At 46.5% G+C, this 72,089-nt stretch overlaps 1 protein-coding gene across 1 annotated transcript; it reads right to left on the bottom strand.

Annotated features, from left to right (window-relative positions):
* Positions 1–24,116: 24,116 nt before the first annotated feature.
* LOC137562402 (cyclic AMP-responsive element-binding protein 3-like protein 2) lies at positions 24,117–67,763 on the bottom strand (the record flags this gene model as incomplete). The annotated part of the gene is made up of 12 exons (XM_068273743.1): positions 24,117–27,846; positions 29,552–29,762; positions 29,852–29,981; positions 35,176–35,275; positions 37,660–37,728; positions 38,758–38,816; positions 39,974–40,120; positions 42,386–42,573; positions 44,856–44,943; positions 46,787–46,962; positions 54,063–54,279; positions 67,698–67,763. Coding segments are annotated over 12 exons (1,527 nt in total), but the record flags the coding sequence as incomplete, so codon positions are not given.
* Positions 67,764–72,089: the final 4,326 nt, after the last annotated feature.

Genomic DNA, 72,089 nt, shown 5'->3' with positions numbered 1-72,089 from the left:
CAAAAAAATTTTTTTTTTTTATTATGTTGTTTTCACTACAGTTCCTCTTTAAACAATTTAACCATTTAAAGACTCCATTTCACTTTCAGCATAGGTCCACTGTAAGCAAATTGTTTCCTTTCTAGTAAAGACATTCTGTCAAAGTTACAGTTATTTGGGTTGAAAAAAGACATACGTCCACTGAGTTTAACCAGAAAACAAGTGAAATTACTTTTTTTGCTCAGGCCAAAAAAAAAAAAAAAAGACAAACTTCCTTATTATTACTCCATATATCTCTACATTTTTGATGCAGGTTTATTTACAGCATTTGATTGGATGCTTACCTTCTGATGTCTGTGACATCACTTCCCCTACTGGCTGTGACTGGATTTCCCTTTTTGTTTCATGTTACATAGTTACATAGTCAGTTTGGTTGAAAAGTCCAACCAGGAATTTTTTTTTTTTTAAACTCCATCACCCTGAAACTCCACATATCCCAGTTGATCCAGGGGAAGGCAAAAAAAACCTTACAAGGCCCTGTCCAATTAGCTATAAAAGGGAAAAATTCCTTCCGGACTAAAGATGGCAGTCAGATAAGCGTCTAGTTAAAAATGGCGCCCCCTTCTGCCCGATATATGTTTAAAACGATATTTATCGTTTTAAAGGTTAAAATAGTGCAGACCTTTTGAACGAAATTTATCGTTTTAAAACTTTTTTTTTGTCCTGCCTGAACGATATTTATCGTTTTAACCCGTGCTTTGCTGCCGTTTGGAAAATATCTGCCCGCCGGCTTTAATGTTTAATAGCAAAGCCCCCTTAACCTCCTTAGCGGTAACCCCGTGTGTGACACAGGGTAAGCCGCCGGAGGGTGCCGCTCAGGCCCTGCTGGGCCGATTTTCATAATTTTTTTTTTGCTGGACGCAGCTAGCACTTTGCTAGCTGCGCCAGCACCCCGATCGCCGCCGCGCGCCCGATCGCCGCTATCCGGTGCGGCGCGCGCCCCCCCCCCCAGACCCCTGCGCTGCCTGGCCAGTCAGTGCCAGGCAGCGACAAGGGGTGGATCGGGTCTCCCAATGACGTCCCGACGTCGCTGACGTCGGTGACGTCATCCCGCCCCGTCGCCATGGCGACGGGGGAAGCCCTCCAGGAAATCCCGTTCTTTGAACGGGATTTCCTGATCGCCTATCGCCGGAGGCGATCGGCGGGGCTGGGGGGATGCCGCTGAGCAGCGGCTATCATGTAGCGAGCCCTGGGCTCGCTACATGATTTAAAAAAAAAAATATAAAAAAAAACTGCTGCGCTGCCCCCTGGCGGTATTTTTCATACCGCCAAGGGGGTTAAAAGCTAAAAACACCAAATTTGCAGGGAATGTTAAGAAGAAAATCGTGAACAAGAGGAAAAAATTTTTTTTCAAAAAGACCTTATAGTTTTTGAGAAAATCGATTTTGAATATTCTTCTTCTGACCGTGGGAAAATTAAACGCCCGCCGACTTTAGCGGTTAATAGCAAAGCCCCTTTAAATGCCAGAAACACCAAATGTGTAGGGAATGTTAAGAAGAATAGTGGGAACACGAAGAAAAAAAAATGTTCAAAAAGACCTTATAGTTTTTGAGAAAATCGATTTTAAATCTGTATGAAATGTATTTATTTAAATTGCGTACTGACATTTCCGTGGAAACTTTTTCCGCCGACTTTAGCAGTTAATAGCAAAGTCCCCTTAAATGCTAGCAACACCAAATTTGCAGGATATGTTAAAAAGATACTGGGAAACAATATTTAACCACTTAAGCCCGAAGGGTTGAAATTTTTTTACATCCGAGCAACTTTCACCCCCCATTCATTTGCCAATAACTTTATCACTACTCATCACAATTAATTGATCTATATCTTGTTTTTTCCGCCACCAATTAGGCTTTCTGTGGGTGGTATATTTTGCTAAGAGCCACTTTACTGTAAATGCATTTTAACAGGAAGAATAAGAAAAAAATGGAAAAAATTCATTATTTCTCAGTTTTCAGCCATTATAGTTTTAAAATAATACATGCCTCCATAATTAAAACTCACGTATTGTATTTGCCCATATGCCCCGGGTATTTCACCGTTAAAATTATGTCCCTATCACAATGTATGGCGACAATATTTTATTTGGAAAAAAAGGTGCATTTTTTCCGTTTTGCGTCCATCACTGTTTAGAAGCCCATAATTTATTAAATCATATTGATATACTCCTTTGACATGAATATTTAAAAAGTTCAGACCCTTAGGTAACTATTTATGTTTTTTTTTTTTTTTATTATTGTAATTTTTTTTTTTTTTAATTTAAACTTGTATGTGGGTATTTTTTGGTGTGGGAGGTAAACAGGTTTTTTTTTAATATATTTATAGGTTTATTCTTAAAACTTTTTTTTTTAGGTGTAATTTGCTATTTGGTCACAAGATGGCCAGAATCAAAAAGTCCTGGGAGCGATCGATCTCGCTCCCAGGCAGAAGAAAGGAGACCAGAGCTCAGAAAATCCGCAGCGTCTGAAGAGACGCTGTCGGCTTTTCTCCGGGGGGGTCTGATCAGCGAAAGGGATTTATAATCCCTTTCACTGATCGGTGGGCTAGCGGCCAGCAGCGGGGGCGCGCACGGGGGGGCCCGCGGGCGCGCGCGCGACCCGTGGGAGTGCGCACAGCCCAACTGGATGAGAAATCTCGTCCAGTTGGGCTTAAGTGGTTAAAAAAAAATTTGGAAAATTTTATTTATTTATTTTTTTAAATTAAAATTTGTGGGTTATGTTCAGAGTGTGGGAATTTTTTTGAAAAAAATGACGTGGGGTCCTCCCTCCCGAGCCTCTGTAACCCTTTGTCTCCCATGCAGGCTGGGATAGCCAGAATGCGGAGCCCCGGCCGACTGGGGCTTCGCACCCTGAGCTATACCAGCCCGCATGGTCCATGGTATGGGGGGGCTTCGGGGGGGGAGGGGCGGCCAAGCCTTCCCCTCCCCCCGGAGCACTTGTCCAATCCATGGACAAGGGGCTCTTCCCCACCTCCGGTGCCCCAGGAGGAAGTGGAGGCGACGACTCCCGGGGGGGGGGGGTTCATGGTGGCATCTGGGAGTCCCCTTTAAGAAGGGGACCCCCAGATGCCCACCCCCCTCCCAGGAGAAATGAGTATAGGGGTACTTTGTACCCCTTACCCATTTCCACAAAGGGTTAAATGAAATAAAAACACAACCACGAGAAAAGTCCTTTAATGTTCTAAATTAACCACAAATACTTACCTGTACCTTTAAGAAAAAAATCCCACGCCAATCAGGTCCCACGACAGTATCCTCTATCTTGCGATCTTCTGATACATCTTGATTGAAGATCTCCGCCGCCCCGACGCCACACACGCCGCCTCCGCCGCACTGCTCTCAGCTATACTAAGTATAGCTGAGAGTTGCGTCTATGCGTCTTGTATGGATTGGACAAGGGCTCCGGGGGGGAGGGGAAGGCTTGGCCGCCCCTCCCCCCCGGAGCCCCCCCATACCATGGACCATGCGGGCTGGTATAGCTCAGGGTGCGAAGCCACAGTTGGCTGGGGCTCCACATTCTGGCTATCCCAGCCTGCATGGGGGACAAGGGGTTACAGAGGCTCGGGAGGGGGGACCCCACGTAATTTTTTTTTTTAAATTTGCGATCAATTTTTTTTTTAATGTTCTGAGTCTGGGAAATAAATAAAAAAAAAAAACACTGTGGGGTCCCCCCTCCCGAGCCTCTGTAACCCCTTGTCTCCAATGCAGGCTGGGATAGCCAGAATGCGGAGCCCCGGCCGACTGGGGCTTGGCACCCTGAGCTATACCAGCCCGCATGGTCCATGGTATGGGGGGGCTCCGGTGGGGAGGGGCGGCCAAGCCTCCCCCTCCCCCCCGGAGCCCCTTGTCCAATCCATGGACAAGGGGCTCTTCCCCGCCCCCCTTGCCCCAGGTGGAGGCGGGGGCGACGACTCCCTGGGGGGGGGTTCATGGTGGCATCTGGGAGTCCCCTTTAAGAAGGGGACCCCCAGATGCCCACCCCCTCCCAGGAGAAATGAGTATAGGGGTACTTTGTACCCCTTACCCATTTCCACAAAGGGTTAAATGAAATAAAAACACAACCACGAGAAAAGTCCTAATGTTCTAAATTAACCACAAATACTTACCTGTACCTTTAAGAAAAAAATCCCACGCCAATCAGGTCCCACGACAGTATCCTCCATCTTGCGATCTTCTTGTTTGAAAATCTCCGCCGCCCCGACGCCACACACGCCGCCTCCGCCGCACTGCTCTCAGCTATACTTAGGGCCCGTTCACACTGCACGCGTTTCCAGCCGCGTTTTGGAAACGCGTGCAGGTGGCCGATACGCACGACATCAGACATTGCATAGAGTGCAATGTCTGATGTTCACACTGCATGCGTTCCGGACCTGTGCGGTCCGGGAACACATGCTGCACGCAGATTTTGCTAAAACGCGTGGCTGTCCCATTCACTTTTCAGTGATGGGATCAGCCACGCAACGCACACAAACGCGGATGGTCCGTACGCGTTGCGGTCCGCACGCGTTCCGCATGCATGGCCATCCGCATTTGTGATCTGAACGGGCCCTAAGTATAGCTGAGAGTTGCGTCTATGCGTCTACATAGACGCATTAGCGCTAGCTGCCGCTGCCCTCCCTGCCTCCCTCCACCTGTTACCCTCACCCATGCTGGCACCCAATGCACCCATGGGTGCCAGCATGGGTGAGGGTGACAGGTGGGGGGAGGCAGGGAGGGCAGCGGCAGCTAGCGCTAATGCGTCTATATAGATGCATAGACGCAACTCTCAGCTATACTAAGTATAGCTGAGAACAAAAAGCATCTTTAAATTTTGGCTCCAAGGCTTCCCATTGGTTTCTTATCGACCAATGGGGATCCTCCTGATCCCCATTGGTCTGTTAAGGAACCAATGGGGACCATTGGAGCTAAAATTTAAAGATGCTTTTTGCTCTTAGCTATACTAAGTATAGCTAAGAGCAGTGCAGCGGAGGCGGCGTGTGTGGCGTCGGGCGGCGGAGATCTTCAATCAAGATGTAACAGAAGGTCGCAAGATAGAGGATACTGTCGTGGGACCTAATTGACGTGGGATTTTTTTCTTAAAGGTACAGGTAAGTATTTCTGGTTAATTTAGAACATTAAAGGACTTTTCTCGTGGTTGTGTTTTTATTTCATTTAACCCTTTGTGGAAATGGGTAAGGGGTACAAAGTAGCCCTACACTCATTTCTCCTGGGAGGGGGGTGGGCATCTGGGGTCCCCTTCTTAAAGGGGACTCCCAGATGCCACCATGAAACCCCCCCCCAGGGAGTCGTCGCCCCCACCTCCTCCTGGGGCACCGGAGGTGGGGAAGAGCCCCTTGTCCATGGATTGGACAAGGGCTCCGGGGGGGAGGGGAAGGCTTGGCCGCCCCTCCCCCCCCGAAGCCCCCCCATACCATGGACCATGCGGGCTGGTATAGCTCAGGGTGCGAAGCCCCAGTCGGCCGGGGCTCCGCATTCTGGCTATCCCAGCCTGCATGGGAGACAAGGGGTTACAGAGGCTCGGGAGGGGGGACCCCACGTCATTTTTTTCAAAAAAATTCCCACACTCTGAACATAACCCACAAATTTTAATTTAAATAAATAAATAAATAAATAAAATGTTTCAATTTTTTTTTAACTATTTGACATTCCTGGACGTGAAACTCACGTCCAGGAAGCCATGTGCGCTCCTGCGCGTCCACGCGGCCGATCGCGCGCGTGCACGCGCGCTCCCGGCCGGCGGTTTGTTAGCCAGTGAATCAGTGAATCGGGCAACGGTGCCCGATCACTGATTCCTCTCCCCCGCAGAAAAAGCGACAGCTTCTCTCGGAAGCTACGCTTTTTCTGCTTCCTATGTCGCTCTAAGCGTACGTGGTACGCTTAGAGTGACGTCACTGTAAACAACTCATGGCTGCCATCTTGTGGCCAAAAAGTAAACTACATCTAAATGTTAAATAAAAATAAAAATACACATATATTTACAAAAAAAAATACAATTTCAATCCCACCCTCCCAAAAATACCCACATAAAATGTTTAATTAAAAAAAAAAAAAAACATTACAATTAAAAAAAAAAAAAACACAAATATTTACCTAAGGGTCTAAACTTTTTAAATATCTATGTAAAGATGAAATATTTCTTTTTTTTTTTTATTATAAGCTTGTAAATAGTGATGAATGCAAAACGGAAAAAATGCACTTTTATTTCCAAATAAAATATTGTCGCCATACATTGTGATAGGGACATAATTTAAATGGTGTAATAAACGGGACAAATGGGCATATACAATACGTGGGTTTTAATTATGGAGGCATGTATTATTTTAAAACTATAATTGCCGAAAAGTGAGAAATAATGATTTGTTTCCGTTTTCTTCTTATTCTTCCTTTTAAAATGCATTTACAGTAAAGTGGCTCTTAGTAAAATGTACCCCCCAAAGAAAGCCGAATTGGTGGCGGAAAAAACAAGATATAGATCAGTTCATTGTGATAAGTAGTAATAAAGTTATAGGCTAATGAATGGGAGGTGAACATTGTTCGGATGCATGAAGCGAAAAACGACTGAATGCGAACTGGTTAAATATGGTTTCCCAGTATCTTTTTAACATATCCTGCAAATTTGGTGTTGCTAGGATTTAAGGGGACTTTGCTATTAACTGCTAAAGTCATCGGAAAAAGTTTCCACGGAAATGTCAGTACGCGATTTAAATAGATACATTTCCTCTTTGAAGATTTAAAATCGATTTTCTCAAAAACTATAAGGTCTTTTTGAACAATTTTTTTTTCTTCGTGTTCCCACTATTCTTCTTAATATTCCCTACACATTTGGTGTTTCTGGCATTTAAAGGGGCTTAGCTATTAACCGCTAAAGTCGGCGGGCGTTTAATTTTCCCACGGTCAGAAGAAGAATATTCAAAATCGATTTTCTCAAAAACTATAAGGTCTTTTTGAAAAAAAAATTCTCCCTCTTGTTCACAATTTTCTTCTTAACATTCCCTGCAAATTTGGTGTTTTTAGCTTTTAAGGGGGCTTTGCTAATTATTAAACATTAAAGCCGGCGGGCAGATATTTTTCAAACGGCAGCAAAGCAAGGGTTAAAATGATAAATATCATTTGGGAGCAATACAAATATAAATATAAACGATAAATATCGTTTTTAAAGCCGGCGCCATTTTTTAGCTGTCAAAAACGAAAAATAACTAGCGATAGTGGTTCTCTATGGGGCGCCGTTTTTTAACTACGATAACTGGCGCCATTTTTAACGGACCCCCGCCCAATGGCTAACCTAATAGGCTGGAGAATGAAGCTTTCAAAGTTCTTTAGTTCTCTTCTTCAGGCATGGTCTATTAGCAGGCCTTTCTACATTGATGGGCCGCAGTTAGATAACTCCAGGGATTGTTTTTGAGGAGTTTGGAGAAGTTATTTGCGCTGTTAGGTCCTCCCTGCCCACTCTACCTTCCACGTAACTCTCTCATTAGTGACACCCACACACAAAAAAATATACCGCTATCATCGGCCAGCTGTCACCTACACATTGTTTTGTCCCCTGCACTGTCCTCCGAACAACAATATTAATAATCGTGCCTGCCTTCGCCCACTCTGAGGAGATGCACTACTGTAGTCTGCTTTCCAATTACTACAGTGAGAGAAATCGCTGACCTCAACGTTCTGCCCACGTTACTGTCGCCCACCTCACTGTCACTGTTTCTACAAAAGTGTATGTGCAGAAGCCTCCGCTGCCTAAGGTAAATAATACATATCCGAGTCTTAAAAACAATCTAAACTATCAGTCTCTTTCATTCAGAATCATTTTTTTAAAGAGAGCCTGTAAGAAAAAAAAAAGCCCCGGGGAGGGGGGGTACTTACCTCAGGAGGGAGAAGCCTCTGGATCCTAATGGGGCTTCCCTCTTCCTCCTGTGCAGCACAGATCCAGCGTTGGAACCCCTGGACAGGAGCAGACGGCAATATTTACCTTTGTGATCCAGCGCAGGCGCGGCCTGATCAGCCGAAAGCGATCCAGCGCAGACGCAGGACGATCTTCTCTCTCGGGCTCTGGCGGAAATAGCCGAGCCCAACTGGTTTCGCTCTACTGCGCATGTGCAGGCATCTTGTGACTGCGCAGTAGAGCTGACCCGATCAGACTCAGCTATTTCGGCCGGAGCCCAAAGGGGGAAGATGGTACCGAATGTGCGCTGGATGCTAAAGGTAAATACAACCGCATGTGCGCATCCACCAACAAGCTTGTGAGCACATTTTTGGGCGGTGCCAGCGCTGGATCGGAGCTACACAAAAGGATAGGGGAAGCCTCATTAAGATCCAGAGGCTTCCCTCTCCTTAAAGCAAAAAAGTGAACCAGAGATGAAGCACCCTCATGTATTTTTCCATATATATTAGTGGAAACATTAGAGAAAACACCTACCCTGCTGTCTGTTTCATTCTTCACTGTTCAGCTTGCTTCTAATCTGCCCTGATAAAATCCCCGACTCAGCGTTCAGTCTGGCTTTGCTATAATGACTCAGCTATAATGCTTCCTGAGCAGAGCCACAAGGGGGCAGGCTTGGGCTTGAAAAGAGACCAGAGAACACAGACTCAGCTATAAAAATTCCTGAGCAAAGCCAGACTGAATGCTCAGTCGGGGATTTTATCATGGCTGGTAAGAAGCAAGCTAAACAGTTAAAAATGAAACAGAGAGCAGGGTAGGCGTTTTCTATAATGTCCCCATTGATATATATATGGTAAAATACATGAGGGTGCTTCGTCTCTGGTTCACTTTAAGTTTAAAAAAAATCATTAAAGATAAAAAAATAAAATACCACAGTAGAGGGAAGCCACGTCCTCCTCCAGACTATCGCTGGATGCCTAGACCCCCTGAAAGTTCGTGGCCGCGCTCCTGTCCGTGAACAAACGCAACCGCGCTGTGCAGGCTCAGGATGCCTTGCACCTGCACAGTAGCAGAGAGCCCCCCAATGCTCTGCTTTTTCTGTCGAGCCCTAGCAGCTGGTGTAGGGCATCCTACACAGTGTGGTTGTCGCTCGTTCACAGTCAGGAGAGCAGGCGCATGCACACTTTGACAAAGTCCTTTCAGGGGGTCCCAGCACTAAATTTGTGGAGTTGAGGGGGATGGGGAAGCATCTGGATTATTGACAGACTTCTCTATACTGAGTTAAGTACCCATTTAGGGCAGTTTCTTCCCTTCAGGTTTCCTTTAGGCCAGGGGCGTAGCAATAGGGGGTGCAGAGGTTGCGACCGCATCGGGGCCCTCCCTCAACTGCAGTATTAGCTCTCTATTGGTCCTGTGCTCATAATAATCACTTCTACATGCTTTGAATAGTAGTAACCATTAACAAGCTGTTCCCCATCCCCTTCCTGCACCTCTGACACTGTGGTTGTCCTTGGCAGGTTTTGGTGTTATGTATAGAGTGCTTGGGGGGCCCCATTGTAAAACTTGCATTGGGGCCCACAGCTCCTTAGCTACGCCACTGCCTGTTGCCTTGCACCCCGGTACTCTTCCCCAGGACACTTGACACTTACGCCGCTCCATCGACCCTTCGCCCCCGTGCATAGCAACAGATCACATGTACAGTGTAATCTCTGCAGGGTGAGCGTCATACGACATGCCTGGCATGTGTGTGCGAGGCTTTAGAAACACACTTGCAAACACACGGTTCATTCCCTAATCAGATTAGCCTGCTGCAAAGTTTAGATTTCTTTCATGCAAATTCCGGTTTCGGTCAAATGGTAATTTGCATATCGGTCAGACTGTTTGCTGATCCCTGAACCGGAGAAGAGTTCAGACACCCTGTGTGATATACACACTAGGTAGCCATACACTGCTTGTTATTTCAGGTGGGCTCACAGGGCCCGGCCAGTGCTGACTGCACTTTTTTTTTATTATTATTATTTAGCATCTATACCTCTTCTACAGCGCTGTACAGAGTATATTGTCTTGTCACGTAACTGTGGGCTCACAATCTGATCCCTACCCTAGTCATATGTCTATGTATGCATCATGTAGTGTATGTATCGTAGTCTAGGGCCAATTTAGGGGGAAGCCAATTAACTTATCTGTATGTTTTTGGGACGTGGGAGGAAACCAGCGTGCCCGGAGGAAACCCACGCAGACATGGGGAGAATATACAAACTCCATGCACTGGCTCGGATTCGAACCAGAGACTCAGCCCTGCAAATCGAGACTTTCACTCCTTTTAAAGTCACCGGTTTGCTTTAAGAGCAGTGTGTGTCTGTGTGCTTTGATGTCACTGCATGAGAGGGGACAATGACAGGAAAGGACAGACGGCGGACAGGTGTAAGTGGAGAACAAGATTCTTGATTATGCTGATGTGTAACGGAAGCTGTCAGATCCCGCTACCCAGTGGAAAGGCAAGAAGCAAGCCTTTATAAATAACTCATAGCGGGCAGTATGTGCCAGAGCCGCCTGTGCCTGTCCTCACCTGCCCTGCTCTACTTGCCGTTATGTGGGAGGGCGGGTGTTCTGCTGAGGAAGGGGTTAATGCAGACCTGAACTAAACTGTGCTTGGTTAAAGGACAACTGAAGTGAGAAGAATATGGAGGCTGACATATTTATTCCCTTTTAAAGCAATACTAGTTGCCTGGCAGCCCTGCTGGTCTATTTGTCTGAATAACACCAGAAACAAGCATGCAGCTAATCTTATCAGATCTGACCATAATGTCAGAAACACCTAATCTGCTGCATGCTTGTTCAGGGTCTATGGGTAAAAGCATTAGAAGCAGATGATTCGCAGAGTAGCCAGGCAACTAGTATTGCTTGAGCTATATACCCAAGTCGTGATTCTCCCAACAATTCTCCAGAGGACTGGCAATTTTTGGGTGACGAGTGGTCATTTACATGATGTTGCAACGTGGGTATAGGCGCATGATCATGCAAATGTCGCTTGGCGTTGCATGGTGATAACAACTGTCATGGCGGATCGGATCTTTAAGATCCCTGACGGGCGTCGCTAGCCCCAAAGATCAGTGGCACGTGCCACAGATCTATTCTGGGGTGCCCCAGATGCAGAGCCAGGACAAGGTCCTCCAGCACTCAAGGCTGAGACACCAAAGTGCGCCCCCCTCCATCCCTCCCACCTCAGCCGTCACACACTGATTGCTATTAGGCCACCAACCCACCAACACCGTAATCTCTAGTTATCTGGCTTGCAGTCACTGCCATGTATCTCCATTTCTTATTTCTCTCTGCTTCAAACACAATAGGGTAATGATAGCTGAGTGAGCTGTGCACCCCCTTCTACACTGCGCCCTGTTGCTGGAGCCTCTCTCACCTCTGCCTCAGCCCGGCTCTGCCCAGATGTCCTCCAGGCAGAGTCAGGCAGCAGGCAGCAGTACTCCGCTCCAGCCACATGGACTACAGATTCTGCAGATATCTTCTCCTCCAGGATCCTCCCCCTAATGTCTAAGAATGATCAGATGCTAGAGCTGATGGAGGAGAAGAGTAGATCCTACCGCTGTGGTAATCTGCTGGGTATGGGGGAGGGAAAGTGAGGACACACACACACAATGATGCATGCTCCCTATGGAGGATCCAGGCGCTACAGCTTCCAGCATGGCACCACAACACCAAACATGTCCCATAGAGGCACCACAGCACCCAACATGGCACCATAGACAAGACAAGACAAATAATATTTACAGTATATTCTGCAAGATCTTGCCCAAGGTCTCCTCATTGAATAGGTGCTGGCTTACTGAACAGGAAGAGCTGAGATTTGAACCCAGGTCACCTGTGTCAGAGCCCTTAACTATTACACTATCCAGTCACCCAGCATGGCACCACAGCACTTAGCATGCCTCCTAGAGACACCACAGAAACCAGCATGGCACCACGTCACCCAACATGCCCCATAGAGGCACCGCCAGGGCCGGTTCTAGACTTTTTGCCGCCTGAGGCAAACTTGTAAAGAGGCCGCCCAACCCTACCCCCATCCCCTACCTCCATAGGTAGTATAATTGCCCCAGTATAGGTAGCCTGGAGCGGGTAGCGGGCAGGAAGGGGGGTACAGCGGTGAAGAGGGGGGTCGGACCCCCCGTCACCTGGGTCTCCCCGTCCGCTCTCCCCCTCAGCTATTACCGTAGTGTATAAGTAGGCAGCCAGCGGGGAAGCGATGACTCACCTCCTTCCATGTTCCAGCGTGCGTTCCACCGCTCGTCACTTCCTGCAATGCTGGCCTCTGCCCCCCCCCTCCCCACCGCTGGCCCCCTTCCTGCCTGCTACACCCTCCAACTCGCCCCCCCCCTCCAATGGCCAAGTGGGAGCCACCCCCCACCTCTGCCGCCTGAGGAACCCGCCTCATGGGCAGGGCACCATAGCACTCAGCATGTCAATATACAGGAACCAAAGCACCCAGCATGCCCCCATAGAGACACCACAGCACCTAGCATGCCCCCCATTGATGCACCACAGCTCCTAGCATGCCCCCATAGAGGCACCACAACTACCAGCATAACCCAATAGAGCTGTGGAGGATCTACGGGGGGGTGCTGGGAGAGCTGTGGTGCCTCAATGTCAGGCATGCTGGGTGCTGTGGTGCATCAATATGGGTATGCTGGGTGCTGTGGTGCCTCTACGGGGGCATGCTGGGTGCTTAGGTGCCATGCTGTGTGCTGTGGTGCCATTATAGGGGCATGCAGGGAGCTGTGGTTCTTCTACGGGGGCATGCTGGGAGTTGTAGTGCCTGAATTGAAGGCCTGTCAGAGCATGGTAGACTAAAGTTAAAGGGGTTCTGTGGATCTTTAAAAAAAAAAAAAAAACTGACACTTACCTGGGGCTTCTATCGGCCCCCGTGCAGCTGTCATGTCCTGCGCCGTCCTCCTCCGATCCTCTGTTCCCCGACGCTGGTCGCGGTCCAATTATTTGTCTCACAAATGTACACAAATTTCTGCATCTTGAAACTGGACCAGTTAAATTCCACCTCGGCAGAAATTGATCGGCCCATTTAAAGCTACTAGAGATGGCCCGAACGGTTCGCATGCAAACTTATTCGCGTGAACTTCGCTGGTTCGTGTTCGTTCGAACTTTACAGCGGTTCGACCCGCCCCCTATGCTACATTATTAGGGTCAACTTTGCCCCTATACATTACAGTCAGCAGGCACAGGGTAGCCAATCAGGCTACACTCCCTCCTGGAGACCCCCCCCTCCTTTTATAAGGCAGGCATCATCAGCCATTTTACTCACTCGTGTGGCTGCAGTAATTAGAGAAGGGAGAGAGGTGCTGCAGAGACATTAGGGAAAGCTTAGTTAGGCTTGTTAGGTTGCTCTTTCTTGCTGATCCTTGTTGCTAAAAACCACTCCTCATCCTCCTCAACAGCTCTTTTGAGAGCTAATGTGGTTTTTGTGGTCTATTTTTTTTTCGTGTGTGTGTTTGTCCCACAGACACTTGTGTTGCATATACAGCCCTGTCAGTCAGTCTTAGCTGCTGGACCTTGGCTCCTTGGTAATTCCTACTGTTTCCTACTGTGCCACTGCCAGGCCCAGCACATTCAGTGACTACTACCTGTGTGTGTGACAGGCAGCTGCACATTTGTAATAACCATCACTGCATATACCTACCTGTTGTTCACAGTGCACCCACCTACCTACGTGAGCGCACGCAGTGTCACTGTACCTGGAAGGCCACCCGGCAGGTCTGTTCGAGGTCGTGCTGATGTGATTTTGTGCGGCCCTGGACCAAAGTACAGTGCTCAGAAGAAGGCACGTCCCATCAACTCCCAAGATTGTCAGGACGTGGTTGACTATTTAACACAGAACACCTCATCTTCCGCAGCCACCAGCACTACTACTAGCACCACATACGTTCCATTTGACACTTCGCAGGAGTTATTTGGTGGGGAATTAACTGGTTCACAGCCACTACTGTTACAACAAGATGAAGGCGCTAAGCAAGTTACAGCACCTCATATGTCTGAGTTAGGCGACACTATGGACGTAACGTGTGAGGAGGAAGATGAAGAAGTACCTGCTGTTGGTGCAGTTTATGAGGTGTCTGAGGCAAGCGAAGCTGGGCAGGATGATTATTATGATGATGATGATGATACAGATGTCACGGGGATCCTAAGAGACAAGATGACCAAGAGGACAGTTCAGAGGGGGAGTCAGAGAGGAGTAGGAGGAGACGAGTTCCTGAAAGAAGCAGCGGGAGCTCGTTGTCAGAAAAAGCTGGTGGCAGTGTCTGGCGCCATGTATCGCCACCTATGTACAGCCAGCCAATATGCCCTTCAACGTCAGCTGCTGATGCCACCATAGTGCCATCATCCCAGGGGGGCTCAGCGGTTTGGAAATGTTTTAGTGTGTCTGCCTTAGATCAGCGCAATGACATCTGTTCTCTCTGCCTCCAAAAATTGAGACGTGGAAAGGCCAACAGCCGCGTAGGGACAACTGTTTTACAAAGGCACATGGAGAAAAGGCACAAACTGCAATGTGAAGAGCACCAGAGGAAAAGCAGCACACAAAAGAAAAGCCACCCTTCTTCTCCTCTTCCTCCTTCAGGTGCACCATCTTCAGCCTCTTTCTCCCTTGCACCTTCACAATCACAGCCACCCTCCTCCACTCCGCCTCTCACCTTGAGCGGTTGCTGCTCCTCTGCCCACAGCAGCAGTCATGTGGCCATTGGGACACAGCAGTGGAAGATACCAGGCCGCAATTATTTCTCTAAAAAGGCGATACCCAAACTGTACCATGAAGTTGAGAGGCAAGGGGTGTCATCTCTGGCACACAGCGTTGGGTCAAGAGTCCACCTGACCACGGATGCCTGGTCTGCCAAGCATGGTAAGGGCAGGTACATTACTTACACAGCCCATTGGGTCAACCTGGTGATCGCTGGCAAGCAGGGAGTACGTGGCTGTGCAGCAGACCAACTTGTGACACCTCCACGGCTTGCAGGCAGGCCTCCTGCCACCTCCTCTCCTGCTACATCCTCTTTGCTGTCATCATCCTCCTCCTCGGCTGAGTGGCAGTTCAACTCTACTGGTGCTGCGATCTCCTCTCCAGCTACATAGCCCAAGCTCCCCAGGGCCTATGCTGCATGCCAGGTACAACTGTACACACCATCTTAGATATGTCTTGCCTCAAAGCGGAGAGTCACACTGGAGCAGCTCTCCTGGCTGCTCTTAACAAACAGGTGGATCAGTGGCTGACCCCGCACCAACTGGAGATCGGCAACGTGGTGTGTGACATCATGGTGTGGCAGCAATCTCATTTCCGCTTTGAATTTGGGAAAGCTGACACATTTGTGTCGAAGTACCCAGGCTTACAGGACGTCCTGAAGCAGGCCAGGAAGTTGTGTGGGCATTTCAGGCGGTCTTACACGGCCATGGCACACTTTTCCGATATTCAGCGGAGAAACAAGCTGCCGGTGAGACGCCTGATTTGCGATAGCCCGACTCACTGGAATTTGACCCTTTTTATGTTCTCTTGCCTGCTACAACAGGAGAAAGCCGTCACCCAGTATCTCTACAACAACTACAGTAGAAGGACACACTCTGGGTAGATGGGGATGTTCTGGCCCAACAACTGGACACTCATGCAAAATGCCTGCAGGCTCATGCGGCCGTTTGAGGAGGTGAGAAACATGCCAATGCAAGGTTTTTAATTTTTTGGTGCATTTTTGTATGCGTTTTGCTTTTTTTTTTTTTTTTATATTTTCGCTTTTTTAATGGAGTAAAATACAGTATCATATTTATTTAATTAAAAAAGAGTCCTCTGCATCTCCATTGAAATACATTTTACTTGCGTTTTTGAGAAATATGGCCCTTTTCCACTTGCAAGTGGATCACAAGCATAATCACGCTGCATTTGCCATTAAAAAATGGCTTTTTGCACCGTGACCCATTGAGAACGAAACGTGATCGCAACAAAAATCGTGCAGACATACAATTGCGTTTGTGAAAAATCTATCAAACGAATTGCGCTGATGAAAAAGGAGGACCGCGATTTACATGTTAATCAGGGTGCTGTTGCGATTGGTAAGACACTTGCAATCTGCTTTTTTTATCGGATTCGCAGCAAGTGGAAATGGAGCCATACGCAGCAAGTTGTGCGTGTTGAAAAACGCACACATATGCACTTTTTTCATGCGGCCTATAGACTTTCATGGGCAAAAACACTGTCCATTCCGCCTCGTGTGCTAGCCACAGGTAAAGCTAGAAATCACCTCACCAGCATGGATTCACTACAAGGAATAACTAATTTCTGTCTCTAGCCCTGTCTAGTGCTGCCATCTGGTGTCAGATGTTTATATTTTCTATGAGCAAAAACTGGAAGTTACAATAGGACAAAACATGTAGGGCCTGATTTACAAAGCGGTGCTAACAGTTAGCACGCTGGTGAAAAGCCCTTTATCACGCCTAAACTCAGTTTAGGCATGATAAGTTTAGGTGTGATAAGTTTAGGCGTGATAAGTTTAAGCACCAACTGGGTTAGCACCGCAGTGCACAGCTGATCAAAAGTTTTGCGCTAGCAAAGTCTTGTGCACTTCGCATAGAGTTTAATGGTGCTGCTTTGCGTGCGGGACTTTGCGCGCGATCTAAACTTATCTAAACTTAATATGCCTAAACTTATCATGCCTAAACTTATCACGCCTAAACTGGCTTTTCCCCAGCATGGTGCAATGGTTATCATGCCTAAAGCCTCTAACTGGGTTAGCACCGCTTTGTGAATCGAGCCCGTAGTGTTTTCCAGTAGATGAGTGAGAAGTGAGAATGATTCCATGCAAAGTGCCGCCTTCCCTTTCAATGATTTCCATGAACCTCTCCTACCTCTTACACTTCCTTTGTAAACCAGAACTTCCGCAGTGAAGGTGGATGTGTAAGAAGCTGGAGAGCAGCATGGAACACATCTGAAGGGAGGCAGTGGCCAAGGTGAGTTAACCGTTGCGCACACAGCCCAGGCCCCCTGCAGTTAGTATTGCTTAAAAGGCAATAAAATGGCAGCCTCCATATACCTCTCACTTCAGGTTCGATTTAAATGCAGTCAAATGGTATCGGTTGTAACACCATGAATGTCAGCGCTTGAAAGGCGGTGGCCTTATCCGGTGACAGAGGACTGCGACATGTCGCGTCTGAGCACGGCTGCGGCTGCAATCAGATATGACTCAATGGGGGGGCACCTGTCTAGTGCCGGTACTGAGCACTAGCAGGCACCCAGCCGATGCAGGAGAGCAGCTGACAGGCGCTGAACTCACGGCCTGTCAGCTGCATGTCTGAAAGACGCCTTATTGAGATGGGGGTAATTACTACATACACATAGAGTCACAATGACACCTTTCCACCATGGTCAGTATTGAGTATTTCACCAATTTATGCTACAGTTAGGGTGCATACACCATGTGTATAAGTGTGTGCTGCATTGAACACACTTCCCATATAATTGTATGACCGTGCTCACATCTCTGCATCATCATGCTATAAAAAATAACATGCATGCTATAGCTTTCAAAGTGCGCCTTGTTGTGGGTGGCACATTTTGCTAAGAATTATTTTATCTGCATTTTACCAGGAATAATAAGAAAAAAACTAAAGCAAATGCATTATTTCTCCGTTTTCACCTATTATACTTTTAAAATAAAATGTGCTTCTATAGCTAAAACCCACACATTGTATATGCCCATCTGTCCCGATTATTACAACATTTAAATTATGAGTGTATTTTATTTGTTTTGTGTTTGTTTATACTATATCACTAATTACAAGCCCTTGTTTGCAAAGATAACAGTAATGTATCCTCATGGCATACATATTAAAAAAGTTGAATCCCTAAGGTAATTATTTTTGAAATGCTGTCACTTTTTATTTTTTTACAAGTGATTTATTTTGGTAACTATGGAGGAGGGTATATAGAGTTAACTATATGAGATTTTTTTTTATGTATTTTAATGTATTTGTATATGTAATTTTACTTTTTGTCCACAAGATGTCCCCACAATGTTCCCTGTAACCTTTACACCAGGGGTCCTCAAACTTTTTCAGTCAAGGGCCGGGGTCAACATACTTCAGACTGCTGGGGGGCCGGAGTATACATAAAATGATGTAGAAAAACATAACATTCATCCTAGGTATTGTGGGTAGCCCTCATGTCTTCTATTTAACCAGAGCAGATGCTATGCCCCCAACACAGCATGTGCAGTTATTATGCCACCAATACAGCATGTGCAGATAGTATGCTCAGCAACACAAGGTCAGATATTATCCCCCCAACACAGCATGTGCAGAAAGTATCCCCCAGCGCAACATGTGCAGAAAGTATTCCCCCAGCACAGCATTTGAAGATAGTATCCCCCCAGCACAGCATGTTCAGCTATTATGCCACCAACACAGTTCAGATCTTGTGACCCTATTTATTTATTTAATTTATTTATTGAATTTATAAAGCGCCAACATATAATGCAGCGCTGACCCTAACATAGCAAGTCATATATGAGCCATGATGTCACGTAATGGCCTGCAAAAGCCTGCAGCACCATCTCACCCATACACACACGATCGCTGTAGCAACGTAAACAGCACAACCCTCCATTTCCCCTTCGCAAAGGAACCATAACATTTCTGCACTGCACTGACCAAAATACATGTGATTATGCTTGTTACAAGACATCCCCTCCACCCAGTAACCCAGAAGCCAGCAAATGACTGCTTTCTTGCTTTCATGTGGATGGGTGGTGCCAAAACTGCTATTCTATATGCGGGCCACCAATATTTAAATATGCAGCAGACCGCATCTATAAATAATACAATTTTTTTTTTTTGGGGGGGGGGGGGGGGGGGGAGGTAAAAAAGCCCCAGGGGTCCGCATTCGGCCCATGGGCCTTAGTTTGAGGACCACTATTTTACACCGTAATTATACCCTTAGGTTTGCCCATTTATCCTGCTTCTTACATCATCCTTAAAGAAAACCTAAACTGAAAATGAAAAGTCAAAATAAGCATACACAAGTCATACTTACCTTCCATGTAGTCTACTCCTCAGTGTCTTTCTCCTGTCCCGCATCCTGTTTGTTCACTGTGATCAAGGGAATTTTCCGTCCTCCATTTTGAAAATGACCATTACCCATAACAGCTTTCTGGTCAGCACACAGTTAAACTGTAACATTGCCCACGTGAGCCATTGCCAACATGGCTCAAGTGAGCCATAGGGAAACATGGACATTTACCTGGTACATCAGTTCTCTCAGCTATAACTGACAGCAACTGATATTTTACTGACAGCAACTGATATATTTCAGATCTGACAAAATATTGTCAGAACTGGAAAGGATTATTGTCAGAAGAAAATGGTGAGCTTCTGAGAGGAACTGATGGCAAGGTAACTATGTAATGTTCATTTGAAGTTACCTCATGTGTTTATTTTAAATATTTTTACTGAGTACAGGTTCTCTTTAAGATCCGAGTGCTTGCTGGCTGCCTTATACAGTATGTCCCACCTCTATACAAGTCTCATTCGGCCTGATGCACATCACCAAATAAACACAAAAATGCATAGGAATTTTTTTTCTTTTTTAATGTTCTTCTGTGCATTTGCATTTCATTTCCAGTGAGTGGAATTTCATGGGTTACCAACAGGACTGTTTCTGGACCTTATGTCACCCCAAGCAAATCTGTGTCTCCCTTCCACCCCCTCCCCCCACCCCATGGCATATGTGCATGCGGTAATTTTACTAATATTACCTTTTATTTATAGTAAAATATCTGCCATGACCTATGCCAAGTGGCGCAGTCAAATTTGATGTGCACCTGTCCCTGATGAAGCCGTGACATCGGCGAAACATGTTGAGGCATCATGGGCACATCTGCAGCTACCTGCTAACGGCCTGGTACATCCATCTTGGACCTTATCCAAGTTTGTGGACAGTCACACATACAACATCATCAACCTCAGAGTGGTAAATATACCAAGACTTTTTGCATCCTTGTGGATCACCTATATTATTGCACCAACTATCGCAGGCACCCTGGGATTGGGAGTAGTCTTTTGAACTGTTAGCTATGGGTCATCAGGTCCAGCAACACACATACAGAGTTTGCCATTTTCTCATCTCAGCACAATCACCTTTGTTGTGTAATTAGTGGCAACATGTGGGATAGGCAGCAAACACTTAATTTTGAGTAGCAACACCCCCCACATTTCTTCTTCTATGCCCTCTTTTAGGTGATTTAAAGTGCACGGTTTGTGAAAAACAATAAGTGGAGCGCATAGATACATGAGAAGTCCAAAGCTCTGTACAAACAGAACATCAGCAATACAAATAGGGATGGTCGAAATTGGCAATTTCGTGTTCGCAAAAACGTTTGTGAATTGTACCGCAAACATTTGCAAAGCGATCGTTTGTGAGAGTCACATAGACTTTCATGGCAGACAAGCTTCTAAGACCTTCAAGGCATCTCTGCAGCCACAATTTCTTTAAAAAAGGTGTGCAAAGTGTACAAAAACCTAGACAGTGGCATGGCGGAGGGAGATCAATGGTGAAATGTTCCGCTAAAAACACGTATTTTATGCAAACTCTTTATAAACTTTTTTTTAGAGATGTCAATGATCGCCAACTTCAGCGGTTACTAGCAAAGCCCCCGTATATCCTAGAATCACTCAATTTGCATGGTTTGCTAAGGAAAGCTGTGGAAACAAGAGGAATCAAAATTTCAAAAACACCTTGTAGTTTTTGAGGAAATCTATTTTGAATTTTGCTCTGGGGACACTTAGTATAGCAATTCCTGGGCTGGGAATGGGATTGAAGTGTGCAGTGCTATTCACCGGTCCTCGGGGCAGGGAGCGATGCGTGTGGCATTCTCCGTCATTCATCGGGTATCGAGAGGATATGGCGCTGAATAATTTCCAAGGATACTGTTGTGGCAGTAATGAAAGGTAATTATTTATGATTAATTAAAGGACTTTTTCATGGTTGCATTTTTATTTCATTTTGGGATCTTTGTGGAAATGTTCAGACTGTGGTAAATATTTTGGCGATAAAGGAAACCTTCTCAAGCATGAGAGAACTCACACTGGTGAGAAACCACATTCATGTGCTGAGTGTGGGAAATGTTTTGTACATAAATCACAGCTTGTCAGACATGAAAGATCACACACTGCTGAGAAGCCCTATCCGTGTGCTGAGTGTGGGAAATGTTTTGTTCATAAATCGCTTAATTAAGATCCCCAGAGAGGAAAGTATTGGTGCGCTCCACACTACATATAAACCTATTGCCTCCACCTGTAGGTATGCTGCATAGGTAATAATATCACATTAGTATTCAAATATCATAATCAATTATAAAATGGTGGAAGATTCCTGCTGTATTGCAATCTATGCAATCTTTTTCATGGTTGCAATCTATGCAATGAACTCTTTGGCCTCAATTCACTAAAGGGTGCTAAGTGTTAGCACGCCAGTGAAAAGGCACTTTGCATGTGCTAACATGCTTTGCAAGTGCTAACTAGGGTGCTAAGTAGTTAGCCCATGCAAACTACTTGGCACCGTAGTTAGCACATGCAAACTACTTAGCACCCTAGTTAGCACGTGCAAAGATTTTAGGCATGCTAACTGTTAGCACCCTTTTGTGAATCAAGCCCTTTATGTTTGTATTTATCTGAGGTGCATTGGATTTGAAGAGTTGAAGAAACAAAAGGAAGCCTGGTTTAAGGTGGAACTTTTTTGACAATATAGTGGACTATAAGGCAGCGCAAGGTCTTTTGTATAATAGATTATAAACCACTTCTTGTCAGGCCTGAGAGATCTCACATTGGCGAGAAGCCCTATTCGTGTGCTGAGTGTGGGAAATGTTTTGTTCATAAATCACTTCCTTGTCAGGCCTGAGAGATCTCACACTAGTGAGAAGCCCTATTCATGTGCTGAGTGTGGGGAATATTTTACACAGAAATCAGAGCTTGTTTTACATGGCAGCTTTCATACTGGAAATAAGCCTTATTCATGTTCTGAGTGTGGGAAATATGTTGGGCATCAGGGTACTGTGGGTGCTCTAGATGCCAGTGTGGGTGAGTGCTATAAGTGTGGGCAAGTGTCGAGGATAGCAGGAGCTGTGGTGGCAGCAGTGACGGATAGAGCTCTCAGCTATACTTAATACAGCTGAGAGCCTTAAGCATGTTTAAAAGTCCCTCCAGGGCTTCCCATTGGTCCATTAACAGACCAATTGGAATCCTACAGATTCTCTCATGTTTGACAAGGTTTCCTTAATTACCAAAACATTTCCCAGTCTGAACATTGTCACAAAGATCTTAAATAAAATAAAAACACAACAATGAAAAAGTCCTGTAATGATCTTAACCATAAATAATCTTTCGTTACTCCCAGGACTGCTGACTTTAAAAAACATGTTTTGATTTAAAATCTTCTTTCTCAAAAACTACAAAAGTCTTTTTGAAAAATGTCCCTCTTGTTCCCAGTTCCTTTTAAAGGGACTCTGTAACAAAAATGGCATTGTGTTTCCTACCATCCTACAGGTTCCTAAACCTATTATAATGTGCTCTGGCTTACTGCAGCACGTTCTACTATCACCATCTCTGTAATAAATCAGCTTATCTTTCCCCTGTCGGACTTGTCGGCCTGTGTCTGGAAGGCTGCCAACTCTTCAGTGTGATCTGCTATGCATGCCCCCTCTATGCACACTCCCGTGTGTGTGTGTGTGTGTGTGTGTGTGTGTTATTTACATTAGCCAGCTTTTCTCTACTCTCTTATCTTTTACAAGCTGGATAAATCCTCTGTTCACATACTGATGAGTCACATACTGCAGAATTACAGACAACCGGGCAGAGCTGTCTGCAAGAAGAAACAAACAATCAGCTTGTAACTCTTTAGTGAGCTGCAGGGGGAAAGAAACACACAAATGATCTCTTGAGATTCAAAAGGAAGGCTGTATACAGCCTGATTGTGTATGGATGTATTTTCTATGTGTGGACATACTGTACATCAACCTACTTCCTGTTTTGGTGGCCATTTTGTTTGTTTACAAACAAACTTTTTAAAACTGTTTTTGACTACTTTTAATGCGGCGGGGAGCGGCAAAATTGTGACAGAGGGTAATAGGAGATGTCCCCTAACACACTGGTATGTTTACTTTTGTGTGATTTTAACAATACAGATTCTCTTTAACATAGCATGCAAATTGGGTGATTCTAAGCATACATGTACAGGGAGGAACCGAGAAAAAAGGGCGTGGGGGATTGTCGCTGGTAAAATATCACTAAACTTTGCGATATTTTACTACTGCATTTTGATAATAAAATATTGGTAATATTTACTGATATTTTACTATGGGTAAACCTAACCCTACTCTCACACAGAACCCTTCCCTGGTGGAGCCTAACCCTAAGACCCCCCCCCCCCCCCCCCTTGGTGGTGCCTCACCCTAAGACCTCCCCGGTGGTGCCTAACTCTAAGACCCCCCTGGTGGTGCCAAACCCTAAGAGGTACCCCCTAATGGTGCCTAAACATAAGACTCCCCCCCCCCCCCCCCCCCATGGCACCTAACCCCTCCTAAGGCTAACCCCCCTCTTCTGCAAAGCCGTGATAGAAGTGGACTTTTGGTTATAACTGTTGGTTAAGCAATTTTTTTCCCGCAAACCTGTCTGTGGAAATTGCCCCCTCTTGCTGTTATACCGAAATTTACCTTCATAGCAGCATATAATTGGGGAAGAAGAGTGAGAAGGTGGAAATATCACATTCTTTGTATAATTCCTTTAGACAATGCACAGCAATCCATGGTGACCTGAGCTCAACCCAACACCTTCCCTTGCCCCACCCCCTTTTCCTACTTCTCTGTCTGATTGCCAGTGGACAAGTGAGGAAGAGAAAGATAGGCACTTCCCTTTGGGTAATATCACGTATCAGTTTGTGCAATGTACCATGGGAAGTGATTTCCTGGGATGTTTATTTCAGAAGTAGGTACCATCTGACAAATATCCCAGCTTTTACTCTAAAAAGTGGTAATGCTGATATGTACTGGCACGCAAGAACTATGTTTTTAGAAGTATTTTAATAGTCCCCTTTCTACTCAACTATGCCGATAGCCACGTTTATCAAATCACCCATTCAATAACCAATCACCATTCAGTATGCAGTTATTTTTTATTGAGTTTTTTCCATTTTATGTTTTATAAAAAATATTATACCAAAATAGAGAAGCACAAAAAAAAAAAACAAGTACAAACAGGGAACAACAATAACGTAACCCCCTTTGCAGTGGCAGATGTAAGATGTGTGGTCCAATGCAGCGACGAAGGGCAAAAAAGCGAAATAAAGAAAATAATAGGATGCTGATGACACAGAAATATCAGTTTCAAAAAATTGTGTTATTTTCAAACAGCTTAAAGAAAAACTCTCCTAGGACAATGATGGCGTTTGTATATGTACGCAGCCAGTGAGTTGGACACAGGGTGAGCTGAATGACTGCTCACCTGCTGCCGCTCAAATTACTGTCAGTGCGCTGCTATAGCGGTGCCCGACTCAGGTGCAGACTCGGGTGCACTGTACCGAAACCACCTGCTTCACAATGAGGTACAGTAACTAATAACAAGCAATACAATTTTATTAGACATGGCTACTTATTCAGCTGTCTAATTTATTAAGTAGCTGTCCCAAAGACCATTCCACACTTTCCATGCTTTTCTTACACCTCTGAATTTCCCTTCAGGAGATACTGTATTCATTATTTTTCACAGTCTACTCTCCGTGTGAGCTCCACAAAGATAGCTATTGAATGTTTGACCTTAATGTACCATTTTAGTGTAAAGAAACTCCAACATGGGGAGCAGCTGAGGCAGAGAGAACCCTTCAGTGTTTGCAGCAGCTGTCAGATGTCATGTGTAGGTAAGAAATTTCCTAAAATTTCCAAAGAGCCACATGGCAGCCGCCATGAAAAAGAGCCCTGGCTAACAAAGTGAGAAGACGCTGTGCACTCATAAGAGTATTTTGTAGGGTCAATATGTGAAATGTAGCAGAGATGGGATCAGCTAGAGAAAGCTTACTTCATATTTGGTTTCTGTGGTTCAGGCATGGGTTATAAATGATTTTCTACGCAGGTATATAATGAAAGCGAATTTCTGATTGGTTGTTATGGGTTAACGCACTTTGCTTAGTGGCTTAAAAAAATAAGAGCTTTTTTTTTCTTAGCTGTTCACCTACCATAAATCCCAGAATCCTTAGCTGGCCATTGGCCAGCCACTGGCTTGCAAAGGCTCATGGGTCTTAGCGTGAAACTTAGCAGCTGCATTTTTTTGCAACGGAAAGACAATTCTGCGCAGTTGAATAGGGATGGTCAAAGAGGTGCAAATAATTGAGAGTTGATGCCGGGATGGTCACATTGACCATCCCTACAGTTGAGCATATCAATAATCTGACACAGAGCTAATAGTTTGTAAATGAAAAACAGGGCGTGTTAAGGGGTAAAATAGCAAATATAACTAATAAATACTATTTACAACAGCAGGAGGGACAGTTAGGTGGCAATATAGAAAGGAAGGGGGTCATTAGGAGCAATTTTTTGAAATAAATGCTTAAATTGTTAAAGGGTGAGATTTCCCAAAACTAATCTCAGTTGTTGGGGAGCTCTGATGGACTGAATCACATGAGGACTTCTTCATCTCTTGGGTGGCCCCACTGCTCTCTTAATTCCCTTTTGTGAGCAAAAAAATATAAAATGATAAAGCTTCATACACATGTAAGAGGCATGTCGCTAGAGAGAGAGATTGGGATCGGGTCCCTTGTGCGACAATGCAGGGCCGAGGCCTACCTCCAGGCTAAAGACACATTTTGTTTTGGGTGGAGTGGTGAGTAGAACAATGCCCGCGACCAGCACTAGGCCAAGGCGATCTGCCAGGCAACACTAGATTCTCAGCAGAGGTGGTCGTTATGGACTACCTATGCTGAGTGTATTCTAGCATGAATACGCAGCTTTAAGCAAGGAGTGAGGTGGGAGGGGCTCTGAAGTCACGTTAGTTTCTGACGGAGTTGCACAATGCCGACTCGTTTTTATGGATTTTTATTTTTTATCCTGGACAGCGGGCTTTATTGCCATTCATCTAATGAATGGCATGCAACCACTCCGATGTGGCAGTGGACCCTAAAAGGACTACCGGAGTGGTCCAGCACATTCATAAAGTATGGACATGGCACCATTCCAATGTGAACGAAGCCTTACAATGACAGTGAGTGACTCAGTCTACTGAAGATGGCAGTTTTGCGTAGATACTTACAAAGGAACTTAATTTGATGGTCTCCTACCTTCACATACACAGAAGAGGATAAGTTAATTCAATTGAGTAGACGGCCAGGGATGGCTAACAGACTCCAGTATAAGGCACTGAGAGACACACAACAAAGGACAAGAGAAAAAGGAGCTACTAGTGTTTTCCATCTGCTTTAGAACTACAGCATCCCAGAAGACCCTAGGACCACCTGGAATCATTAGTTACAGGGCAGCTGAAAGTCACAGTTTCCATACAACTGGATCATGATTGTCTGTAAATCAACATTCTATGCATTCATTCTTGTTTTTGATAGAACTTGAGCTCCAATCAGAAAAGAAGAGCTCCAATCAGAAAGGAAGAGCTCCAATCAGGATTGGAGAAAATTACCTTACTTTGAATACAGTATCAGGTTGTGTGTAGTTGTGAGCCACAGACATTAATGGATACAATCAGCACCACAAAACCTGAGGAACGTTTTGGCGCACATCTTGATTTAACAACAACATTGTTGGTGAAATATGATTTGTATTTGCCCTGAAATTTTCCCTAAAACTTCGGGATTCTGCTTTTGCCTCATCATTGCACCTTTGTGTCTTAACTCTGCCCTTCCACAATCCTGTCATTTATCAATTCATGCCTACTTTATACCTCAATTTTCTCACCTTAAATACTACCTACAGACCCCCTTCTAAAACGTATTTGTAGTAAGAAAAGGCGATAAATGCCTCCCCAAGACAGGTCCCTCAGGTCCTCAATGTTCATGTTCCTTCTTAAATGGGTACCTTGTCAGTCATTACACTGACACTGTAAAGTTCTAGCAGTACCCTCTTCCAAAATGGCCACTAAGTGGGTACATTGTCAGTCATGGGGCTGACACCGTTGAGATGGCAACCAATTCCTCTCCTTCTTTAAATTGGCATTATATTAAGGTATAGGTGTGGTTCTGATTGACAAGTCCCGTACCCACTAACTAGATTAGTGACTGGAAGAAACGGGATGAAGGGTCATACTGAATGGAGACACTCATCTTAGACTTCACTGTTAGGCCAGGCAATTAACAACACACCTGGCTGGAAAAAAGGAAAGGAGCAATGGGGACCAGAGGGAGCCTTGCAGCAGAGGTATTGCCTTTTCTTCCCACAGCTAAAGAACTATTCGAGAATGGCCTCCACATTTTCAGGCTTGGTTTGATGGACTTTCTTTCAAAGGGTGAACCAAACATACAAAGTGTATATAATTTAATAAAATTTAAATGTCTTTTTCCTTTTAAAAAATAAACCGTTCGATGGTTCCACTCCTACACATTTTATCACGAGGCATCCAATGGGATGTTCCAAAGTCTCTCTTTGCTTTGAGTACTGATCATCCGCCAATGTCAAGTCTAGAGTCCTGGCCTTCTCCAGCCATCAAGAGGCATACAGTCCAAGAGGCTGGCTCTGTGTGAGAACTTGAGTGATGGCTGCGTTGGTTGGGTGCTGGGCATTATGGAAAGGGATGTGGGGGAAGAATCATCTATTATGACGTAGCATTCACTCTTCTGTCCAGCTCTATGATTTTCATTGTCTCATTTTGCCCATAATCTGAACTGAACCTAAAGACAAGAAAAAAAAATAATCACGGTTTAATCAAGAGACCCAACTGGGTGACAGCATCTAGTTTCATGAAATCCTAAAGAGATCTTTCTTTACTTAAACATGACCAAATTGATAATGTTGTGATGTCACAACTTGTGCCAGTGTTGCATACAACAGGTGCTCATGTTGACCCCAGACATCGGAGGACACTGAGTTGCACGGGCGGAGAAGTGAGACTTCACACTGCACACGGGAACACATATACGCTTGGGGGGGACACCAGCCAAGTGTCCATCGGTCGTCATGATATCAAATATCGTCATTACTGTGCACCCGATCGAGCCAGAAATCAATCATAACTTTGATCAGCTGGTCATGTTACAGCACCAATTCTCTTCCGATTATTTTCATTTATGGGCACCCTAAGACTCTAAAAAAAAAAATGAATAAAAAAAGATTTTATGTAGAAGATGTGTTTACTAATACTATGTTGGCCTTCAGCAACCTGAGTAAAGCTAGGTACATACACTAGGTCAGTGTTCCCCAACCCTGTCCTCAAGGTCCACCAACAGTGCATGTTTTGTGGAACTCCTCAGAGGTAGTTAATACGCTCTGCTGAGACACTAATTACCTAACCTATGTATGTTTGTGGTTTCCTGAAAAACTTGTACTGTTGGTGGGCCTTGAGGACAGGGTTTGGGGAACCATGCACTATGTGACACATGGCCATTGTGGACTCTCTTGGCCAAGAACATAACACCGCACTCCAGCGACCTGGACTGAGCTATGACAGAGGCTTTAGAGTACAAAGGAGGGGAACGGAGGAGAACGGGGAGCATGAGGACAGCATCTAATACATGCCGGCTCCCCTCGTTTTCAATAAATAGTTTTGGTGTCCTTTAACTATCCCGAGGGAGGACTTTATTATTTTTGATCTCAATAGTGTTCACATTGTGACGGGAAATTTGGGTGCCTGAGGGGCCATGAAAGTTTGGGCACCCCATAAGCTCCCATGTTAATAGCAGCAACAAATTTGGATACAAAATGTGGCTTCAAATAGAGGGTGCAAAGCCCAAATTTCCTCTCGTAGCCGCAAATAAACTACGGGGTGCCCAAACTTCAGCCCAATATTTTACGGTTGTGGCAGCGTGGCTATCGGCAGATTTGCATGGGGGGTGGGGGGGGGGGGGTTGTTGAGGCGTTTAGGGTTTCACCATGTGGGGGAGGTCTGTTGGTGTTAGGTATTCGATGTGTGCTGGGTTGGTTTGGGTTAGGTATGTGTGCAGGGTCGGTTAGGCATCAGTGGAAGCGTTGGTTATGGTTAGGCATTGGTGGGTGGATCCGTCAGGGTTGGGCATTGGTGTGTGGTGGGCCCTTAGGGTTTGGCATGGGTGGTGAGTCTGTTGGGCATGCATGTGGCGTCGGCTGGGGTTAGGCACGAGTGTGGGTTCGGAAGGGTTAGACATCGGTGGGGGTTCACCTAGGCATCAGTGTGTGTGTGTGGGGGGGGGGGGGGGGGGGGCTGTCAGTAAGAGTTAGGCATCAATAGAGGAAGTGCTAGTATGAGAATAGGGTCAGGTTTAGCATTAGTAAAATATCAGAGTTAGCACTGTCCAATAGTCCAATAACGGTAAAGACACCAATATTCTACTAGCCGCTATTTCCGGCACCCAGATTTCCCTGGTGCCCTTTAGGCATGTACGCATTCACAGCAATCCTCACCTATGCCGTAATGCTCTCTCTCGGCTGTCATTGGAGAGGGTGTATGAGTTCTCCTGGGATCTGCTCATCTCTTCTATTGCTGCTTTGTGATGCTGAGAAATGATCTCTGAGCTTCTATCCCAAGCGTCGTGTGAGTCGACTGTAACTGCGGAGCTGTGCAGCTCTTCCCAGCCATGGTGCTCCTCGAAGATCAGCAGGTTCCTCGAACGCACTGAGAGGAGGACAGCACAGCAGTGAGCCAATGAGTCATGCACTGAATGCCTCTCAACCTATCACTGTGTAATAATAACGCGTACTTACCTATCGATGCTGTATACGACTCTGGTGCTGCGAGTCTGCTTGGCTCTTGTATAGTCTTGGGGGCTGATGGGTATGGGTCAAAAGTCTGCGTGAGGCTTCCAAATATGACTGCAAAGCACAGGACCACCACCTGAAAGAGCACGAGGAGAAAGGAAAAGACTTAATAACATACACAAACCACAAGTCACACATTATTTGTTATTCATCCCTGAGTCACCATAGTGGAAGCATCATTGTTGAAATGAGCCAACATAAGGGTAAAGTCCATCAGCCCCCAAATACCCCTAAACTAGCTGTATGGATGCTGCCTATATCCAGAACAGTGAGACCTATCAAAACAAGCAGCTGAGAGTGCCAGATGGAGAATGAAGCCAACCAATCCCTTTAAAGGATACCACAACTGACATGTGGCATAATGAGATAGACATGGGTATGTACAGTGCCTAGCACACACATAACTATGCTGTGTTCCTTTTTTTCTTTATCTGCCTGAAAGAGGTAAATATCAGGTATGTAAGTGGCTGACTCAGTCCTGACTCAGACAGGAAGTGACTACAGTGTGACCCTCACTGATAAGAATTTCCCCCTTTTTTTATCTCTTTCTTGCTCTCAGAAGCCATTTTCTTCTAGGAAAGTGTTTTATAGTTGGAATTTCTTATCAGTGAAGGTCACACTGTAGTCACTTCCTGTCTGAGTCAGGACTGAGTCAGCCACTTACATACCTGATATTTACCTCTTTCAGGCAGAGAAAGAAAAAAAGGAACACAGCATAGTTATTTGTGTGCTAGGCACTGTACATACCCATGTCTATCTCATTATGCCACATGTCAGTTGTGGTATCCTTTAAGGTGACCATTAACAACACAATCGATCGTGTCTGATCACCACTATGATCAATCAGAAAAGATCATTTGTGCCCACTAATTGATGAAAACCCCTTAACCAATCCAACCAGATTGATGGGATTGATCTGAAAAATGTATCGATTTTCATTAATCTGATCAGATTGGTTAGCGGGTTTCAATCCGTTAAGGGGCATGACATACTTGTGATGGGAAATGATTGATCGTCTGTAGGATTATATCGTTGATAGCAACAAAAAGTGACATCACTAATGCAACCATTTTTGAGATATGAAGCAACAGTTATGAGAAGGACACCTGTCGGTGCTGTAATGGGACAACTAAAGCAACCATCCCGGAAACTGACAATAGGCATAGAAATGCAACCTGTACTTATGAAAGTGACATCCCTACTGTAGCCATACCTACAAGAATAAACCCTAAACCCTATCCTTGCTAGATAGTGTACTGGTTAAAGAGACTCTGAAGCGAGAATAAATCTCGCTTCAGAGCTCATAGTTAGCAGGGGCACGTGTGCCCCTGCTAAACCGCCGCAATAGCGCCGCTAAACGGGGGTCCCTTGACCCCCAAACCCCCCACTGCGACACTTGGTCGCAGACTTGGTTGCTCCTGGAGGCAGGGCTAACGGCTGCAGCCCTGCCTCCAGTCGCGTCTGTCAGCGGCGCATCGCCGCCTCTCCCCCGCCCCTCTCAGTGAAGAAAAACTGAGAGGGGCGGGGGAGAGGCGGAGATACGTGCTGACAGACGCGCGTGGGGCAGGGCTGCGGCGGTTAGCCCTGCCCCAACCAGGAAGCGCTCCCCCGCATTACGGAGGGGATTTGGGGGATCAGGGACCCCCGTTAAGCCGCGGTTTAGCAGGGGCACACATGCCCCTGCTAACTCTGAGGTCTGAAGCGAGATTTATTCTCGCTTCAGACTCTCTTTAACGGCTCTGGCTTTGACATGGGAGACCAGGGTTCGAATCCTGGCTAGGGTTAGTACCTATTCAGTAAGGAGTTCTTGGGCAAGACTCCTTAAAGAGACTCTAACAAAATTTCCAGCCTTATTTCTTCTATCCTATAAGTTCCTATACCGGTTCTAATGTGGTCTGTCTCCCTGCAGCCTTTCCTAGTTGCACAGTGGCTGTATTATCTCTGTTATACAATCTAATCGTCTTTCCTCTGACGGCTTTGTCGGGCTCAGGCAGAAATGCGCTGTCTGCTGTTATAGGCAGAAGCTATACACACCCTCTCCACGCCCCCTGCAGGCTCTGTGTGAGTCACAGACTGAGCTGCTCTCAGCCTATCAAATTCTGGTTAGCAGCTATGTCTTTTATTTGTAAACACTGCCTAAAACTGGCAATTACAAGCTCATGAACAGAAAAATCATGACCTACACCAATTAGTTTTATAGGCACCAATAGGAAATTGATAGTTTACATTGAAATAATGTTTCTCAAAATAATTTTGTAAAGAATACACAAATTATTACCAGGCCATATACATCTCACTGGCCCAAACTTACTGAACCCATATAACCAACCCTTCCAATAACAGTTTTGAGGGGGGTGTATTCACTATAAACATACTGATAGAAGCGGAATATAACCCTGCATTTCAACCTTGCTCTAAAACATTATTTACAGCATATTATATGCAACCAGCATTTTTTTTACTAGACCAGCATTGGAAGGGTTACACACAGAGCTTTAAAGTTCCGTGGAGAGAACTGCTCCCCACAGCGAAGTTTAGATAGACACGTTTAAGTCAACAGAATGTAACAAGTGAGGAATGTTACACGCGCTTTGGCTGTCCTCCAGCTCCTGCACAGTCAGAGAGAGTGAGTCACATTCCACACTTGTTACATTTAAGTAAACAGAATGTATCTATCTAAACTGCTGTGAGCAGTTCTCTCCAGGAACTTTAAAGCTCTGTGTGTAACCCTTCCAATGCTAGTCTGCTCTAAAACATTATTTACAGCATATTATATGCAGCCAGCATTTTTTTTTTTACTAGACTAGCATTGGAAGGGTTACACACAGAGCTTTAAAGTTCCTGGAGAGAACTGCTCACAGCAGTTTAGATAGATACATTCTGTTTACTTAAATGTAACAAGTGTGGAATGTGACTCACTCTCTCTGACTGTGCAGGAGCTGGAGGACAGCCAAAGCGCGTGTAACATTCCTCACTTGTTACATTCTGTTGACTTAAACGTGTCTATCTAAACTTCGCTGTGGGGAGCAGTTCTCTCCACGGAACTTTAAAGCTCTGTGTGTAACCCTTCCAATGCTGGTCTAGTAAAAAAAATGCTGGCTGCATATAATATGCTGTAAATAATGTTTTAGAGCAAAGTTGAAATGCAGGGTTATATTCCGCTTTAAGTACAGCCTGGGTCTTTACAGGTTAGAACAAGAGTTGCAACAATCAACACAGCAGTGCCCGTTTAAGTGTTAAAATTACCATCCATTTCTTTCTTAATGAAACCAACAGTTGGCTATAAGATATCCATAAAGAACAGTGTGCTAAGACTTGTGGGGCCCCCTCCTACAGCTGTCACCTCAGGTATCTGCCTGGAAAGAATTTCATATTGTACAGTGTGCCAAGACTAGCTCTGTGGTGCCCCTTCCTACAGTCGTCACTCCATGCAGCTGCCTGGGATGCCTAGGCCTAAAAACAGTCCGGGTCTACTGGAAATCAACAAAGTGGCCATTTTCGGACTTTCATCAATATGTATGATAGGATTGAAGCCCGACGAAGGCTGCAAGGCCGAAAGCTTGCTTATTCTTATTCTTTTTAGTTAGCCAATAAATGGTATGATCCTGATTTAAAACTTCTTGCTTATGTATGATAGCAGAGTCTACTTATAGTCTAGTCATCTTAATAAAGTAGCCATTTTGAGTATTTACCCAGCTAAGCCTTCAGTGTCTTCGTGAGGTAGCTGAAGAAACGATTTTAAGGCCTGAACCCGTTTCCACTTGTGTAAACATCTACCAGTACTCCTCAAAATTGAGGTCACCTTTTTCTCAATATTAGCTCAGTCAGGAAATGGTCACTTTTTCAGAGTGTGTGAGTGAAAGCACCACTGCAACAAGGACGTTTTCTAATTAGGCCACGGCGGAGGCCGAGTACAATGAAACTCTGGCCTGGAAAGATCCGGTTACATTATATTTAGAATGGTTTCGATAATTGGATAAACAGGGTAACAGAGACTGCAGGGAGACCAGGACCAATGAAAAAGGATCCTTCATAGAAAGAGGTGGAAAAAAGACTCACTTTTTCCACTCAGTCTATTTTAGGTACACTCAACAACACTGGAATACTCACAACGCATCACATGGGTGCCCAGTCTGACTGAGATAGCATGAAGGGTGGGGCTTGACTAACTCCGTATTATAGTGAACCTAAGGTGAGCGGTATATGGAGGTTGGTATATTTATTTCCTTTTAAATAATACCAGTTGCCTGGCAGCCCTGCTAATACTTTCAGTCATAGACCCTGATCAAGCATGCAGCAGATCAGGTGTTTCTGACATTACTGTGAGATCTGACAAGATTAGCTTCATGTTTGTTTCTGGTGTGATTCAGACACTACTGCAGCCAAATACATCAGGAGGGCTGCCAGGCAACTGGTATTGTTTAAATGGAAATAAATATGGCAGCCTCCATATCACCCTCACCTCAGGTTCTCTTTCATTTTGTCCAAGCTGAAATCCAACAGTTTGTAAATATTATTAGGGAATTATTTTCTTTGGATCCTGCAAGTGTAGTTCAAAAAACACATTGAGGTTGATTCACTGGCAGAAATAGCGCAAGTAACCTCCTGTTACTCACTCTATTTCAACAGAGTGCCTTAAATGTAAGTGGCTGCATGCTACGTGCGCTACTGACCGAGTAGCGCGCGTAATTACCCTCAGCCACAGGAGCGCCGATATGCTGTGAGTAGGGCAACATAGCGAGCACTAGTAGCTTACGCTTTCCCTGCAAGTAGGGAGCGCTCCACTTGTCCTGCCCTGAGCCCCTTCAGGGCCAATCACTTTAAAAGTACGTGATCCCTGCACTTTGATTGGCCCAATAGGCTGCCTGTCAAGATGGGGGCACATCTGGATATTATACTAGGCAAAAGGGTCTGCGTAATACTCGGAGGATGAATCTGGCTATTGTACTGGAGGGGGGGGGGGGGTGAAATCATGCCTAAGAAAATTAAAATACAAAAAAAGATGACTTGTGTTGCATTAACATATTGTAAATTAATATAAGTTTCTGACTTTTTAAGTGAGATTCCCCTTTAAGAAGTAGCTGTAATAGTTTGCAGATCAGTTTCAGGATTCCTGGGGCACGCAGCTATTTTCTCTCTATTAGACCCTGGCTTTCCCAGTTTATAGGTAAGCCTTGTTCTCAACTATTTACCAGTACTGAGTCCACACTGGCCACTAAAACTCTGCTACTGGACTAACAGAGTAAAAACTGCACAGAAATGATACTCACCATGAGACAAGTACCAGTCTGTGTGCTGGCAGCTTTGTAGGAGCGACTGACTTTGCCTGCTACCATGGCCTGGAGACGCTGCAGCTGTTGCAAGAGAGTCCTGGGGAAGAACAATAACATGCAAGATAGTGAGATGAGGTTTACCTCTACAAAGGTACACTTAAAGCACAACTGAAGTAAGAAGAATATGAAAACTGACATATTTATTTCCCTTTAAGCAATACAGACTGCCTGGCTGTCCTGCTGATATTCTGCGGCTAATACTTTTAGCCATAGACCCTGAACAAGCATGCAGATCAATTGTTTCTGACTCCTGAGATCTCTTAAAAGCAAGAATTCATACGTACCTAGGACTTCCTCCAGCCCCCTTCGGCCTGATCGCTCCCCTGCCGCTGTCCTCTGCCTCCTGTATCCTCCTCCGCTATGGATCCTGGAAACTTTGGGAGTCGGGGCTTACTGCGCATGCGCGTCCTGCCCGTGCATACCCCGTCACACTCCCTCGGGCAGGAGCATTGTGCGCCTGCGAAATACTACTGTGTAGGTGCACAACGCTCCTGGCCGTGGGAGTGCAACAGGGGGAACATGCGCGGCCGCACTGTGCCTGTGCCGACTGGCTGAAGTTACCGGGAGGATTGCAGAGGATCTAGAAAGCTGAGGATGGCGGCGAAGGAGCAATCAGCCCCGAAGGGGAATGCATGAATTATTACTTTTAAGTCATCTCAGGTAAACTTTAAAGAGAACCAGAGACGAAGCACCCTCATGTATTTTACCATTTATATCAGTGGGAACATTAGAGAAAACACCTACCCTGCTTTCTGTTTCATTCTGCACTGCACAGCTTGCTTCTTATCAACCCTGATAAAATCCCAGACTGAGCATTCATTTATGTGCTCATATAGCGCTGACATCTCCTGAAGCACTACATAGTTATGTCACTGACTGTCCCTCAGAGGGACTCACAGTCTAATCCTACCATGGTCATGGTAATGTCCATATTCTGCTGCATTTGCATTTATTGCATTTATTCTAGATGCATATAGCTTTCAAACGCAGGAAAAAAAATTATATATAGCTGAAGGAAGGGATCATTGTATGACATGCATCCTAGATTCTCTGAGATTGAAAGCCAAAAGCTATTTTTCAAGTTGGCCACTAGGGGTCACCATTGCACAATTATCTGTGCAAGTGCAGGCCCGAATAACATTATACAGTAGATCACAGCATGTGAGGGGTTCTCTGGGGGGGACGACTTCTATCAGACCCCTGTAGTTGTAATGCCCCGCGCTGTCCTCCTCCGATCACCAGTTCCCCGCCGCTGACACTGGGCAATTATTCATCTAACGACTAATAATGCGTACCCCCTGCACGCGTCATCGGGATCTTACTGGGCAGGAGCAGTACGAAGTTTTCTTGTACTATGCCTGCACAGTAAGCTGCTGACGATGCGCACGGGAGCGAGCACGCGCGCGGCCACGGCCGGCAGTTGAATGAGATGCCGCATTAGACCGGGGCCTGCAGGGCGGAACAACAGATCGTTGAAGGATGGCGTAGGACATTAGAGCTGAGAGAACCCGTTTAAAGTAAACCAGAGACTAAGCAAGTGAAAATCTCGATAAATAACCGGCGCTTCCACGACTGAGTCCCACGCCATCCTCATGCGGTCTGCCATTCAGCTGCGATCAGCCCCGGTAACAGGCTCAGTTGCGTCAGTCCGGGTCTACTGCACATGCGCAGAAGACCCAGACTGGACCAGACTGAGCCAGTTACCGGGGCTGATTTGCGACTGAACGGCAGACGGCGAGACAAGCTTATGGGGCAGAAGGAAGCGCCGGGCAAGTATCGATTCCTTCACTTGTTTGCTAAAGGATAAATGGCAGCCTCAACATCCCTCTCACTTCAGGTGTCCTTAAGGCCCCTTTTACACTTTTTTTGTGTTGCGTTACCCTTTCTCCATGCAGGGTAAAGCAACAGCAATAAAATGCATTAAAGTCAATGCGTGACGCAGAAATTAAAAATGTGTTGGTGGCGGCGGTGTGGCGTGCATGCGCAGAATTACGTGGAAGCCGGGAATCCCAGTGACGTACTTCCTGTCCTGCAGGGAGGACGTCACTGCACGAGGAACGTGCCAGCGGTGTGCAGAGATTTGCATATGACCCAGTTGGCGCAGGGTCATATGAATCTTTTTCTTGGCGTTGCAGTGTGATGCAAGGGGGCGGAGCATGGCACGGAAACACTAGCCCCACGTGTAAAGCTGGCCTTAAAAAAAGTGCTGCTAATACAGTGAAGGCAAAGTTAAACCCACATAACATTACTTGTAAGTACAGAAAAATGTGTAAGCTGGAAGTCCCATCAAGTAATCAGAAGTGTCTTCATAGCAATCTACAGAAAGACTGAACAGATTGCACATCTGTGTGTGGCTAGAGAAACAGCCTGACGTCCCATTTAGATCAGTAACTGAAACTAGGAAGTGAGTGATGATCTCACCTGTTTGTTGTTTCCAAAACTTCCACTTTTTTCCGAAGATCGTTGTTTTCTGAGGAACAATTTTCCACCCTGTGGACAAAGCAAGGAATTGTCATAAATGCCTGAAAAGGTGACCTATGGTTGAAGCTATCTATGGTGGGTGAGGGTACGGCGGTGTATAAATAGGACACAGGGAAGCCAGTGACTGGTCCTGACAGCAAAGGACGTATAAAGCAACAGAATCGTCACAACAGGACAAACCCTTCCTGGCTTACAACAGGCACTTGTATCACACACCTGTGTACATTCACAATCAGGCTTCTAAACAGAATCCTATTTGTGCAGGTCAGAGAAGTAAGCCATACATGGGGTGATTTGGTAAACAATCGATTTACCACTCAATTAAGAATCCTGATGACATTTTTGATGGATAAACTGACCAAAATTGAATAGAAATGTACTGAATAGCAAAGTGGTCAGCAGATCCCTGGCAGATTTTAACAAGGTGATTGAATATGTAAAACAAATAATACAAATTATATATAGTGCAACTCAAATACACAGTGGGCCGAAAACTGAAAATTGGAACAAAGTCATGGGCCAAATTTGATGTCTACTAGCCACCTCCCTCTCTTATATAGTTCCCTGGTGTCTAATGGACCCTCTCCCTCCCCTAAACTGTTTCCTAGTTTCTAGTTCCCCTCTCCTACACAGTTCCCTGGTGCCTAATGGCCCCCTTTCTCGGCTATACAGTTCCCTGGGGTCTAGTGACTTCCCCTATACAGTTCCCTGTGGTCTAGTGGCTCCCCTATACAGTTCCCTGGGGTCTAGTGGCTCCCCTATACAGTTCCCTGGGGTCTAGTGGCTCCCCTATACCGTTATCTGGGGTCTAGTGGCCCCTCTCCCTTCACCATGTAGCTTCATAGTGCCAGCGCTTAGCCATATAGGCTTAGCGTTCAGGTGCTCACGGGGCAAATATAATGCAAAGTGAGGAAACCACTTGAGGGACAAATTTGTCTGTCAGGCCAGATTTTGACATGTATAGCATAGAAGCTTCTCCTACAAAGTGCTGCTGGATGTTCAGGGAGAATAATCCTGGTTAGTTTACCCTCTGCTTACCTTTTCTCCAGGCTGTCCATGTATTCTTTCTTCTTTCTGCGACTTTCCTGGGCTGAGATCTGCAGGGGGAGATGAGAAGGCATGCTGTTTATTATATTCTGACCAGCTATAATGAAAGTTGAACCCAGAGCACCACCAATGAATACACCTGTAGGGAGAAATGACGATCCCCTGCCCAGGATGGTCTCCACTGCTTCTCTCCTCTCTTTCAAGGGCTCCTTGTCAACCTTGCCGCTCTGTTACAGTAGTGACGATGCCACGGTGCCCTTTTCCAAGACCACCAATCCCAACCCTTTTATTGCTCAGCAGTGTGGGGGCAGCTTTGATTGACAGGGCTGCTGCTACCCAACTGCCATTTCTGTGATCAGAAAGAGTGGGACACAGGGGCGTAACTACAGGGAAGCAGTCCCTGCGACTGCAGGGGGGCAAAGAGGTTTGGGAGTGCCTCCAACTACTAAACTTTCCTCCTTCCATTACTTCATATGGGTCTTTTTTTGGGGGGGGGGGGGCTACAAATTTTGTGTGTGAAGATTACGATGTCCACACTTGTTTTATGACCCTTGCAAGATGGACCCCCAGACTACGATGGTCACCAAGGACCGGCACGGGAAGGTGTGTGAACATTAAGCGGGCACACGTCCACATAGGACTCAACCTTCTAAGATGAATATTCTTCTTAGAAGGGTCGAGTCCTATATGGATGTTTGAACACTGTTTGTCATTTTTGGGAAGCTTGATGGACCTCCCACCTCACTGGAATCCCCGCATGAAATTAACATAATCCTGTGGCTTGCAGAAAGCTTTAGCTTACGGAACATTAAGAGGGCCCCATCAAAGTTTTGCTCGGGGCACAATGATTGTAGTTACGCCCCTGGTGGGAAAGATGACACCCCCTGGATGGACTCAAAGTTCACCACTCAAGTGGAGTATCAGGGCTGAAAAGAGAAGAGGATCTGTGGGGACTGCAGGGTGCCTTCCCGGAGCGGCGTGTATGGCCTCCACATGGGTGAGTTTTGATTTCTCCCCAGAGGTGTGCTCTTTGGCTATTCTCGCCTTTTCACAACTGTAGAAAACATGACAATTGCAAAAACCCTTTGACTCAGTGTTTTGAGTCATGAAAATGTAGGCGAAGTGAAGTTTGAGCTTCACTGCTGCCGAGCAGGAGTAGTGAAAAGCTGGTAAAAATACTATTTTCAACGCTGAGGACTTCACTGACCTTGTTCTTAATCTTGCGGCGAATCTTCTTTAGCGCCTTCTCCTCTGCCTTGGTGAGCGGCAGTTTGGTGGGGATGGGGTATCCCTCGGCTATGAGAGTCCTCTTCTCTTCCTCGGTGAGGATCAGGGGTCCGGTGCCTTGCAGCTTCTGAAACAATTAAGAGTTATCTCTTTAGGTCACAGTGCACAATTCTCATAGAACCTATAATACTGCAGTACCTTATGCACCAGGCCATACATGTCAAACTTCCAAATCTGGCCCTCAGAGCCATTCAATTTGGTCCCCAAGTGGTTTCCCCACTTTGCATTATGTTTGGCCCACTCTAGATCACCAGGGAAGCTATACTGCAGATGCAGTCCTAAGAAACAAGGGAAGCCATATGGGGGAGGTAGATGGAAAGCACTAAACACCAGGGAACTGTATGGGGAGGGTGGGGGCCACTAGAAACCAGGGAACTGTAAAGGGAAGGGAGAGAGGACCACTAGACACCAGGGAGCTGTATAGGGGAAGGAGGGCCACTAGACACCAGGGAACTGTATAGGGGAGCATCCATTGGGCCCCTAGACTCTCTCCAGGCCCTAGGCAGCTGCCTAGAAATGCTTTGTGAATGATCCATCTCTTCCCCGACCCCCTCTCGACCGTTTGACCAAGATACTGGGAGACCAGGCTACCCGGCAGGCAGTGCACACAGATTTTCAATAGATTTCATGCTATAAATCTACTGAAAAGTGTGTGGAGTATGTGGAGGAATTCGAGAACTTTCTCAGATCCTTCTCATATTATTATCTGATCAATCTGTTAGCCACACCCACCAGTGTATGGCCATCTTTAGAGTATAAGGGCCCTTTCACACTTAGGCGGTGCGGTATTTTTATCGCCCCCCACCGCCGGGCAATGAAAGTCTATGGAGACTTTCCTACTTCCGCGGTATGGCGTGACGGGATGGAAGTGACGTTTTCGTCACATCCCCAACGCAGGTCAAGAACTAAGTTAACACTGTGTCACGCTGCAGCGATCTGCGTTGGCCTGGAAGCCATGTTAGTCTATGGTGGTGCGTGGATTTGTAAAAAAAAAATTCACTGACATGACATCGCGGCACGCAAGTGTATTTTAACAATACGCTTCCGTGCACTTCTGCATATCCGAAGCAGGAAGTGCCGGCAAGTGCGTCACTTCCTGCTTGGCCGGTCGCCTGAAAGAAACACTGTGCAATAGCCCTGAAGGCCTGTTGTGCGGTGCGATGCAATGCGTCGGGTCGCTGATGCTGATTTCCAGTGCGAAGCCGGCCTTAGAGGTGGTCCATCAACACAGAAGTTGGGCAACTGGCATTGTCTATAATGCTGAGTTCGCCCAATGCAACTTCCCCTCCGATGGACGGGATCTAACAGATTATTACCCACATGTCTGATCGGCTTCCGATTGATAACTGAATCGATTCTGCATAATTAGCATCGGAAAATTATCTGTTAATGATTAGGATAATTTGGAGATGTGCACATGATGCAACTTCCTGTCTGATTACCCTTCGCTCGGACAGGAAATTGCATCGTGTGTACCCAGTATTACAGAACGAATATGGCAGCCTCCTTATTCCTCTCACTTCAAGCCCCCTTTAACTTTTTTCGGGGGGCATAGAAAACCCAGACAGACATATGGAGAACATATGAATGCCATATGTAGTGTCCTGGGGACGCACACCTGGGGCTGACAGTGACTGAATCTCTGTGGGAGAGACTTGGTGACATGTTCAGCCAGTCGTGTCAGTGTGAGTCATTGCTGAATAGAGCACTAGTGTTCTCACAGCCAATGCTACCAGGGGGGGGAGCAGATGCTGTACGGTGACTCACCCAATGACCATTAGCTTCTGAAGGTTATTTTTTTCATTCTGAGATATGTTTTCCAGAGCTTTAGAAGACAACAAAGCATCTGCTGAAATCTTGCGTAAGGCCCCATTCACACTGGGGTGCTTTTTGGTGGAGATCCTATAGGATTACTCTCACAGCTAGAGCGCAATCGCCGAAAAATCGACCTAAAAAGTAAACACAAAATCCCTATCGCAATCACTAGGTGATTGCAATCTGTGTTTACAAGTGTGAACGGGACCTTTAGCACTCAAACCCACTAGCAGCATTTTTTGTCCATTCCAAAACCTGTCAGATCTGTTAGCTTTTTTGCTATCAACTGTGGGTGACAGCAACATAAGAAAAAAATACATTTACAGACAATGTACATTTTTACTTTGGAAGATATGTATATTTTATATGTATGTATTTTAAATGCTATGCAATAAAAAAGATAATATAGAAAACATTTTTAAATGTTTCATGATAGTGGTCCTTTAATATACTGGCAAAGATACCATATAACTGAATCTATATAGTAATACTGTTAGAATGTAAACAAGCAGCTTACATGTGGGGCAGTCAGTAGCGGGGAGTTAGAGAGCGCTGAGGGGTTGCGGGAGGCCACTTTGTTCCCGGACTGCGATTGGACAGGGCTAGAAGGTGGGAGGGACCGGCTGGGACTCTGGCTTCCTTCAGAATCGCTCCCGTGGCTGCTGGGAGGAGTGGGCGGCAGCTGCAGCGTTTCTGATGAGGCAGCTACAAAACAGAGCACAAAACACAAACAATTTAGAAGAGCAATAGTTAAAGTGTACCTCCGGTCATAGTAAAGAGACTTCATAGCCTTCAGTGTGGCCATGGTGACATCCATGATCCAGTAGCCTATCAATCAATGTATACTTCTTGCTTGGATCCTGCAGTAGTCTGCTAGGTGCTGCTGATATATCCTATGATACCTTATATTCTCGGACACTAAACCGCAGACTGTATAGCTGCTGATAGAGCGGGTCAGTACTCCCCAGAAATACAGTACAACTGACAGAACTGTCAAAATGAAGGAGGATTGTAGGTTGAATCACGAGGGTTAAATAAATACTTACCTGTCCTGTCATTATCCCTTCAGGCAGACGATCGCTCAGCCTCCCCTCGGCTTTAGACCCTGGTTAATTTATTTCAAACTGGATGACAAGGCTCTGGCCACACCCACCTGTGTGGCCGCGGCCTGCCCCCAGCATGCCAGCCACAGCCTGATTGGTGACTGTGAGCTGGGGGCAGGCTGCAGCCATGCAGGTGGAGGTTTCCGAAGAGCTTTGGCTGTCTTCAGAAACATGGTTGAACCCCCCCCCCCGCCATCCATCATCGAGAATAATATGGAGGCTGCCATTTTTATTTACTTTTAAACAATACTAGTTGCCTGGCTTTCCCGCTGATCTATTTGGCTGCAGTGTGACAGAGTCACACCAGAAACAAGCATGCAGGTAATCTTGTCAGATCTGACAATGTCAGAAACACCTGATCTGCTGCATGCTTGTTCAGGGTCTATGGTTAAATGTATTAGAGGCAGAGGATCAGCAGGGTAGCCAGGTAACTAGTACTGTTTAAGCTATATACCCACCTCGTGATTTTCCCAATGATTTTCCAGAGGACCGGCACATTTTTGAGCGACAAGTGGTCGTTTACATGAAGTTGCAACAGTGCCTACAAGTCCTGCTGATCTTTTGTGCATCAGTAGTGTCTGAATCACACAGCTGAAACAAGCATACCGCTAAGCCAGTCAGACTTCACTCTGATCTGCTGCATGCTTGTTCAGGGTCTATGGTTAAAAGTATTAAAGGCAGAGGACCAGCAGGATAGCCAGGCATCTCTTATTGCTTAAAGGAGCCCTGAACTCAAATTAAAAATGAAATTTAGACTTACCTGGGGCTTCCTCCAGCCCCCGTAGCCCGAGAGGTTGCCTGGCATTCAGTCTTACAGAACCGCACATGCACAGAACTCGTACACCATATGGCGTGATGACACTCACCGTGGATTACTCCAGGACCATGGAAGGGACCAGGAGAACGCCGGGGGACCTTACGGGCTACGGGGAGCTGGAGGAAGCCCCAGGTAAGTCGAAAATGTATTTTTAATCAGAGCTCAGGGTCCCTTTAAAATGAATTAAATATGGCAACCTCCGTATCCCTCTCATTACAGCTGTCCTTTAAGGTTTGCCAATCCTTCAAAAATAAAAATTGTAAAGATATGCTCATTAACCAATCAAACCTAACCTACCTAGGCAAAATCATGCATTTAATCCTCAGGCCTGGATGACCGCAACGACCTATAAAAAAAAGTACATTCTATTTTTGATAGGGGAGTGTAAAAAATGTGAACCCTCCCCCTTTACTTGGATGTGTATAAAAATTCAACAAGTCCTGTTTAGACAAACAAAACTTGAGAGTCTAGTGATTTGATGGTCTGCTGTGATTTATACTGGGTGTGTAAAAATGTATTTCAAACTTAACTGGCATTAAAAAAAAGATAGAAGAAATGCTGTCATTAATGTACATAGATATGCAACATGTGTTTCATTCTCTAGACTTGCAGTTATCTTCTAGATCATAAATCTAGTGGTGGTTTCCCCCCTTTACAATATGTTTGGCCCTCTCTAGACCACCAGAGAAGCTATATTGGAGGTAAAGCCCTAGAACAATAGGAAAGCCATTTGGGGGAGGTAGGGGGAAACCACTAAACACTAGGGAACTGTATAGGGGAGGGAGGACCACTAGGCACCAGGGAACTGTATAGGGGTTGGAGGGGGGCCATTAGAAACCAGGGAACTTTACAAGGGAGGAAGGTGGTCAGTAGACATGGAGTTTGGCCCGCGACTAGGTCCTAGTGTACAATTTCAGCCCACTTTGCATTTGAGTTTAACACCCCTGTTCTAGATGTAGGATAAAGACATACCGACAAGTTTGGCCTACATCTAGAACTTGAGGAGATTTTGCAGAAAGCCCCTTGTGGATTTACGTGACAATCGCTCATCTGTGACAGACACTAACCTTCTTTAGGACACAAGTTGAGAAACTGGTCTACTTCATGCGGCTCCAGCTTGATTTGGGGCAGAACTTTGGGGCTCAGACACCTCACCTGAAAAGATAAAACATTGCGTTGGGATTAGAACTAGACTACAGGCGGTTTTCTTCCCAAGCCTGGTTTGCAGTGGCATAAATACAATTCATGGGGCCTCCCAGTGAAACGTTGGGTCCCCCTCAACATTTACACCCCTTCCCACACCTTCCTTTGGAGCTCTTCACGGCCTTGGGACCCATCTCATAAGGGTCATAAAATAAGTGAGGCCATCATGATCTTCCATGTGTAGTCCAGTATGGGAAGAAGGGAAGGTTAGTAGTTGGGGCCCCCTGCAGCACTGCAACGCTATGGCTTGTCAATTGACTACTATTCCTGCCCCGCCCTGACTTACCTAGATTTTCTAATCTGTTCAATCAAAACTTTTCGACGCGCGGAGTCAAATATGTATAGAGGGTCCCATTGCTGGGTCAGTGGGCTGCAGGGAGAATCCGGGAATCCTCTGGACTTTCCAGAAGCTTCCCTCAATTGAGGTAAGTATCTAAATTTTATTTCAAATCACACTTCAGGTTCACTTTAAAGGACCAAAGAGTAAGTTAAAATTTGACAGAACTGACAGGCTTTGGACTAGTCCATCTCCTCATGGAGGGGGGGTTCTCATGGTTTTCTTTGTTTTCCAAAGCATTTCCTGATTGGCAGTTGCTAAGTCTAATTGACAAAACAGTAAGATACCAGCCAGCCTCCCTATTCACTTGCACACTATTTTGGCAGTTAGACTGAGCAGCTGACGTTGAGGAAATGGTTTGGAAAACAAAGAAAACCCCGAGAATCCTCCACGATGAGATGGACTAGTCCAAAACCTGTCGATTCTATTAGATTTTAACGGCTAACATTTTTCCACTGTAGTGGTCCTTTAAAACCTCTCCAGTTTGTAGATTTCCATTACCAAATTGAAGTCTTACAACTGTTGAACTTCTACTTCCTGTGGCTAAAGGTTCCGCCTCCTCATGCAGACACGGGCTTTTACTCACTCATAAAATTGCAAGTGCAACAATTTTGCATTTTATTTACACCACAATGAGACATTTGAAAGAAAATCCACATAAGCCCGATCATGCAGATCTGTGTGCTGTTGTATGTATTACAGCAGACCTGAACTCAGAACTTCCTCTCTGCTCTAAAAGATACGCAACAGCATAATAACCTTTAAAGAAAAACATTTCATTGTTGCAGCTGATACAAATCCCGAAATATATTTGCACTGTTTCTACTTCCTGCTTTCATGGAAGCAGACACATTGTTAACATCCTGTGCTTTCAAATGAGCTTATCTTCCTTATCTGCCGTGGCAGTCAGATGACACAGGGGAGAGATCAAATTATACCTTGTGATTAGACACAAATGAGGGGGGGATTAGGCTAAGCTCTCTAAATACAGTACATACAGGGTGCATTTCTCTATGTTTTCCCTTAGTCCTGTGCAAGAGTACAGGCCCACTTTAACTAGTTATGTGTGTAAAGTTTTGTGTTATTTTGCATCAGTATGTACATAAAGGTTTTGCTTATACGGTCACTGGTCATTTTCTGGTTACACTCACACAGTAATTTTAGCATTATATTATTTCAGGCGTAAACCACTACAAATCCACAAAGGTAATAAAAATAAGGTTCCCTGCGTTAAAGGCCAAATTGAAGAGAAGTGGACCCAATGCTGACCCTTGTGGAACCCCTTTACTAACAATCAGTCGGTTTGATTCACATACTATTACACCTCTTCTGGCCTTCAGTCAGTTCTCTATACCCGTTCACACATTAGTCCTAGTCCCTGCACCCTCGTCTTGTGCACCAGACGACAGTGTTAAAAGCTTTTGATATTCAATAAGTTGTACATAATCTAATGCTTACCTGATCTGGCTCAGGCATCTGTGGCAGAGGCTCCACCTCAAGAGGAGCTGTCATCCCGTTGCCTGTTAAGCTCACCGAAGGGGTGAGACCTGAACCCTCCCCTCCAGAGCCTTCCATCTTAATCTTGGTAGATGTGAGCTGCCCACCAAGGCACCAATCTTCACCCGTAAGATCACCTGAGGAAAGCAAAATATGTGATTGGCATGCAGTCAAGCAAGGGAATGGAAAGTGCTAAACAAGGGTGGAACCACTGCAGATACTGTCTCCCACACAGCTCCAGAGCTAACCTCTCTCTCCCCTTTCAAATAACCCATCACTCAAACTGGAAATTTAAGCTCTCGTGGGTTGTGGACGTTTTGCATGCTGCCCCAGTGGCTATGTTCGGAAATGTAAGCGTATTTTGAATTGTGGGCAGCCCCGACACCCGCTTTTTATCAAGCCCACAGTGGGCACTTAAAGAGAAACTCCGACCAAAAATGGAACTTTATCCCAATCAGTAGCTGATACCCCCTTTTACACGAGAAATCTATTCCTTTTCACAAACAGACCATCAGGGGGTGCTGTATGACTGATATTGTGGTGAAACCCCCCCCCCCACAAGAAACCCCTCCCACAAGAAAAGTACGTACTTTTTTTGGCAGTTTCCTGTCTGTGAACCTTGTTGCATTGTGGAAAATAGCTGTTACAGCTGTTTCCAACTGCCAAAAACCATGCAGCAGCTACATCACCTGCCAACACTAAAATGTTCACTGGAGTTCCTTTTTAAGTTTCCACCCATAGCCTCTATTTATATGGGCAGCACCCAAACTTCTGCGGCCTTCTAAAATTTTTGCTTTTGTTGCGGCGGATTGGGGGTTGGTTAAGGTTAGGCATTGAGGAGGGTTGGTTAAAGCGGAATATAACCCTGCATTTCAACTTTGCTCTAAAACATTATTTACAGCATATTATATGCAAAAAGCATTTTTTTTTACTAGACCAGCATTGGAAGGGTTAAACACAGAGGTTTAAAGTTCCGTGGAGAGATATGCAGAAGTTCAGATTGTTACATTCTATTTAGTTAAATGTATCTATTGAGAAATGTTACACACTCTTTGGCTGTCCTCCAAGCTCCTTCTCAGTCAGAGAGAGATGAGTCACATTCAACACTTAGATACATTTATGTAAACAAAATGTATCTATGTCAGCTTCCAATGTGTCTGCAGAAATCTCCAGGAACTTTAAAGCCCTGTGTAACCCTTCCAATGCTGGTCTAGTAAAAAAAAAAAAAAAAAATGCTGGTTGCATATAATATACTGTAAATAATGTTTTAGAGCAAAGTTGAAATGCAGGGTTATATTCCGCTTTTAAGGTTAGACATCTGGGTGGAGGGTGATAAAGGTTAGGCGTCCGGGAGGGGGGTGGTAAAGGTTAGGCATGTGTAGAGGGGGGGGGGGGGGTTCTTTATGAGAATAGGGTTAGGTTTAGTTGTAGTAAAATATTGGTATTATTTACTGAGCCTTCTGTCATGCTGCCCCTAAGCTTTGGAATGCCTTGCCAAACTTAGTCAAGGCAGCTCCAACCCTGGAGGCATTTAAATCAAAACTAAAAAGCCATCTGTTTAGTCTGACATTTATGATTGTCTGATTTTTTTACTGTACATATCATTAACTGCAACTAAGTACTGAACTGAGACAAGCTTATGCACTTTGGGTTCTATTGGAGAAAAGTGATTTGCAAATGTATTGTTGCAGTTCTACCAAGATCCAGTGAATAATAATAAAAAAAAAAAATACTGATCACTTGGGAAGCAATTTGATCTTGAAAGTTTAGTTCCATTTAATACAGTTATTCCACAGCTGGCTTTTGTAACGGTTTGTGGAAATCCGTTAAGGGTTGTTGAGGAGTTAAAAGCCCACACTTGCTGCCACCACCTATATACAATGATCAGTGTTTTATTTCTAAACAATGTAACCATGCAGCACCTACACAAAGCAGAATAAGCAGATTGTTGTGAAGTAATAAAACGTGACATATTTCTGCCCGACCCACATGCTCTCACTTCTCAGTGTTTACGCAAGGATGGAGAGCTGCAATATTGTTAGGCAGCCATGCGAAGGGGAATGAACTGTCAAGCCTATGGGGCGAATGACGTCAGCGGAGTAACCCTACACCTCACTACTCCAGGCTCCTGACTGCTTTTCAGAAGGTAGACTTTAACCCCTGCCTGGACCTTGAGTAGTCACGCCGTTTAGTGTAATCTCTGCCGAGAAAGGAGAGATATGACGAAACCTACCATAACAAAACTATGGGAGCGATCATTATTGGCTAATTCTACCATCAACGCAAGTTTGAAAAGGCCTGGTAGACTCAGTGCATCTAAACTGCCCAGAATGATAGCATCTTGAAAGATGACACAACTATTCCTACAGAATCAGAATCATTTATTTCGCCAAGCATGAGCAATCATGCCCGGAATTATTTTTGGCACATACATATAGCTCAGGAAGAAGATAGAAGAGTGCATAGCAACAGAGATAGATTACATTACATTTGCATACAATTTGCGTCAGAAAATTACATAACATCACGGTTTGTTTAGTGGCCTAGGGCTGACCAGCGGTTAGCCTTGTTGGCCTTGTGAGGTGGTTGCTTCAGTTGACCGATCGGGAGCAGCGCAACCCCCCCTCCCCCCCTTTGTTTGGGCTTGCACAGATGGAAGTATGTGGAATGAGTTCAAGTGGCTGCCAGCCGATGGGAAGGAGTTCCTATGTCTCGCAGTCTTTGTGGGGATGGCACGAAGTCTTCGGCCCAGAGGGAGCAAACTGAAGTAACGGTGGCCTGGGTGTGAGGGATCATTGGCAATCCTCAGCTGTAACAGAAACAATCTGATTCTCTTTCTATCACTAGACTCATGTATATATAGATAAGTCAGACAGTTGGACAGAGCTGATACCAAAAAAGGAATTTTCTAATGACACCTCATGGACAGGGGTGCAATCAGAACTCATGGGACACTCCAGCAAACGATGAGGCCCTCGATGTTCCCACCCCTTTCTCTCTCACCCCATTGTAGCCCCCACAACCTTGGGGCACACTGCCAGGGGTAATTAAGCAAGTGCAGCCATCATGATGCCCCCCACATAACAAGCGTTTTGCGATATAACAAATGTGACCATCAGGATCTCCCCACCCATATAATCAGTGTGGCCATCATGATTCTCCCCCTTCCCCCAACCATAGCAAGTGTGGCCATCATTATTCCTTCTACCCTCCCATATAATAAATGTGGCCATCATGATCCAACCCACCAAACTGTAACAGGTGTAGTCATCATGATCCAACATCCATAACAAGGGTGGTTATCATGATCCCACATCCATAACAAGTTTGACCATCATGATCCCACTCCCAGAAGTGTGGCCATCAGGATCCCACTCCCACAACAAGTGTGGTCATCATGATCCCACCACCCATAACAAGTGTGGTCATCATGTGGTCATCATGATCCGAGCCCCCCCCTCCCCACAAAAAAGTGACCAAGTGGTAATGAGGAACCTCCCCATCCATTAAAAGTCCAGACCTGGAGCATAGATTCTGGAGGGTAAGTAGGAGAAGCTTCCCAAAGCTCTGGGTCCTCAAATGGTTTCAGGGGCTGCTCTCCTATAGTTTCATCTGGTTATGGGGTATTCCTTTAATATTGTTCCCTGTATTGGGACCTTATATTGCATCATGGAGGTATGTTCACCTGAAAATCATATTTCAGCATTTCTAGCAGAACAAATAGCTTTACAAGGAAATAGTCTTCCAGGACAAACAATGACAGCCCTGTCACACCTATAATCTCCATTCAATTGTTTCCTTATAGTCTCTGTGTTAAATACACAATGGGAGGTGAACAGGAACCACTAATGAGTTATAACTGCCCAGATAACAGTGCTGTTGGGATATGGTTGCCATAGTGATCATTTAAAGGTCAATTTCACTTTTGTTAATTGCCATAAATTGGTTAAGCTCTTTGTATTTTTATGTGCAGGTTTGTCATTACCGATTAACGTCCCATTTCAATCCGTATCCAGCTTATAAATTCCCACACAGCCAAAAACGGGGAACATAGCAACACTAGGGGGGGGGGGGGGCATGGCACTGCTGCAAGGGTAGAGCAAATGAGGTGATCTGTGAAACCCACGTCAAGATTACAATGCAGTGCAAACTTCCTTTGTAATATAACAAACAGGATCCCATCTCGTCTATGCTCTATGTAGGAAAACGGCCTTTTTTTTAACTAACATATAGTGTCATCTCATCCTGCAGCACAATCTGCTGTGTCTGCAGGGGTCCCCAACCGTCATCGGACTAAGGACCACTTTACAGTGTGAACTTTTTCCAGTGACCGGGGGAAGGGGGGTGCTTGGTGGTAACGTCAGGGGCTATGGTGGATCCCCGGGGGGGGGGGGGGGGGGGGGGGGGTATGGTGGTGTATTGGGAGAAAAAGAGTGTGGGGGGGATTAAGGTAGAGGGTGGGGAATAAGAGTGCAGGCGCATGAAAATGGGCCTCCCACCTTACACAAGCACAGCTTAACTGGGCAAGGGTCTCCCCCCAAATCCAACTTTCCCCAACATAGTCAGCAGCCATGCTGGTCTGCGGGCCTGGCCTCTCTCTAGTTCAGTGATGGCTAACCTTGGCACCCCAGCTGTGGGGGGACTACAAGTCCCATGAGGCATTGCAATACTCTGAGCTCTAAGCATAACTCAGGGAGGCAGAGGCATGATGGGATTTGTAGTTTTGTCACAGCTGGAGTGCCAAGGTTAGCCATCACTGATCTAGTTTAATTCCTGCAGAGCAGCGCACAGCAGAGCACCACCAGGTGGCACTGCCCCCTCCTTACAGCCATCTGCTGTGCTACAGTGTACTTCATACAGCTCCTGATGCATATCAGCATCAAGTGTAGTGTGGTGGATGAGCCCGTACAGCAGACGGCTAAACGGAGAAACCGGCGCCACTTGGTCGCGCTCTGCTGCACGCTGCTTCGCAGGAATTAAACTAGAGAGAGAAGCCAGGCCCACAGACCAGCTGAAAATGCACCACAACAATCCAGCACTGGGCCGGGGTTGGATTTCGCTGCCACAGAGGCTGCTATCTTCCATGCAGGGTTGATGTTCCTCAGTGACATCTGACAGCTGCTGCAGGCACTAAAGGGTTACCTATGCCACCGGTAGAGGGGCAGAACATGGTCACACACTCAGGCTCTGCCGTCAACTTCACAGAGACTCACAGAAATCCAGCCGTACCAAACAAAAGGAGGCATGTGTGGAATCCTGCTTATAAGGGGAGAGATAGCTTTTGTTTGCATCAAGAGCACCTGAATTCAGAAACAACTATCACCCATCACTAAGAAGCGAGCTGTGTCTGGGCCTGCCCGAAGCACTGACAGCTATGACCTGCTGCTGCACTCCTAATTTTCTAAATTCTTCCACAAGTGGTTTGGAGGCACTGAGTCCCCTGTAAACAGTAGGAGTGTTTCCATTAAGAGAGATGGTTCCTGCTCCGAGGTTATGTTACCAGTTCTGACATAATCAGTCTGAATTTGATAGTTGTGATCAGAGTAGGAGCTCGGAACACTGCAAGTGGCACGTTGGGAGGGGAATATTTCCAACGACGAGCAGCAACTTCCTTTCTGGTAATTCCACAGAATCACCAGCAACTGTCATCCAGTTTCCTCCACCAGTAATTATAGCACAGAAAGCCCTTGTTCATTTGCATACTAGTAACCGTTACCCTGATTGCCAGTTATAGACATATGTTGTTCCTCTGTGAGAGATCTAACACGGCATTCTTGAGGCCTCATTCACAGTGGGACATTGCCGAGCTGCTTTATAAACTCTTATAACGCAGCTTACTGCACTGCAATGCTAATCCTATGGGACGTTCATAGTGCGACGTTAGGGCTGCATTGTAAGGTGTAGCGTTATGGTAATGAACTGCTTAAAGAGAACCCGAGGTGGGGTTCTTGACAATGCAATGTTGCCATTTCAATCCCCCCTAAGCCCCCCCCCCCCCCCCCCCCCCCCCCCCGCGCTCTGCTATCCCCCATAAATCACAGCCGCGCTGTCGACACACAGTGTGTCGCAGCGGGCTGTGTTTACCTCTGTACTTTCAGTCTGCCGCTCCCCCCACGACTTGCATAGCTCCGGTCCCCGCCCGCGTCCCTTCCCTCCCCGCTGAATGGAGGGAAGGGACGCCGGGGTGACCGGAGCTATGCAGGAGGCGGGGGGAGCACACAGAGTGATAGTACAGATGTAAACACAGCCCGCACAGCATGGCTGATTTATGGGGGATTGCAGAGTGCAGGGGGGAACTTAGGGGGGATTGAAATAGCAACAGAGGCTGGGCAGTATAGGCAGACCCAGCCTCTGTACGTGGATTGCATTGTCAGAACCCCGCCTCGGGTTCTCTTTAAAGCAGTGCATTACCTCTAAACGCACACGTTAACGGGTACAGGAAAGCATACTTTTCATTGCCTGTATGCTTTACAGGACCTACTGTATGCAAAGGTAACACAGCGTTAATGTGCGATAGCACTTTTTTTTTGCGTTGCGTTGTAATGCTGCTTTGTGACTTTAACATCGCATTACAACGCAATGTCCCATTGTGAATGTAGCCTCAGGTGCCCATACACACGCTGATTTTCCCATTCGATTCCCTGCAGATTTAATCACTCTGATCGAATCGGATGGGAATCGATTCCTTTTTAGGTGGTCATAAATTTCTCGACTTGGCGACCGATTGACCATTCGATTTATAATCGAATTGGATGAAAATCTGTGCCGCTAAGAGCATGCCTGATTGACGATACAACCAATATCAGGCCGAAATTGGTCGCATATATCGATTGGACATGCAGCAAGACGTCAGGCCGTTATGGTCAATCGGGTGTCCAGCCGTAACGATGAGTGATATCGGGCAACGAAATGTTACCCGGCGCCTTATTCTCACACTAAACGACCCCATAACAACTGTTATGAAAAACACACTTAACTACTTCGTTACTCAGGAAAAAAAAAAATCCGAAATGCTAGGCACCGCCCACCATGCCCAGTGGCCGCCTCTCTTACCATCAGAAATGGATTAAGATGTGATGGGGCCCTAGGCAAGGCCATAGATTTGGGCCCCCCTTGTGGTCTTTTTGGTAAGCTGAGGTGGAGAGAGGTCAGAAAAGGTGACAGGTGGGCCCCTTGACACCCACTATCCCCCAGGCACTTGCCTAGGTTGCCTGGTGGATGATCCTGCTCGGCTTACCATCACTGAAGTTGTCATCGGAGGAGCCGTGGGTGAAGGGCGACTGAGGGCGAGAGTCCCCGCATAGGGAGTAGCTGTGTTCCGCCTTGATCATGGGGGAGGGGGAGTTGGGGTTCTCCACTTCCATCATTTCATACTTCTCCGTCAGGAAGGGGTCTCCAATCAGCTGTCCCAGCGCATCCAGCAAGGCGGAGTCATCCAGGAGCTCCGAGAAAGGCTGCGGAGGAAACGGAGTCTGCCGTTATTACATGGACCAACACGTGTCCGCAAAGCATTAAAGAGGGGCTGTCGTGAAAATCATGTAATTAATAAACTTTTTTTTCACAATATTCATTTATAAATCATTTAGTTAGTGTTTGCCTACTGTAAAATCTTTCCTCTCCCGGATTTACATTCTGACATTTATTACATGTCTCAACATCTGTAGTCCTGTCAGGTGCATCCCTACAGAATCTTTGGTTACTGAGAGTTCTGAAGCCAGTGCAAAATATACCTGCTCTTTCAGAATGCTTGGGGGGGGGGCGCTTTTGGAGTGTATTCCACATAGATGAACAGCCTAAGCTAAGCATCAGTTGGAAGGCGGGGCTACATTCAATATACAGCAATATATAGCTATAGGAAGTGTTTCTGATGTTGAAACCAGGAAATTACAGTAAAAGTGGGTATTCTGAATAATTACTGCATTTATTTATCAACTGTTACAGCGCCTGTTTAATTATCAGGCGGCTGAACCAGAACTGGGATTAAACTAGGAATGTTCTTGGGTGACGGCTCTAGTTTTTGTCAAAGTGGGATTTCAGTCAAAACTTGAATGTGCTCATTTAAAATAAAAATGATACTGTGGTGACAGGTGCTAACCTCTGACATGTGCGACCGATATTTGGGCCCCACTGATCACTACGGACTTATCTTAACTGAGGACTAAGGTCAATGAGATGCATATTGTTCCAAGTTGAAGCAGGATCATGCAAATTTTCAATGCAAATATATGCAGATTAAAAAAGGACTAATCTAATCCTGCAAGGGGAGAATTGGACTGGTTAAAGGGGCACTGCACCAAAAAACTGTAAAATTTAAAATATGTGCAAACATATACAAATAAGAAGTACATTTTTTCAAGAGTAAAATGAGACATAAATTACTTTTCTCCTACGTAGCTGTCAATTACAGTAGGTAGTACAAATCTGACAGAAGCGACAGGTTTTGGACTAGTCCATCTCTTCATAGGGGATTCTCAGCAAGGCTTTTATTCTTTAAAAAGATATTCCCGAAAAAGGATTTAAACAACAATGCTGGCCAGCTTCCCCGCTCGCTACACAGTTTTTGGCAACTGGACAGAGCAACTGCCATTCACTAAGTGCTTTTGAATGCTTTTGAAAATAAATACATCCCTGAGAATCCCCTATAAAGAGATGGACTAGTCCAAAACCTGTCACTTCTGTCAGATTTCTACTACCTACTGTAAGTGACAGCAACATAAGAGAAAGGTAATTTATGGCTCATTTTACTCTGGAAAAAATGAAGTACTTCTTATTTGTATACGTTTGCACGTATTTTAAATTTTACAGTTTTTCGCTGTAGTGTCCCTTTAAATTTTCAAGCTGCATAAAGTTGCATTGAAAATGTGCACGATCCTGCATCGCACTGACCATCCCTAATGAAAAGCAGTAGATTAAAGGGGACCTGAAGCGAGAGGGATATGGAGGCTGCCTCTCAGCTGTGTCTGATCATCTCCTCTGCCACGACAGAGCTATCTGGTAAACACAGGATGATAACTATGGCCTCAATTCACTAAACTTATCTCCTGTCTTTAATAACTCTTCTAGAGTTATCACCATGGTGATGAGGCATGTCGTATTCAGGAAACATTTTACCTCAGGCAAACCTAAAGTTAACTCTTCTGTCTTTAAGTTAACTCTTCAATCCTTAAAATAACTCCAGAGTTAAAGACAGGCTGTTTATTAACTGCGTGTGAAAATAACTACAGAGGAGGTAAATTAACTACAGGAGAGGTAACGTAAGGAATGAAGAGATAAAATGACTCTCTCACTGTGTGGAGGTAAGTTATCTCTTGCCTTATTATCTCCAGCATGATCTTAGTGAATTGAGGCCATAGTCTGCTTCCATGAAAGCAGGAATTAGACACTTTTCAGATATATTGCAGGATTTGCATCCGCTTTAACAAAGAAATGTTTTTTCTTTAAATGTTATTATGATATTGCTTATCTTTTAGAGCAGAGAGAAAGTTCTGAGTTTAATGGGAAGCAGCATTCCTCTATGAAGCTCAATAATTGTTTTGTATGGTTTCCTTTTTCTTTAATAGAACTGTACTGCCGTTTCAGTGCTTTTTCTAAAGTGCTTTTAAATAAATAGTGAATAAGGTTTCAGGTCAGGGTGACCATGACAAATAACACATCCCCAGCAGCACACACAGGGTGAGAAAAAACAATAATGGGAACTGGTTTATGGTGTAGAGAACGAGCAGGATGTTTCTGTAAACAGGCCACCAAAGAGAGTTCAGACCTCCTGCTTAGTCAGAGCAAAGCCTGTCTGTGAGTGAAGAGCTGTGTACACACAACATGGCCGCACTCTGGACAATCCCAATACCATCTGGGATTGCTCAGCAAGGGTGGCCATAGGAGAGAGGTCTCAGACACAGCGGAAGCTGGAGGAACACATTCCTTCCCAGGCCTGGATTTACATCACAGGAGCCTATAGGTACAGATGTCCTGATATCCTAGACTTCACCCTACATGGACATACCCCCCTCTCCCCCCCCCTCCCCCCCAAACTGCACTGCTAGTGTGCTGGCTGTCCCAGCTTGTACTTCTCCCTTACCCATCATAGGTAGCTACAGGTTCCCCTCAGTATTAGGTAGCCAGAAGTACCCTCAAAACTTAGTAGCTAGAGGTGCCCCCAAGTATTAGGTAGCTAGAGGTGCCCCTGACTGAAGGGAGATCTTGTCGGTGAGTAACATCTCATTTACACTCATCAGGATTCTGCATAGGGAAGGAGGGAGGCACTCAGGGAGGGGTGTGAGCCGCCTTTCCATCAACAGGCGCCTGTAGGCACGTGCCTACAGTGCCTTATGGTAAATTCGGCCGTTCATGCCTGATCAAACTGTTTGCGGCCAAGACCTACCAAGATTCTCTTTCCAATACAGTCACATAGTGCTAGCTAGCGATTAAACTCTGAAATTCACAAAGAAATGTTACAAACTATCATGGTTCCAAAAGACTTGGGCGGTAGTCTAGTTTAGGGGACCCAGAAGGAAACCTCATAGGGAAATACCGTTAGGTTGATTAGGTGGACAGCACCTTCTCAAACTGCTAGGTTTCAGATAGTTTGGAGTAAACTACACCCACACTATTTGGCCAATCAAAACGCTTCGTGCTGTAGAGGGTGCTGTTCCCTATGAGGTTTCCTGCTGTGTATCCTAAACTAGACTAGGATCAGGGGGCAGCTCTGGCGCATGTGCTGCCGTGCTTGTGTGGCTACTACTCGGCCATGCTGATGCCAGAAGAGGAACGTGGCCCAATAAATTAACCTTGTCAGCAATCTTCCGGGGGTCTGCGATCAGTGATGGGGGACCGCAGGATGCTGAAGGAAGCCTCAATAGGATCCAGAGGCTTCCTTCTTACTTTAAAGAGTAACTGTCGGGCATAAAATCAATTATTTTTATCTGGTAAACAAGTAATAAGGATGCGAATCAGGCAATCTAAAAGTTAAAATCACTATTACTTTTCTTGTTGATAAATTATCATTCCCCAGTTTACATGACTCTTATTTGGTACACAGAAAATTTGGTACACAAAAGAGAAGTTGCAGGGCATGCTGGGCTGTCTTTATTCGCTTCTCTATTTCCCCTCAGACTTAACTAATGCAGCCTGATTGGCTCAAACCTCTTTCCCTCCTGTCCCCAGCCCCCCCCCCCCCCGCACACCTCTGTTCCTCTTTGATTGGCCAGAATTTCTCAGGCTGAAACAATGCACTTTCTATAGTGAAGGGTGGGCACATCAGGCAGAGGAGACTGAAGGTGCGTACACACATGCGACTATAGTCGTTTGTAACGATCGTTCCCCGATCTTCACCAACGACGATCGTTACAAAAAACAAACCACCGACTATTAAGGCAAACGATGAACAAGCCAAATCGCTACAAAAGAAAGTTCTGTCTCGGCGGATTTTAACCAACGACGATCGTTTGCAAAAGTAGTACATCGTTGGAAACGGTCGTTCGTACTAGGCTTGACATGCGCATTTCACTATTTCTCTGTGAAACTTCTCATTTTTATGCGCAGGCGCAATAGTTGCTTTACGTGATGTAACGTTCGTTCTAACGATCAGATCGTTACACACCTTTTAAAACTATCTTTACTTAGGTCGTTCTTTCATCAATTAAAAGTTCGTTCGTCGTTCTCAACGAACGATCGTTGTCGCATGTGTGTACGTAGCATTAGGGCAGATATTACATCACGACTGGCTTCAAAATAGCCAATGTAAATATGGAAACTGTCTAGAATAGGATTCTCTACCTTTCCTTTATAAAATTCACAGGAATCACAACGTGGACACTGGACAGTGCAATACATATGTAAGTAGAGCAAGTATTTATCTACTTATATATTTGTTTTTTTTCCCTGAGACAGGCATGGTCGGAAGAGCCAATTTCCGATTCCGCGGTAATTCCGCATACCGCCACTACCGAAATTCCGCTTCCGCTACATTCCGGTGGAATTCCGCTACATTCCGCGGAATTCCGCGGTATTCCGCCACGTGCACTTTCCGTATTTTTAAACGGACTTCCGTAATTTTTAAACGGATTTCCGTAAATTTAGGAGGAAACACTCAATCGCTCATTTGAAATATCTATTGTTAATAAAGTTGATTTGTATTTTGTAAATTTGGATAAAAAAATGTTGAAACCGTTATTTTAGCGCAGTAACTCTCCGATGATTATGATTGGTCAACTCATTCCGCATCTCCTGATTGGTCAATTCATTCCGATTCCGATTTTGCCGGAATTCCGAATTCCGGATTGCAAATTCCGAATTCCGGATTGCAAATTCCGAATTCCGCGGAACCATGCGGAAACCCCAATTCCGGCGGAATTTCGGAATTTTAGCTTCCGCGGAATTCGGAAGCCCATGCCTGCCCTGAGATAGTATGGCGGACATACAATGATCTGATATGACACAGGTGAGAGCTGCATAGGTTCTCCACTGCTCTCCAGAGTTAGTTCAGTTTTCTATCACAGTCTCATTGTGTGCAGACTGAACTCAGCATGAACCCAACACCAAACAGTGAGATCTGCCTCTCTAAACACACATGCATCCATCACATCTGCAGGGCTCCCCCTCCCAGTCTGCCTCTGGGGTGTGAACAGCTTATTTCTGTTAGCAGCGCTGAATGCGCCAATTCATAAACCGTACTCGCTTCCCAGAAACGCACTCCAAAGCTTCGGCTAGAACAAAGATCATCTCAGGCCTAGAAAAACCGAGACGGTGATGGTAAAGATGAAGGGACGTCTCCCTTGTCCTGCGCCGCACTCATTCGTTTATATATATGTAGAAGATCTGTGATATCCCATAAAACTCTTAAAACACCTGGCCACGAGCCCTGCCACCAGCAGTCTTCTGCACTACAGACTGGGCAGAGAGTGCTCAGTGTTGCCAACTCGTCAGTAAGGAAAGTAGCTATTGGCTGTCCTAGAAGTCGCTACTCGCTAGAAGTAGCTAGATGACGTCATCACTTAATTTGCATAATGGCTCCACCCCCGACCCTGCCCTAGAGACCCCTAGTCTCTCTGTCTCTGTCTATCTGACTGTCTCTCTCTGAGTGACTCGAGTCAAGCAGCAGGCCAGGCAGCAGCGCCAATCAGCAGCAGCAGCAGCACACCTCTAAGTATCCACCCACACATGACACACACACACACATCATGATCCAGCGACCCGACCGGTGTAATGTCAGAATGGGCAGCCCGGAAGCCCCCTTCCTCACTGAGTATCACGCATGCTCAGTGGGAAGTTAGACATTATTTATCTGAAATATCTCCGCTTCCGCACCACGTACACTCCCGAAATTTTCAGGGTAGGGAGGGGACCCCCAGATCTAGCTCGGTGTCGAATTGCAGCCCCCGAGCCCCGCTAGTTCCCGAGATAGGTTTGCTGCAATCAGTCTCGGGAACCAGCGGGGCTCGGGGGCTGCAATTCGGCACAGAGCTAGATTTGGGGGTCCCCTCCCTCCCCTGAAAATTTCGGGAGTGTACGTAGTGTGAAAGCGGAGATATTTGGGACGTTTTACGTGGCTGCGTAATTTAATGGGACACAGGGTCCTACTGCGCATGCGGGGCTGCCCAATCTGTTTGGCTGCCCATTCTGACACTACACCGGCCCACACCTGACGTCACTCACAGCCCCGCGCAGCAACTTGCAAGAGTGCCTGTGAGCAGGAAGGGGCTACTGTGAGTGACGTCCCCTGGTCTGGAAGCAAGGTTCCTTCCTGGCTGTGCGGTGATTGGTTGCCCCAGCCCCGCCCATACTGCGGCTACCAGGCGGCTTGATAGGGGGGGGGGGGGGGGGAGACTCCTGCGAGAGGATGGTAGAGATGCGAAGTTCGGATCTTTTCAATGATCCGGATGATTCGAATCGGATCATTGAAAAGTTCCGGATCTTTGATCCGAATCTCGGATCATTTTACAAGGGAAGCATTCGGGGGTGAAATGACTAGCAGGACAGGAGAAGGGGAGGGGGGTGGACACACAGCGAAGGGGAGAAGATAGACAGAGGGCAGGGAGTGGACAGAGAAGGGAGGAGGGACGAGCAGAGAGCAGAAATGTTCGTTTGCACACAATACCTACATGCTGCTGTCATATGCTTTACATATATTTCACCTATATGTTCATCTGTATACTCCCAACTCCCATTCCCCAAAGCATTCCCAGAAGTAAAGTGCAGCTGTATAGAGCAGTGCAGGAGGATCATATTGCCCTGCAATCACTGCCTGCCCTGTCCTAGCCCAGCACGCTGCCTGTAACGTTACTGAGCTGTGCCAAAAGTTTCCAATGTGTTCACTGTGCACAACTACGGAACAGACAGCCTATAATGAGCAGCACATTATAGCCAGTATGTGTGCTCTACACATATCTGACAGTGGCACCGATGTCCCCTCTCTCTCATCTACCTGTGGCTGTGCAAGGCTGCCTCCCCTTCAACAGAGCGATCCATCTCTGCTCTGCTTCCAGGACCCCGCTGCCCGCTGAGAGGGGGCGTGTCGCTCCTGGCCCCGCCCCTTTTGCGATCCAAATCACTCATTTTGATGATTCGGATGATTCGACTCACAAAATAGATTTGGATCAAAGATCCGAATCGTTCATGACCCGGACAACACTAGAGGATGGGCCAGGCAGCTGTCTCTGTGAGCGGTGTGCTTTTTGGGGACGGATAGGGGAGGTGCCGGAAGCTGGCATGGCAACTTAGAGTCTCCCAACTTCCCAAGTCTCCAATAACAGGAGACAAAGTCGCCAGATTTGACGCTAGTAGCTTCTCTTAAAACCTGTCGCTAGAGGGATGTCAAAAGTCGCAAAATATAGCAACCAAGTAGCTAAGTTGGCAACACTGAGTGTGCTGTTTCCAAATAGGCCTGACTGTGCCCCGCCCCCTTTGTAGTTTAAAGGACAACTGAAGAGAGAGGTATATGGAGGCTGCCATATTTATTTCCTGTTAAGCAATACCAGTTGCCTGGCTGTCCTGCTGATCCTCTGCCTCTAAGGGCTCGTTTCCACTGTTGCGACGCGATTTCGCCGGCATTCCGACGCTTGTAAAAACGCATGCGGATGCGTTTCCGCATGCGTTTTTACCCGCGATTTCACGTGCGATTTCGCATGGCAGGGTGCCATGCGAAATTAACCATGACACTGCCAGGGCAAAATAACATTGAAAAAGGTGCGAAATCGCACGCGAATCGCGGGTAAAAACGCATGTAAAAAACGCATGCGTTTTTACTATTAAATACATTAGCAGCGATTCGCACGGATTCCTCACGCAGGCGAATTCGGTGGGTCCCGTCGTGCAGATTTGGCCCGCCGCCAAATCGCTCCCGCACGCCGCACATGTGGAAACAGCCCCGGCCACTTCAATGTACCAAGCGAATCCGCATCTCGTCGCCGCATGCGGATTCGCTATGGTGGAAACGAGCCCTAATACTTTTAGCCATAGACCCTGAACAAGCATGCAGCAGATCAGATGTTTCTGACATTTTTGTCAGATCAGACAAGATTAAGATGGCGCTGGTGCATGGCTGCCTCGGCACACAGCTCCCGTGGATTTCCTCTTTTTCCTCTTTTTCGTTGCTTTTTTGTTGTTGTTTTTTTCTTAGTTTTTCGTTGTTTTCTTTTAGTCTTAGTTTCAGCAGAGTAGCAGAGTAGAGTTTTTAGCAGCGTTAGCACAGCTTCAGCTTTAGCATAGTTAGAGCCTTAGGTGCAGGCACAGTTCCCGAGGCCACATACCTTCTGATCGCACGGGAAGCAGCTGCGGAAGGTCTGGCCCCGGTCTCCGGCACCCACCCTGCTGCTCGATCCCAGAGGGACCACATCCGGGCTCCACCAGAGGGATTGTGGCTGTGTCCCCGGGTCCTCGCCGCTGAGTCTGCGTTGACGGAGTGACCACATCCCAGCACCACCAGAGGGAGTGCGGCTGTGCCCCCTGTGTCCCCGGGCCCTCGCCAGAGTCTCCGGGACCCTGGACTCTCCGACGATCAGGCTGGTCTCCAGCCGTGGTGCCTGGGCTCGCAGCACATCCCTTCTGCAGCACAGCCCTTCTGCCACAGCTGTGGGCCACTGCTCTCGCCGCCCCAGCCCGACATCTCCAGCTCCCACGTGCTCACCACGTGGTCTGCTTCTCCGGGTGGGCCCAGCATCAGAGGGGAGGCTGACACCGCTAGCTGGATACCAGCGCAGCTGACTCGGTATCGGCACCTCGGCCACCCATGTGGCAGCACCGCATCACCGCCGGGAAAGACTCCGCAGCCATGTGGTAGCACGCACCACCGCCTGGATAGACTCCGCAGCACCCCTCCTCCCTCCACAAGGCTCCTTCATCGCCTGCACCTCGGCCACCCACGTGAAAGCAGGCCTCACCGCAGCTAATCTCCACCGCCTGGAAGTCCTCACCGCTGCCTGGCAGCCGCAGTCGCAGCACCCCTCCTCCCTCCACGAGGCTCCTTCATCGCATGCTCGGGTAAGCCTGCTGCCCCTACACACTGGCTGCTGCCCCCTGCCCTTAGAGCCCGCTGAACAGGCCCTGCCCTGCACTGCCACTACACAGGTTACAAAAGGGTTCCATGTGCCGGCTCCCCACAAGTTTTCACTCTGGCTTAGAGGCACACAGCACAAAGGCGCACTGCGGAATCGGCTCCTAATATTGGTGCACTTGGTCTGCTTATCCAATCTGCTCTGTGGCATATGACTGCATATGGTCGGGGATGAACTGTTATCAAACTGCACTGAGGCTTATGAACTTATAAACTGTTAGTTAATACTGGTGCATATGGACTGTTATTTCACTGTACTGTGGCATACGGACTGTTATCTAACCACACTGTGGCATACGGACTGTTATCTAACCACACTGTGGCACACGGACTGTTACCTAACCACACTGGGGCATATGGTCTGTTTTTTCTAACTGAACTGTGGCACATGGTCTGTTATCAAATCTACTTTAACTGCACTGTGGCATACGGACTGGTATTTAACAGCACCGTGGCTCATGGACTGTTATATCTGCACTGTGGTATATGGACTGTTTTTTTAACTACTTAATTGCACTGAGGCATATAGGCTGCTACTTAACTGCATTGTGGCACTTAGCTTTGTACCCGCACATGGGCTGTGCATTGACTTACTACCTGTTCGGGGAATATGGGCTGTGCTGTCCGCTAACCAGCATCGGGAGCTTCATGCATGTATGTTTTTCTGCCACCCTGCAGTCTCCCACTGAGTGGGTTCTACACCCATGGATCCCACAAGGCACCCCCCACGTACCACCTACTCTAGGGCACAGCTCCTCACATGGGAACATACTGTAGCCCTACACCCAGAGGACAGTTTCCTGTCCGACTCCGTATGGAGCCACGTCCAGAAAATCACTGCCCCCGAGCTAGAACCCCGCACAAGCTGGCGACACAGAGGCTGTCGAGCAGGCGCACGGGTGAGACTGAAGAGGAAGGGCCTGCGGACAGCCATCCCTGCAGCCCTCCTCGCAAATGTCCACTCCCTCCCCAATAAGTTAGATGAACTGAGACTCCTCTGGGACAAACGCGAACTTGGCAACAACACCCCAATTCTATGCTTCACAGAAACATGGCTCCATGATAACATCCCTGATAGCGCACTACATCTCCCAGGCTTCAGCCTCATCCGCGCAGACCGTGACAGCATCCTCACGGGGAAAAAGAAAGGGGGAGGCATCTGTTTTTACATTAGCTCTGCTTGGTGCTCCAACTCCACCGTACTTGCAAAGAAATGCTCACCAGAGCTAGAGCTCCTTCTGGTAAATTGCAGACCGACATACTCACCTAGGGAGTTCTCTTCCTTCGTTCTCGCTGGTGTGTATATCCCACCTGATGCAGAGGTAAAAAATGCCCTGAGTGAGCTCACCGACACTATCGCGCAATGGGAGACGGCCCTCCCGGACTCACTGTTCATCGTCATGGGCGATTTCAACAGGGCCAACCTCTGCCAAGAGCTTCCCCGCTTCCATCAGCATGTCACCTGCCCCACCAGGAATGCCAACACACTGGACCACTGTTACACGGTCCTGAAGGATGCCTACAAAGCCACCCCTTGGGCAGCTCTAGGTTCATCTGATCATTGTCTCATCCACCTGATACCAACTTACAGGAGACGCCTGGAGACATCGAAACCGGTCCTCAAATCCTCCAAAGTGTGGTCAAGCGAAGCGAAGCTACAACTTCAGGCCTGCTTCGACTGCACAGACTGGCAGACCCTGGAATCGCCAAACTTGGACGAATGGGCTGACAATGTTACCTCATACATTAACTTCTGTGAGAATCACTGCATACCAACAAAAACCTTTAAACTGTATCCTAACGACAAACCGTGGTTCTCAAAAAAACTACGGCAACTGCGCAGAAGCAAAGAGGACGCGCACAAGTCAGGAAACGAAGATGATTACAGAAGGGCAAGAAATGACCTAAACCGAGAACTGAGGGCTGCCAAGAAGGGCTATGCGGACAAACTGGAACAGAACCTCTCCTCAAACGACCCGCGAGCTGTGTGGAAAGGGCTCAAGGCCGCAACCAACTATAAGCCTCCCCCGCAGCATGCAACACCGAGTGCTGAGCTCGCCGAGAATCTCAGTGAATTTTACTGCAGATTTGAGAACCAGTCTCCCCCACAGCTACGGGCACCTCTCCCCTCCCCTGCCACTGAGGCCCCGAGACCAGACTCGCCCCTTCCATCGGTGAACGAGGCGGATGTTCTGAAACACTTGTTAAGGATAAATGTCAGGAAAGCCTCCGGCCCGGACGGTGTGTCACCAGCCTGCCTGAAAACCGGCGCTCGACAGCTCGCCCCTATACTTTCCTCCATCTTCAACAAGTCCCTTCAGAGCGGGAAAGTCCCTGCTTGCTTCAAGAGGTCCACCATCATCCCTGTCCCCAAAAAGCAAGGCGCCACCGACCTCAACAACTTCAGGCCCGTGGCACTTACATCAGTCATCATGAAGGTTCTTGAAAGGATGGTGCTCCCCCTCCTCAAGCTCACCACTGAGGCCCTGCTGGATCAGCATCAGTTCGCATACAGAGCAAACAGGTCCACCGACGACGCCATCAATATCTGCCTGGAGCTCGTCCATGATCATCTGGACAAACCCGGCACGTATGCCAGGATCCTCCTTCTTGACTTCAGCTCAGCGTTCAATACCATCAGCCCCAAAATACTCCAGGAGAACCTTGCCGCACTCAGGGTCCACCCCACTCTACGCCTGTGAATCACGGACTTCCTCACCAACAGATCCCAGGTCGTTAAGCTAGGCACCATCTCCTCTCAACCTCGGATTACAAATACAGGAGCACCGCAAGGGTGCGTCCTGTCGCCGTTCCTGTTCTCCCTGTACACAAATGCTTGCAGATCCACAGCGGACTCCGTCAAAGTGATCAAATTCGCTGACGACACCACCATTGTCGGCCTCATCACTAAAAATGATGAGGAAGCGTACCGCCACCAGGTTGAGAGCATCTGCCACTGGTGCAGGGAGAACGGGCTGGTCCTAAACACGGCAAAAACTGTTGAGATGATTGTGGATTTTAGAAAGCACGCCATAGCCCCCCCTCCAATCCGTATTGACGACAAAGAAGTGGAAAGAGTTACCGGTGTACGACTTCTGGGCACAACCATCTCCAAGGACCTGAGGTGGAAGGCAAACACCTCCTCCATCCAGAGGAAAGCCCAGCAGAGGTTATACTATCTCCGTCAATTGAAGAAGTTTGGCATGTCCCCGAAACTTCTGACCAGCTTCTACTCTGCCACAATTGCATCTGTCCTCTGCTCTTCCATCCTAGTCTGGTATGCAAGCTCCTCCGCCAGCGACAGACACAAGTTACAGAGAGTCATCAGATCAGCGGAGAGAATCATAGGAAACTCACTACCCGCTCTGGACCTCCTCTACCACTCAAGACTGAGCTCCAGAGCTTTGAGGATTGTAAAGGACCCCTCACACCCTGGCAACCGTTTTTTCAGCCAGCTTCCTTTAGGCCGGAGGTACCGGTCCATCTACACCAGGACCACTAGACACAGAAACAGCTTCTTCCCCTCAGCTGTAAACTCACTAAACTCTCTCCATGCACTCCACACTACAACGTGACCATGTTTTGCCGCCACACATATCCCTCACTCACCTGAGTGCTGTATAACTATGCAAAAATTTGAATGTTGTTTGCTTGGATGTTTTCTCTGTATGTAATGTCTGATATAGTGTCGATCCTTTCTGATGTATTCTGTGTACCCTATCCTACCTGTATCCTGTACGTGCCAAGACCAATTCCGGGCACGACCCAGTCGTGCTTGGCGAAAATAAAGATTCTGATTCTGATTCTGATTAGCTGCATGCTTTTTTCTGGTGTGAGTCAGACACTACTGCAGCCAAAGAGATCAGCAGGGCTGCCTGGCTGGCAACTGGTATTGTTTAAAATGAAATAAATATGCCTCCATATCATTCTCACCACAGGTTCACTTTAAGCCTGGTACACACTTTCAATTTTGATTTGCCAATCACAGACCAGTTTTAGCACCTTACCATGTAGTATGAGAGCGAACCTACATAATCAGTTCATAGTGTTCAAAATGTTTGTTGACCCTCATGCTACATGGAGGTGGTAAATTTGGCCAAGCATCGGCCAATCAAAATTGAATGTGTGGGTACCATGTTTAAAGGATTTACTTTAATGCATAACATTGATATTGAATACATGCTACATTCGGCCATACAGATAGATGTGATTAGTTTTATATAGTACAGAACTTACACAGTATGTCAGTACTATAAGCCTCCAAGAATACAGTATATATAATGGAGGATTCTCAGCAGTAAATACCAGCTGTATAGGAAGTTACACCTGTATGTTTAGCTCCACCTCCTCCGGGTAGTAGGCGGGCACATCTGGCACAATCTCACCAACACGGAGTCATATAAAGATTCTTAACCCTTTGCGGGTCAGAAGGCTGGCTGGAGCCTCTACGCTGCCCATCTCCCTGGCACTGAAAGAGTTAAGGGGCCGCTGCCCAGTTCCTGACTTGGAGGAGAAATAAAGCCAGACGGTTACGTCGAGAAGCCGCAAAAACCCAGACGAACACCCCGAATCTGAAACCCGATCGCTTTTCCATGAGTCACCGGCACATCATTCCAAGAGAAACTACGGAAACCAGGAGGTGGGGAAGCCGGACTTAAAGGGGGCTTATCGACCCGGGAAACGTCTGGGGCTGAGATATCCCCCTGGTTATCGCTGGGTGCCACCCACTTGTATGGCAGACGTGTTATTGCTCCCCTCTATGGTTCACATCAGACCTGTCAGGCCAAACTGAGCCCTCCATGGCCAGATGCTGAGAGCACAGCCAAAGAGAACGGCAGGAACTATGACTGACTGAAAAAGCAAGAAGTTGGGAATCAGGTTGATACCATTCATTGGCTAACTTAAAGAGAAACTATCGGGCATAAAATCAAAAATCAATTCTTTATTTTTATCTGGTAAACAAGTAATAAGGATGCTAATCAGGCAATCCAAAAGTTAAAATCACTATTACTTTTTTTGTTGATAAATTATCATTTCCCAGTTTACATAACTCTTATTTGGTACACAGAAAATTTGGTACACAAAAGAAAAGCTGCAGGGCATGCTGGGTTGTCTTTTTTTGCTTCTCTACTTCCCCTCCGACTTAACTAATGCAGCCTGATTGGCTGAAGCCACTTTTCCTCCTGTTTTCCCCTCCCACACCTCTGTTCCTCTGATTGGCCAAAATTTCTCAGGCTGAAACAATGCACTTTCTATAGTGAAGGGCAGGCAAATCCGGCAGAGGAGACTAGTGATGGGTCGTTCGCGAACGAGCCGGCTCTTAGCCGGCTCTTTGCTGCGAACGACAAGAGCCGGTTCTCAGTTTTGAAAGAGCCGATGCCTCAGCCGCCCCACACAGCTCTGATTTGCTGTGTAATAAGGGGCGCTGAGGCATGCTGGGAGGTGTAGTCCTCCTCTTGCAGCTTGTAGGAGTGTATGGGGCGGAGCAGAGCAGTAGCAGGAGGGATTGAACCAGTCAGAGAAGCAGTCTGGAGTTGTCATGGAGACGGGGGCGGAGCTTTTACTCTGATTCTGAGTGGTGTCTAGTGATATTTAATGAAGAGCCAATTCAGAGCCGTAAGAGCCGGCTCTTTAATGGGAGCCGATTCAGAAGAGCCGATTCTCCGAGAAGAGCCGGAATTCCCATCACTAGAGGAGACTAAAGGCGGATATTACATCATAACTGGCTTCAGAATAGCCAAAGTAAATATGGAAACTGTCTACAATAGGATTTTCTACTTTTCCTTTCTATAAATCACAGGAATCATAACGTGAACAACAGTGCAATACATATGTTATGTAAGTAGAGCAAGTATTTATCTACTTATGTATTTGTTTTTTTTTCCCTGAGATAGTATGGCAGACAGCTTCTCTTTAAAAGAATAAGTGTAAGCTTTCGGCTGAGCAGACTTCAATCCTGTTTGCTACTAGATGTTAGAACATACAGCTTTATACATCAGAGGCGTATCTAGAGGGGTGCAGGCATAGCTTGTGCCATGGGCGCCACAACACTATGGGCGCCTCTTCCTCCTACATGCTCCACCACCATACTGATAAATGCAGCTCATAACTTATACTTGGGGGGCTAACTCTAGCAACCTATACTGGAGTAGCTACCTACAGGTGGAGAGCACTCGTCTAATTACTTATGCTGGGAGGGCAACCTAAACGTGTTGACTACCTATACAGAAAGGGCTACATCTGGCTATCTATCCTAGGGGGCGACCTCTGGCTACCTGGCTACTTATACTGGGTGGCTAACTCTGGTGACCTGCACTGGGGGCTCCCTTTGAGAAACAATACTGGGGGCTAATTTTATACTGGGGGTACCTCTGGCTATCAATACTGGAGGGACACCTTCAGTATGTATATGGGACACAATTGGTTATGGTGCGCAAATGGATATGGGGCGCTATTTAAGTTTATGCCATAGGCGCTATATTACCCAGATACGCCCCTGATATACATGCAACATCAAAAGGGACCTCTTCATCTCACTCTCCTCTCGCTTCTCCTCTTACTCTGACTGCATGCTGTGTGTGTAAACACAGTACAAATATGCTGCCCCTGTACTCTCTGTGCCTGATGCAAATGTTTCACCTTGCCTCATGAGAGAACCGGCCCTGCCCTGTATGGATGGAGGCTGGAGCCAGCAGTGGACACGGGCAGGTAATGTATACTGCGCTGGGCACCGAGGGGACACATTGAAAATTAGGGGAAACAGCGTTGGGCCGGCAAGGTGGTCAGATGCGGCGTCACAAGGCTAATTGCCAATTTCGGCATGGAATTGATCGGGAACCGGCCTGCGGTGTATGGGCAGCTGACAGATCTCTCTTTAATCAGATTCAATTAGAGAGAGATTTGGCTACCATTACGGTGCCCATAGATCTAGTGATGATGGGCAGATTTGACCAAGAGACAAAATCCTCTCTAATTGAATCTGATCAGAGAGGGCTCTATTGGCTGCCCACACACAAATCATCCTAGCGCTGCCGCTTACTGCCCCCCCCCCACAAGTGTAAGTGTACCCACCCCTCCCTCCTGCTTAGTGCTAAAGACTCACCTCTCCATCTGTGTAACCGCTGCCTCCTCTGGTGTTCATTGTCACTGCAAGCGCTTGTTTCACGTGGTACAGGTCTTAGCGGTGATGTGAAACACCGGGGATGGCCAGGAGTCACGTTGGCAAATAGGTGAGCCTCTAACACTTGGGTACAGGGGGTGTGGTGGGCGGAGACACACACAACAGTGGCGTAGCTAAGGAGCTATGGGCCCAGGTGCAGGTTTCACATGCCCCCCCCCCCCCTTCCAAGAACTCTATACATAATTCATATGGCGCACCAAAACCTGCCAAGGACAACCACAGTGTCTGAGGTGCAAGAAGGGGATGGGGAACAGCTTGTTAATGATTACCACCATCATAGACGTGATCACTACCATCACAGGACCAAAAGAGAGCTAATACTGCAGTTCAGAGAGGGACCCTCTGGCCCAAGGACCCCAGTGTGGTCAAAACCTCTGCACCCCCTATTACTACACCACTGCATACGTATACACTTGAGGGGGCACCGGCCGGAGGTCTGATTGTCTTAATAACGAATGCTGTTACCACCACACACGCGATTGAGTCCTTGCAATCGAGATTTTGCCAGCATTGCCAATTGATCCCTTTGACCGATTTTGCCCCGAAACAGATTGAAAGATCAATTGGGGGCCATGTTGCGATCTGATACAAGTATCGCATCAGAAGATCGGTTGGCCTGCAAAATCGAGTGATGTGTGGGTCCCTTTAATCCTTGCAATGAATAGAGCTGAACTGATGGGATTGCCTTTATTTCCATCAGGAGGGAGAGAGAGAGAGAGAGAGAGAGAGAGAGAGAGAGAGAGAGAGAGGAGGACGGATGTGCGCCAGATGTGGGATTCTGTACACACTTTCCACAGACGGTATTGCAGTGAGTCAGAAGTCTGTTGCATCATCCCCACACTCCACATAGGGACACGCAGCCTAATTTATTTTACAGGCCGGCACCAACAGGGGTCCCCTGATCCCATCCACACACAGAGCCTACACATCCCCCATTTAGGGAGACGGTTGATCCAACCTGGCTGTGGACCAAAGGGAGCCCCAGGCACAGCGTACAGAGCGGACCCTCTCACTGCAGCACTGGGGTGGGGAAGGAGGGGGCTCGGCCTGGGAGTTATAAAAACAAACAGGTCCATCTGGGTAATCCATTGCTTGAAAGAACTACAGACAGAGGGATATTTCACAGTGGCAGACTATGGGACTTGTGCTGCAATCTTGTCTCCTGATGCTATACCTGTATGGTGAAATTCAGGAAGGGTTAACAGCTTTATATAACGGTTTTCCATCATGTTTCTGACAGTGGAAGCATCTAGCATCACTCATCAGCTAAATCTGAGCTCGATTCACAAAAAAAATTGCATTTTCAAATGATAAAACATACTTTCACTTCAGAGAGTATAGAAAACGGTTAGAACTTTGTTCTGGTTTACTCCTGTCTGTCTCCCCATGGAGATTTTTCTTCACTTCCTGTACCTTTCATGGACTGAATAGGAAACAAGGTGGTATTGAGGAATAGATATGAGGAAAAGCAATAGGAAACTTGATGGGGACCCAATCTGTCTGTCTGACAGAGATATTTACCCATTTCCTGTCAGAAC

Source organism: Hyperolius riggenbachi, chromosome 3 (assembly GCF_040937935.1).
Source record: "Hyperolius riggenbachi isolate aHypRig1 chromosome 3, aHypRig1.pri, whole genome shotgun sequence".
NCBI lineage: Eukaryota > Metazoa > Chordata > Amphibia > Anura > Hyperoliidae > Hyperolius > Hyperolius riggenbachi.
The sequence above is the reverse complement of the archived record's forward strand: the minus strand, read 5'-3'. Positions and strand labels throughout refer to the sequence as shown.